Genomic DNA, 72,089 nt, shown 5'->3' on the forward strand with positions numbered 1-72,089 from the left:
TCGCCTCAGGATTCATCAGACACATTTTGCATATTTAAATGATAAAACACTGGTGTGAAAAACTTTCTCATAGCTTCCAAATATTGCAGAAACTGAACAGCTTTGCTCTGAATGAGAAAACCCAATAATACAAATTTTCATTTCATTTCATTTTCTCTTTGGCTGTTCTCAGAATTTATATTGGGCATTTAATTTTACTGTTATGGTTTTATAAGGATATTATCTCTGAGTACAATGTTTTTTATTTTTAAAGAATTGTAAATTGTATGAAAGCTTTTGAGTCTAAATTTTAAAAGCTAAATATTATCATCATTTTGTTTTGCTTGTGAATTTTGAAAGTCGTGCTCTTTTCAGATTTGTATATAAAGTCCTGTAAGTAAATCAGAAGTGCTGAAATCTTCCATCTCATTATATGACTCTTAGGAAGTTACTTTTCTAATGATTTATAAAATAGCATTTATTAAGTAATGAATATTTAAATTTTTGTTTGGAGCACTATTCAAATACAGTTAAAGACATATGTGACCAGTAATGAATATTTAAATTTTTGTTTGGAGCACTATTCAAATACAGTTAAAGACATATGTGACCAGTGACCAAATATTGGCTCACCATTGGGATGGAATAAATTTACTTGACGTCTTTTCACATCTGTATTTCCGAAGCTTAGTCGGTCATGATTTCTTCCTAATCAGAGGTATGAATACATCATGAGAATAGTTGATGAGGCCAAATTCATAAGCTACAATGAAACACTTCTGAAAAATCAAATAACTTTCATTTATTAAATGCCAGTATTGGAGACGGACATAGAAGTAATTATTATTTATTAAATGTTAAATTCACTATAGGTACAATATTAAATGTTACACATGGATTATCTCATTTACTTCCCACACGGCTCTCTAAGTTGGATTTCGTGGTCACCCCCATTATACAGGTGAGGAAACTGAGACTTAGAGAGTGAGTGTCATCTAACAGGCAAGGGGTGGAACTAAAATTTGCACTCCAGAGCCTCGGAGTGCCATCACGTCAATCAGCTTTGGAGCTAGTAGTGTAAGCAGCAATGCGATTCATAATTTAAAACAAACATTTTCTTTTTTTTTTTTCCTGGAAAGAACTGTAGTCATGCTTCTGTCTCTGGGTAGAATAACACACTCTATACTCTCTCCCAGACTTAAGCCTGGAGACCCTTTCCCAATTTCAATGCTCAGCTAGTCTAGTGAGTAGTCAACACTGTACACCATCCTATTACAACATAACTGACATTTGCAATTCATATTATGCTTAATGATAATAGAAAAAAAATCCATAAAAGTGGCAGAGAGGCACTGCCCTACAAAGAACTGAGGATGTCCAACTCAGCAAAGTTCCATCAGAGCTAAGTTTTCAAGAGAGAACTAATACAAAGAAAATGTACACAGATGACAGGATCTGTGAATAATCAGAGCATGTGAAGCAATAGAAGAGCCAGGAGAATAAGTGTACGGTTGTAGGTGAGGACTCTGTAAGACATCTTGGTAACTCCTGCTGTGCCCCACACAATGCCTTTCATACTGCAGGTGCTCAATAAACCCTTGTTAAGTGTGTGGAAAACAACCTTCTGATCTCATAGGAGGCCCAGCATTCCACTCAGCAGATACGCCCTTGTCACGATATTACCAACTTTAAAGGACACTGACAAGTTGTTAATAAGAAAACAGAAAAACTTCTAAATATGTTAAAATAAGAATAATCTTGTTGATCCTCAGCTTCAGAGAAATGTAGGGCTGGAGGGGAAATTGACCTCTGCAAATGAAGAGAAATAGAGTTATCACCATAATTATGAAGGCTTGTCAAGTCAACCTTACTCTCTTAAAGTAGAAGAAAATGATTTCCAGGACTGGAGAAGCCCACTTGGGTTATCAGCAAAGTTTCACAGTTGGCAAGATCATTACAAGGGATTTTATGGATCTTAAGTAGATGAAAGACACTAATAAGAGATAAATAGACCAGGACTTCCTCAAAGGGCAAGATTAATGTTATAAAATGAAATCAACAGGTAAATTAGATATGTCATTCTCAAATGCCCTACTGTGAAATAAAGGTGTCCCACTAATAAGATGATCGCAATATATTCCCAACATGAAGAAAAATAAGGTGAAGAACATAACTTCCTCAATTTAACACTCTCCTCCCCTCCCTCATCAAATTCTTTGTTAAAACTTCCATTCCTGCTATATGAGAGAATAGATAGGAATTAAATATTATTAGAAAATCTTAGGAAAATACAATCATCATTAATTGAATGGTTTGATTCTTACGGACATTTAAGTGTTGAGGATGAGAGGCCACGTGGAGAAGACGTAGGTACCTCGGCCAGCACCTGCCAACTGCTGGACACGTGAGTGAGGTCACCCTAGATTAACTGATCATCCAGTCAACCTCCTAGCTGACCATAGACACGTGAGCAAGCCTAGCCAAGGTCTTCCCCACTGGCTCAGACTAGAACTGCCCTGCTTTCACAAAGAACAGTGAGAAACAGTATATAGTTGTTGCTTGAAGCCACGAAATTTGGGGGGTGATTTGGTGTGCACCAAAAGAGAACTGATGCACCATTGCACCTCCAAACCTAGCACATAATGGATACTCAATAAATATTTGTTAAAATATTATGATGTTGTCATGAATATAAGAATATCATAACTACTTACAAAAGGTCTGCCACCTGATTGAGTTTGTAAATCACCGAATTAAATTACATTCTCTGAGAACTACCAGATGTTAAGATAAAATTTCAAAGAAGGTATAATCACAGGAGGCAATTAGGGAAAGTAAAGTGATAGAAACTCAAACAGATTGATGTCCTATTTCTGCCAGATGTTTACTTAGTTAATAAGAGTAAAAGTAAGAAGATGAGGTTAGAAAAAGAGATTATATTCCACTTGGTTTTTTAAAACAAAACAGTGTTTAACATATTTTTACACTCTATCTATGTAAGATAGAAAGAGAAAACAAACTAAAATGGTGAAGTTTACAGGGCAATATAGGGAATATTACATAAACTTAATGAGATGGATCCATTAGTACAGAAAAAGTAGGGCTGATTCCTAGTTTAAACAACAGTGACAAAATCAGAATCAAGCATGTAGCTGAATACAAGAAATACTCTTTTTTATTATTATTATTTTTTTACATCTTTATTGGAGTATAATTGCTTTACAATGTTGTGTTAGTTTCTGCTGTTACACTCTTGAAACTAACATAGTTAGTTTCAAAGTTAAAATGCAATTTCAAGTGAGTGCATATGGTGGTGTGAATAAAATGCACTGCCCTCCCTGACCACCCTTGCTTTGTCCCGGCAGAGGTCAGTGGCACAGGAAGGGTAAATGGTCCACTGGGAATGTAATATTACAGTGTAACAAGTTAGTGGCCTCTCCCCCTACACTATGTTAGAATTTGCTGGCAAACTGAGAGATAACCAGTGAAACTAGGGTTTGTTCATGCGTTCCTCTTTTAACACATTTAAATATAGAAGCTTACTGAAAAATCAAATTAAAAACATCTTCCACTGGCATCTTTGCTACTCCCACCCTCCATGATGACCCCCATGAAATCCAGTAGACTACCCCTTGGGCTCATAAAACTCGCTCTGAATCATTGTACTGCTGGAGATGATAACCCCAGAACAATACACCTTGTTCTTTAAGCTGGTAATTAAAAACCAGCAAACAAGCAACAAACAATAGGTTTCCCATGTCGGTGAGGGTATGTCACGGACCCTCTGATCCTTACTTCACACTTTATTATACTGACCATCTGTTTCCCTCACCAGCAACCCTGGCAGAAGTGGGAGGAGTCTTAATCTGACACACAGAGCTGGGAGTTGTCTCCATGATTGATCTTTGCTTTCAGTCCATTGTGACAAATATTTTGCTTTTCTTACCATGCACGCCAAACAAATATAAGAGTGAGCTGCACTTCCCATTTTAGATACCTGGTTTCGTGTACCATCACGTCTCAAGGTCTGATCTGTTTCAGTTGTGATCTGCTTTTCCTCTGACTTCAAGAGCAGAGAGCATCTTGTGTTGTCCCTGGTATAAGCCCACTTCAAGGGGAATTCACTGGTGGTCCAGTGGTTAGGACTCCTCACTTTCAGTACTGTGGGCCTGGGGTTCAATCCCTGGTCAAGGAACTAAGATCTCGCAAGCCACGTGGGATGGCCAAAAAAAGAAAAAAAAAAAAAGCCCACTTCAGAGATGCCCACCTCCTGCACACATGAGTTTTGCTTCTGGAGACAGACTGTGGAGTCTTACCCAGAAGAGAGAGACATGGGTAGACTCTTAAAGGAGACCTGAAGGACCTGAGTGTTCCCGAATGGAGAGAAAGTGAATCATACTAAATCCAGACAACAGAATGGCTGCTTTGGGAAGCAGAAATGAATCAACATGACTATGATAAAGGGGATGAGGGCTGGGCAGGTGGTTCAGGGTTGAGAGATGAAGATGCAGATATAAACAGGCACCAAGCCACCGGTCTTGTGCATTGTCCTCAAAGGAGGATGAAGTCTATATTTTATCCTAAAAGTTATGGGTAAATTTGGAAGGATTTTAATCGTAGGAGCAGTGTGGTTTCAGAAGGATCCCTTTGGCTGTAGTGTGAACAGCAACTTGAGTGTGTGTAAGGGTGAGGAGGGATTGAGGGGAAGGGGAGAGTCAGACAAAAATGGAAGGAGGGAGAACAGTTACAAACAAACAAACAAAAATGATCTGTTCCAAGACTTGAACTTAAGAGAGAGAGGACATTGAGTTCAAGAGATATGAAGGGTGTGGAGTGTCCAGGACTTGGTGTGTGATAGGTGGTGATAGTGAAAGATGAGACAGGGTCAGGGTTGACTTCTGAGTTTCCGTCATGTACAACAGTATATGTGGCTCACTGAAATTTTAAATATCAAAGGAGGAGGAGATTCTGGGAAGAAGATGAATTTTCTTCGGGTTATCGTAAGTTTGAGGTACCTGTGGGGTGTCTGGGCAGCCCGGAGTTGTAGAGAGGGGTTTGATGCTCAGGGAATAAACTTGAGGTAGAGACTTTAGAATTGGAACCACAGGAGGCAAAAGATATCAAGTGGGGTGAACATGTGAGGAAAGGATGTAAGATTAATTTACCACACAGACAAAAACATCTTCCTATATACTAGTGATGAAAGGCTGGAAAATGCAATGAAGATGTAGATTCTGTTAACATAGCAACAGGACATTAAAGCCTTGGCTATGAATATAATTCAGGACAAGGAGATTTATTTGAAGACTCTATAAAAGTCTAATGAGGACAATAAATGCAGACTTGAGTAAGTAGGGAGCTATACCGTACTATTTATTTAAAAGAGTAAAAAATAGTGAAAATGACAATACTCCCGAGGTTAATACATGGATTTAATGCAACGCCTATTAAAATCACAGCAAGATACTTTATGGAAATTTACAAAATGATGGTAACATTCTTTTTGAAATAATCACTGGACGGGAATACATACATGGATCAATATATAGAAATATCTATAGCACTTCAGATTATACAAGATGCTTTCACATCATTATGTCATTTAATTCTTACAACGATTCTTGTAATCAGGTATGTTTAATTTCTATCCCCATTTTAGGGCAACCATAAGTCCCAATATACCTGGGGCAGTCCCGTGTTACGCTATGAAAATGTAGCCCCCTCCTCCATTTAATATTTTTCCTAGATGTCTTAATTTTTAAAGAGGGCATTATTGTTAATAGTTGCATTAAAATAATCTAGGATAGGTTGGTACCATCTCTATGGGGAACTTCTCACCTCTGTCATGGTCTTGTCTAGTAGTGGATAAGGAGCCTGTAGGGAAAAGAATTCTCACCTTAGTATGTGCTAAATCTGAAAGATGAACTGTGGTAACACTTTTCCTTTTTCCTAACCCATTCTTGTTGCAAAGTTACTAACACCTCCCTTTCAAGTGTAGCATGCTGTATGAGGACATACTCACCAATAAAACAAAGTGCACCCTGATTCCATAGGTAGCTATTTCTTTCCACTTTGGTGGATGAGGTATTTGATGCTGCTACTGGCGCTGACCAGCGACCTGGTGTGCCCACTGGCTGCTCATATGAACAAGTTGCATGAAGCCATCAGGCTTCCAGTTGGTGGGGTCAGTGGGGAACTTGGAAAATTATAGGTTATGTATAACAAGCAAAATATGTACAAGATATGGGGGCAGAACAGTCCTTCCATAGGGCACGCAGAGTATTCTGAATATCTCTTTAACAATGGCTTCTCATTTAGTATGTGGAATAAATATACATCAGTTTATTTATCTATATTCTTACATTTTTTTTATTGTGGCAAAATATATGTAACATAAGTTACCATTTTAACCATTTTTAAGTGTATAGTTCAGTGTCATTGAGTATATTCACATTGTTCTGCAATCATCACCACCAACCATCTCCAGAACATTATTCATGAAACTCTACACCCAATTAAACACTAACTTTCCATTCCTTTCTCCCCTCAGTCCCTGGCAACCACCATTCTACTTTCTGCCTCTATGAATTTGACTATTCTGTATACCTCATATAAGTGAAATCATAGAATATTTGTCTTTTTGTGACTGGCTTATTTCACTTAGCATAATGTCTTCAAGTTTAATCTGTGTAACATTTGTCAGATTTTCCTTCCTTTTTAAGGCTGAGTAATATTCCATAGTATTATAGTAAAATAAATAGTAATATTCCATAGTATTATAGTAAAATAAATAAAGTCATTTATTTTATTGCTTGAGGTTACCTGTTAATTTTGCAATAAACTCTTGTTGGTGATGAGTTCAAAAAACAAAAGTTCATGTTTTATGAAATATTAAATATTGAATTTTTGTTTCTCAAGAAAGTTGGTGATAATGTATAACTTGCACAAATATTTGTAGAAGTTTATCATACACTAAAGGAGGCTGTAGTAATATCACAACTACATGAAAACCAGGAGACAAAGTCTACTTAAGAAGCATTAGCATTTACTTCAAAAGTTAGTCATTATTTTAAGAAGACTGTCCCCCAAAATAATGACTTAATATGCACAGCTGCAAAACTGCATTATATATCATTCTGTGAATCATGACTTTTCACTTAGATCAAATTACTTTTTCAATTTAATTTCATTTTTTTTTTGATTCCAAGTTTTTGCATATTTTTTTCAAAGCTGAGTGGCAGATTTTTTTCTTTACAAAGATGGTTATATCAGTATATTCCACCCAACACGCTTCTTTAAAATTGTAATGTGGACACTCCTCCATCAAGGATAGGGTTTTATGTTTCTCCCATTGAATCTCCTCTCTCTCTCTCACCATTCACCTTTAGCCATAATACTATGAGGGACTCCAGGTCCAAGTCTGGGTCATATGGAGAGGCCACAAGTAGGTGTTCCAGCCAACAGCCCCTGTGAAGGTCTCAGCTGGCAGCCAGCATCATGTGAATGAAAGTCTTCAGATGACTGCAGTCCTCAGCTTCCAATCACCTTCACTGATGTTGAGTGGCACATGGACAAGCCGCCCTACCAGGTCCTGCCCAAATTGAAGACTTGTAAGCAAAATAAATGTTGTCTCTGGTTTAAGCCTCTAAATTCTGGAGCAATTTGTTACTGAGTCATGGGAACTGGAACAGGATGTTAACGTCTTGGCCGCATTGCAGAAAAAGAACTTCACAAACTGTTAAATGTTGTTCATTTTGTATCCGTGTCATCAGATGCTTCAAATAGGAATGTGAGGAGTCCTGATACTATATTTAGGTGACTTCTGAACGCAGTGCAGCTCTCTTTGCTTTCATGCAGGTAAATGGAATCTTATCTTGGTTCTGAGTTCTCAGACCTGAATCGTCGCCTTGTTCACCCACTCCCTGCATCTGTGCTTTGACAGGTCCTCTAGAAATGAGGCCCTTCTTATATTATCAGTTCCTTCATTTGTGATGCTATAGGCAGTTACCATTTATTAAACACCTAAATGTCTCACCTAGTGCACTACTGATTTTAGTCCTGACAGCAACCCTGCAATAATAATATGTATTATTAGCCCTATTTTATAGATAGCAAAATAAGGCTCAGATAGGTTAAGAGCTTGCTCCAGATCACACTAGCAGGAGGGAGATATGCTTCTCTAATGCCAAAGCCCAAGTCCTTTCCACAGAGTCACACTGGATTCCTGCTTTGATCCCAGCACTTGGCTGTGTTCTGCTAACCTGACCGTAGATGTCCAGGCTGCTGGTTATCCCCCTGCTAATGCTTCTGAGTGTCGCCGGATCTCTGTTGACAGGCCTGCCCATCTGTCGTTCATCCTGCCACCTCTTGCTGGACCTTGCTAATACCATCTGCTTGTCTGCGTTCTGCAGGTTCCCAGTGCTTAGTTCTGCTGCATCCACACTTCAGTTAAACCTCCCACAGCTGGATGTTTCATAGATTTGAAGCAGTACCAGGACAAGAAGCTATGACTTTGGAGGAGAATGAACTTGGACCCACTCACCGTCCATACAAAGCGATACAAACAGGTTGAAAAGTTAAACGAGCAGCTACAACAGCAGCAATACCACAAACCTTTGCAAAATCCGAAAAGAAACAATACGAAATTTAGTCTGGAGGGTAATAAAATAAATTTCTCTCGTTAAAGAGATGAAAATATCATGGAAAACAAGATAAATGGATCTGAGTATAGAAATATTAAAAACAAGAAGAACAAAAGGATACAGAACAGAAAGCAATAGGATTGGTTTCTCACTAGAAACGATGGTGGTTAGAAGGCAGTGGGATGACATAGTCAAGGTGCTCAAAGAAAAAACCTATCAACTAAGAATTCTGTGTCAAGCAAAGCTATACTTCACAAATAAAGGTGAAAGAAATACATCCCCAGATGAACAAGAGATGAAAGAATATGTTGCTAGAACACCTACCCTAAAAAGATATTGAAGAAAGTCAGTCAGGCTGAAATGAAATTCTATCAGATGGTAACTTGAACCCAGAGGAAGAAATGAAAAGCACCAAAAATGTTAAATACGTGGGTAAATCTGAGAATATAAAAGGTTTTTTTCTCTCTTTTCATGTCTTAATTTTTTAAAATGACTGCTTAAAGCAATAATTATAATATTATATTGTTGGCTTTATAATATATATGAGGCACCATATATAATATGATGTATTATATATAATATATGATTACTTATGATATGAGGTCTTATATCTCATATATGGTTATATGTAATATATTATGTGTGATTATATGTGAGTATATATGATACCTATAACGATATATAGTATGTCGTTGTAGTATATAGTATGTCCACAAGGAGGGAAGAAATGGAGCTATGCTGGATGTTTAATAATTGTTTAAATAGATGAGTGATGGTAACCTGAAGTTATTTAAATTGGCATTAGTTTCATTGCTATTGAGGCAAGCATTTCTATCCTTGTTAATTTACTGCCTGTATTTTCTTACATGTAAATTGGTGGTCCAGTTATTTATTGTGTGGGATGTGGCTATTCATTTGTTATTTTTTCAATTCCATTGTAGCAGGAAGTGACTAGACTTTAATATTTTCTAATTTCCCCCCATAATAGTTACATCAGTTCATTAAATTAGCTTAATGACAATAATTCCTTGAGAGATTTTGAAGATTAAGGAAAAGGAAAGATTTTGAAGAAAGCTGGTAAACAGAGTGTGAAGTTACTCCATGGTCTTCAGAAGTTCATCTTAGCTCTTCTTATTCTGAGAAGAACTTTACAGATGAAGTACCCATCGCTTCCTGTCTGCTCTAAGGGCTCTGAGGTGAGCAAAGAGGTGCTGACAGAATATTGAGTCCTAGGTGGAAGGCTTAGCTGAGCTGGAAATAATTTATTAGTCAGGGAAGTTTTTGTGCCAAAACATTAAAAATAACACAATGGTAATGCTTCCTAGGAGCAGATTTGCTGTTCCACATGGATCCAGAAATAGATTAAAACGCAGGTCAAATGAGGATCTCTGAGTTTACTCAAGAAAAGTAGTGGGAGAGAGAGATTTGTCTCATGCTTAAGAGCTACAGTTTCCTTTTCCCCCCACAGATTTTAAGTATAGCTCCTGCATTTACTCTAGGAAATGTTCCTTAATGCTCTGAGTTAGAATTTATGGAAAAGTATCATGATACAAGGAGCCATAAAATTTAAGCTCTGACCACCACCTGAGAACGAGCTTCCTCTCACCCACTGTATCTCTACCGCCCTCACTATAGATATTTCTGGGATGAGATTTACAAAAACATAGATTTTGATGATGAAAATTGGATAACTCTCAGATGCCATATTTCTTGAATCCTAGTATAACAGCTCACTGAAAATCACAGGGGAATTGAAATGAATAATAATTGAACGCTACTAGGTGCATGGCATTTTCATAATCAATATGACGATACAAAGATAAAGCATGGCACCTGTCCTGGAGTAGCTCACTCTCAGGTTTAACATCTTTCAGTTAGAGGAATCCTGTGTATCTTTTTGTAGGGGTTTGAGGAGACCCAATAGTCCCTTTCTTCCCTGCCCAAGGATAGAATTCCTCAGATATAGACGTGGAAATCAGACGGACAGAAATGAACATGACAACAGCGATAGAATGCATGGCCAAGGTGTGCAACCGAATCGGTTTGCTAATGCTCTCCACCGGCACACCTCCCTTCCAGCCTAGTCCTCGGGACTGCCCTCCTGTGGGAGAGTTTGGAACTGCGGCCGGCGCACTCCGCCAAGAGCTCGAGGGCCAGGGAGAGGGGTGGCAAGAACCCAGATCCTTGATGCTTAAGATAAACTTTATCCAGATAAGAAACATTAACATCCAGGTAATCCTCCAGCCACGCACCATCCAGGGACCCCTCTTCCACTGTGAGGGAGAGAGAGGGGGATGAGGGAAGAGTGAGAGCATCCTTCATGTGGAGGTCCTCCACGTGCTGACACAGGAGCCGGGCTATGCACTCGCTGTCGACATGCCACCGTACATGAAAGTGCTTGCTCACTTTCCCTTCTTCTTCTTCTCCTTCTTTTTTTTTTTTTTTTTGTCCTTTACTTCTTTGTTCTTTTTCACCTCCTCTCCTTCTTACTGTTGGCAGTAAATACGCCCCTGAGTCTGTTGGGAAAAGCTGGTTAGGTCTAGTCTGAGCTAGAGAGACTTGGCTGCGTGGGGGAGGGCCATCGTGTCTCTCCTCAGCACCACGTGCAGAATGGCCTGGAATCTTGCCTTGTGGGTCTGCTGCTCCAGTCGGGAGGGGACCATGTGCTCGAGACCAGAGCCAGGTCCGGGGTGATGCGGAGCTTGCGGTGAGGGCTTCCACAAGAACGTGTCTGAGGGCATACAGAGTGTCTCTATAATAAAGAACCAAGGGATACAGTTTTGTCTGGTTTTAGTACCAGGAGAGTTGGGCTTCTCCTGAGCAATTGGTTTGCTTCCATCTCATGGACCAGGTGGATCCTCTCACTCTCTCGTAGTGTAGGAGGAGTCCCTGGCTGGTGGGGGGACGGATGGCCAACAGTTGATGTTTCTTGTTTGGGTAGCGCTTACCTTGGAAAGGGCTGTGAGCATCGAGGACCTGGGTTCTTTGCACCCCTCTCCTCTGCCCCAGACCTCCTGGCTGAGGGCACCTGCTGCAGTTCCAAACTCTCCCACAGGAGGGCAGTCCCGAGGGCTAGGCTGCGGAGGAGGCGTGCCTGTGGAGAGCATCGGCGAACATTTGGTTGCACGACTCAGCCGTGCATTCTACGGCTGTTGTCATTTTCATTTCTGTCTGTCTGATGTCCACGTCTATATCTTAAGTAATTCTATACTTGGACAGGGAAGAAGGAGACTATGGGGTCTCCTCCTGAGTCCTTCCCGCAAAAAGCGTAGAGGCAGACGTGTGGCCGTCTCGCAGCCTGTGCACGGGATTTTAAGATATGCACATTTGCACCCTTCCTGCCTTCCTCTTATGCCCGGTTCCTTATTATTTGCCTTTTTCTGCTTCACCTAACTCTTATTTGTGTTACCTTGTACTTTCTGTGTCCTTGTAAGGTGCCTTATGCTCTTCCTGGAACCAGGCAGGGTATAAATCCATGAATAAATATAGCAAGCACCTGGCTTCCTGGGCCGCTGGCTCCGAAGCGTGCTTCGCGGCTTCTCGGCCTTTTGGCTCAATCCGAGCACAAGGTAACGGGCTTCGTTCCTGTGCTGAGATGGTGCCCCAGGCCTGACATTCAGGACTTCTCTCAATTCTTGGCTTCTTCTTGTTTGAACGCTTTGGAGGGGATTTCTAGCCCCTTGTTGTCTGACCACAATGTCCCATATCCGGCTTCCCTGCTGCCCACCTCCTCCTCACCCCATGTCTGAACTTGGCTTCCTAAGGTTCCGTAGTCTCTGGGTCTCTCTGGCTTTAACTAACATCTCTGGATATAGTCTCTAGACTGAGTTTCATGGTACTTCAGAGCCCTGGAGAGGCACTATGGTGAGGTGGTTTTGGAGTCATTTGGATTTGGCTTGGTCCAATTACCCATCTGTCCAGCCTTCCATCCAGTACTCCAATACACACACACACTCTCTCTCCCCCGGCCCCGCACCCCCTCTATATATGGCTGCCATGTGCCAGCTACGGAACTAAGTTTTGGAGATGTGGTAATGAACCAGAGATGCAATCCTTGCTTTATGGAACTTGCTGTCAAGTTCCGTGAGTTTGAATTCAAGCTCTGACACTTGCTATCTGTGAGAAATTAAGGAATTATTTCAGATTCTCAATCTGTAAGATGTGGGTAGTAATTCCTACCACATCAGGTCATTGCAAGGATTAAGTGAGATCATGTGTGGAAAGCAGGTGGCCCAGTGAACACTCTGCCACAAAGCAACTGTTACTACCAGATATCTGGTCACTCACGAAGGTGGGTCCTCTTACGTAACTCTCCCCGGGATAGTCTAAGCTGCCTCTTCTCGACCTATTTCATCTATCGAACTACTCGCATTTGTACTTATTTTCTAGAAATTTGCTGCAATTCCTCATTTTCTGGTGACTACTCCCCACTTCTGTTCCCTGTTATGGATTTCTTTCTTTTTTTTTTTTTGTATTTGAAAAACAGAACCACTGTTTGCAGCGAACCGTCCTACTATGACTTGCAAATCAGAGGAACTGTACCAAACCCAGGGCAGGACGGCTAAGCTCAGACTGAACACCGGTAACCGTGTTACTAGAAATCCCTGCAGACTCCTGAGTTCCTAAGAGCTACTGCCTAATTTCCAGCTTCTGACCGCCCCCCACCCCCCAGACCATGCTAATGTCTACCTTGAGTCCTTCCCTAACTAAACTCTGTAAGTGTTGGCATAGTTACATTTGGGGAGGGGGGAGGGGGGCCTCCCAAGAGGGATGGCAGGCAAATATATGTGTCTAGCCTGCCCTCATAAACCAGAAGTCCCCTCCAACATTTTTTAGCTGGCCAAGTGGCACAACAAACAAATGAAAAACCCAGATACAAGCATGGTGACCTCCTTTGCCTCCTTTGCCTTACTGCTCCCAGGTGAACAATTTCCCCGATGGGAAAGGCTCAAGGGGGCGGGGCTTTTGAGCAGCAGTAGGAGGAGCGCCCACCCAACTCCACCCCTTTTCATCCCCCCACCCCCCGCCCCTCCCCACTCTTTTTGCAGCTCTCCACACGACGCCTTGTGCTGGACGCTGACCAAAGGCACAATCTTCAGCGATGTGGAACGTTTCAGAGAGAATGGCCTGGACTAAGGAGTTTTTCAGGGAGTGACAGTGGTTTCGGATTTAATGAGAAGCACGAAGGTGGATGAACGTGGAGGCAGTCTCTCGTCTTTCGCACGGCTTCCGCTTGTCGCGGTCACCAACAGGCTTCTGCTAGTTTCAGAGACGGTGCTGGTTGTCTGATCTCTCGGCAGGCCTGTGTGCTGTTGCTCCAGTGACTGCAGACGTGATCTGAATGTCTGATCCAACAGGGAGCGGTTGGTGGTGGCGGTGCACCCGGGCAGACCATCTTCCAACAACAATTTAAAGAGGATGAATTTCATCCACGCACACGTCGTTCTCCACCGCGAAGGTGATTCTAGGAAGAGAACTCCAGCCCCTTCTGTGAGGGGTGTGCAGATGAGTGTAATTGACCCACTGACAAAGTTACAAAGTTACCTTCTCCTGACAGTCATTGCTGCAGGAGCCCATGGCTGTAAACTGAAAGTCAAGCTCTCAGATGGGAAACCAGAGCGGTTTGTATCAAGCTGTAAATGTGGCCTTAAGCAGGATGCATATTCAGCTGACAGACGCTGGTAGGGCTGTACCAGTTGTTAAATAGTCAGTGCTTCTGTGCTCGCTTGGAAACAGACACTGACCCGAGCCCCGAATGTCCACTGCCCTTCCTGTCACCTCCCAGACCTTGTGCCACCCAGCAGCAAAGGTTTACCCTGGCACAGTGGGGCCCACCACCCTGCCCTGGCTCTAACATGCTTTGCCATGCCCTGTCCTACCTGTTATAGACCATTTGGAATATCACGCCTGGTCTTCAGCATTTTAAAAAAAATTATTTATTTATTTATTTTATTTTTGGCTGCGTTGGGTCTTCGTTGCTGCGCGCGGGCTTTCTCTAATTGCAGCGAGCAGGGGCTACTCTTCGTTGCGGTGCGAGGGCTTCTCATTGCCGTGGCTTCTCTTGTTGCGGAGCACAGGCTCTAGGCGCGCGGGCTTCAGTAGCTGTGGCTCTTGGGCTTAGTTGCTCTGCGGCATGTGGGATCTTCCCGGACCAGGGCTCGAACCCGTGTCCCCTGTATTGGCAGGCGGATTCTTAACCACTGCGCCACCAGGGAAGTCCCTCTTCCGCATTTTTGATTGACGAGGAGAGGGTAATGAGAATTGTAAACTTAAATAATAAAGCCCCGGCTAGTGGTCAGCTTTGAGGACACACCCTACCTGCCCTGTGTCATTGACTGACGCCTGAGAGATGGAACTTTGAAAAGGGAATATGTTCCCCCAAGGAAGGAAAATCAATGAAGGCTCTAAGCTCCAGAAGGGAAGCTGGGGTGTTTTTTTTGGGGGGGGGGAGCAGTCGGAGAGGGGGTCCCAGATGGGAAGGGATGGGATGGTGACAGAGCCTCCTGTGGTAGCTGAATACAGGAAGGGGACAGAAATAAGTAGGTATTTTCACAGCGTAGCAAGACCTATGTAGCAGAAGAGGCTGAAGCCCGCCAGTCCAATGGTGGCCACACTATGAGTGGTCCTTCCTCAGACCCACTCCTGCCAGTGGCCTCCTCACCATTCCTCAAACGCACCAAATACGTCCTGCCTCAGGGTCTTCGCTGCCTCCCCCCTGCGTGGACCCCGTCTCCCAGGTACCCAGATGGCTTCCTCCCTCACCCTCTTCGGTCTTTCTTCAAATGTTACTTCTCCTGCAGCCTCCCCTCCCCAAACCTCCTTACAGTTGCACACACATCCCCTCCCTCTTCCCCGCTTTATTTCTCTTCTTAGCATTGATCACCACCAAATGTGCTACACGCTTTGCTCATTTATTTTGTTTATTGCTCTATCCCCTTTACTATAATGTAAGCTCCATGAAGGCAGACTTTTTGCTCTATTTTGTTCCTGCCACATCCCTGATACCTAGAAGAGCATACAGTAGGTGCCCAGTGAATGTTTGCTGAATGGATGAATGAAGGAAAAATGACTTCGTGGCCGCTATGGACGGGGCACTGCGTTCGGTCCGTGCATTTCCTCCGGCGCACCCCCATCAGTCCTCGTGGAGCTGCCTCGGGGGCCTCCTCCTCCTTCTACACTGGCGATGTTAATTAACATAAATTTAAATAACCACCTGTGGCTAGAATTGATTGTACTGGACAGAGTAGCTCTAGCATAAGAGGGAAAACCAAATGCAGACAAAATTGAGTTATTTGTAGTGAGGTGGATGGACCTAGAGACTGTCATACAGAGTGAAGTAAGTCAGAAAGAGAAAAACAAATACCATATGCTAACATATATATGGAATTAAAAAAAAATGGTTCTGAAGAACCTAGGGGCAGGACAGGAATAAAGACGCAGACATAGAGAATGGACTTGGGGACACGGGGAGGGGGAAGGTAAGCTGGGACGAAGTGAGAGAGTGGCATGGACTTGTATATACTACCAAATGTAAAATAGATAGCTAGTGGGAAGCAGCCGCATAGCACAGGAGACCAGCTCGGTGCTTTGTGACCACCTAGAGGGGTGGGATAGGGAGGGTGGGAGGGAGACGCAAGAGGGAGAAGATGTGGGGATATATGTATACGTGTAGCTGATTCACTTTGTTATACAGCAGAAACTAACACACCATTGTAAAGCAATTATACTCCAATAAAGATGTTAAAAAAAAAAAAAAGACAAAAAAAAAAAAAAAAAAAACAAACCAAATGCAGCTCGTGCTCTAGTTGAGTAGACAGGAGTGTTTGAATTCAACCAGTGGACCTTGGCAGTGCATACACCCTCTGGCACAAGTTCTGGGCTCCTGGGAGAAGCCGATCCTAATCCCCCTTTTTCTTTTGTCTTGGCCTGAGTAGGACCAGGCTGGGATGAGCTGAGTAAGGTGGAAAATGTAAGGGAGCACCCAAAACTCCTTATGATAGTAATGCAATATTTTAAAGATAAAAATTAATGCAAAAATCCATGATGAACAAAATATCAACATTTGAAATAAAGACAGGATTAGTGTTACTGGTTTTCCTTTTTGGCATGCACTGTCACTGCTTGTGCAGTAGCTTATACTAGTGGCCATGATTTGTATCTGTTAATCCCAAGCTCCTAATTTATCCCTCCCCCTTTCCCCTTTGTTAACCATAAATTTGTTTTCTATATATGTGACTCTGTTTCTGTAAATAAGTTCATTTGTATCACTTTTTTAGATTCCACATATAAGTGATATCATATGATATTTGTCTTTCTCTGTCTGATTTACTTCACCTAGTTTGACAATCTCTAGGTCCATCCACGTTGCTGCAGGTGGCATTATTTCATTCTTTTTTATGGCTGAGTAATATTCTATTGTATTGATATATATGTACCACATCTTCTTTATCCATTCATCTGTTGAAGGACATTTAGGTTGCTTCTAAGTCTTGGCTATTGTGAATTGTGCTGCTATGAACATTGGGGTGCATGTAGCTTTTCAACTTTGAGTTTTCTCTGAGTATATGCCAAGCCTCTTAAGTATTTTTAAATGTAGAGTGGAATTAAATGGGATTGTGTACTGGACTGGAGAGCACGTAGGTCAGAGTGCACGCATCTTGGAAGGAGACTATAGAAGAAAAATGATGCTGACTATGTAAAACTTAGTTTGTGGTTTTGAGCTCATTGCAACATATATTAGAAAATGCCACAGAAGTGTAATGAAGAAAATAAACGTTGCTCACAATCCTACCCAGGCATTTTTTCTTTACTCTATTAAATTATTAAAATTTTAAAATGATGTTATTTTGTTATGACAAGTCAAATAAAAAAGAGACAGATAAGGAAAAGCTAACCATCTCTTCCCAAATCCAATTCTCTACCCAAAATGCATTTGCATCAAGATAATGTTCATAGTTCATGCCATTCTTTTCTCTCTGTGCATATGTGCTATACATATAGCTTCATTTATATTGTATTTTAACAAAGGATCATATTACACGTATTACTCTGCCATTTTTATTCTTACTTAATACATTGTAGACATGTCTCCAGGTCCATACTTAGAAAGGAATAAACATTATTCAATGAAAATTTTGTTCTTTTTACTCCCGTCCCATAGCCACTCACTTGCCTTCCATAGTGTGATAACCGTTAGCTATCAGTCTTACAGAGCTATTCTATACATGAAAACACCTACTTTCCACACTGTCTTTACTTCTTTTTTTTTTTTTTTTTACCTACTAATGTATCTTGGAAAGTGTTCCATGTTGGTACATGTAAAACTGCTTCATTCCGTTGTTATTATTTTGTTTCATTCTTTTAAATGGCTGCCTAGCTTTCCATTATATAGATAGACCAAAATATATTTAATGCACTCCCTACCAATGGGAGTTTAATCTATTCCAATTTCCCCCCTTCCCCGCTCCCCTGCTTTTACTACAATTTGTAATGAATAATCTTGTAACTGTGTCATTTTGCAAACATAAATTTATCTGTAGCATACGTTTCTAGAAATGGAATTGTAAGGTCAAATATGTGATTTTAATTTTCACACCTACAGTCCAGTTGTCCTCCCGAGAGGCTGTATCATTTGTATCATTTACAGTTGTATTAGTAAGGCAAGACCCAAATCTCCATGTTTTTGCAATATGGCATGTCATCAAACTTTCTGTCCCTTGCCAATATGATAGGCAAAACTGGTATCTCAAGGTAGTTTTAAACTGCAATTTTCTTATTAGGAGTGAGATTGAGTATCATTTACCGTCTTGAAGGGCCTTTGGATTTTTTTCTGTGAACTATTTGTATTCTACGCCCATTTGAAAAATTAGATTATTTGTCCTTTTCAATATTGATTCATGGAGCCTCCTTGTATGTTAAGGAAATTTAAGGAGATTAGCTTTTGCCTGAAATACAATCTTTTTAAAAGCTGCATAATATTATGTAGTATTGATGTTTATTATTAGATAGTCCCCACTGCCCCTTTTTTATCCTAGTGCTTGTCTGCCTGGACAAATAATGTTACAAGGATATATATATATATATATATACACACACACACACATATATGTATAATATTTGATGCTTTTAATTTTGTAAGATAGGTGTCCCAAAGTGGGATGGCTTGCTCAAGAAATCTATAGATTTTAATTTTAAGAGCTATTGTCAGATTACCTTTACAAAAGTCTTAAGCAAGTCACGTTCCCACCAGCAGTGGATGAAAGTGCCAGTTGCCTCGCATCCCAGTTAATACTAGTTGTTACTACTTTCTTAAAATTTAAAGTGATAAATGGTATCTTCCCGTGTTTTTAATTTTAATCTATCTGACCACTAGTGATGTTGAGTATCTTTTAATAACGTTTATTGGCTATTTGCATTTTGTCCTAGTTGAATTGCTTGTTCATATCCTTTGTCTATTTTCCCCTGGACTTTGGTCTCTTTTTCATCAATTTACAGGGACTCTGTGTGTATTAGCAATATTAACTCTTTATTTGTGATAAATATTTTATCCAATCTCTTATTTGTTTCTGTACTTTGTTTATAATATAATATAATATTTATAATATAATAATATTATACTTTTACTTAATAACTTAAATAACTTAAAAATTTATGTTGTCAAATATATCTTTTCATTGATGACTTCTGAGCTTCTTGACTTTATTACAGTCTCTCCACTCTTTAAATTTTCCTGTAAATAAGGCTAATATGTTAGACTTTGTGGACTGTATGGTCTCTGTCACAACTACTTGTTCCTACCATTGTAGCTTGAAAACAACCAGAGACAATATGTAAAGAAATAGGCATGGCTGTGCTCCAATGAAACTTTATTTACAAAAGCAGGTGGTGGTCTGCTGGCTGTAGTTTGTTGATCCCTGTGTCAAAGCATAAGTCAGATGAAGAAATCCTTTCCTTAAATCCTCCCTATGTCACTTAGATGAGTAAAAGCAAAAACTATATAATTATCTGGCCCTCATTTCCTCTCTGACTCCATCTTCTACAATTCTCTCCTTGGTACAATCTGTTACAGTGACATCAGCCTCCTCTCTGTTCCTTGGACCCACCAGACAAATCCCACTCCAGGCTCACTCCCTCTTTAGTTTTTGTTTTTTTTAAATAAATTTATTTATTTATTTTGGCTGCATTGGGTCTTCATTGCTGTGCACAGGCTTTCTCTAGTTGCGGTGAGCGGGGGCTACTCTTTGCTGCGATGCGCAGACTTCTCATTGTGGTGGCTTCTCTTGTTGTGGAGCACGGGCTCTAGGAGCGTGAACTTCAGTAGTTGTGGCATGTGGGCTTAGTTGCTCCATGGCATGTGGGATTTTCCAGGACCAGAGATCGAACCCATGTCCCCTGAATTGGCAGAAAGATTCTTAACCACTGTGCCACGACGGAAGTCCTCACTCCCTCTTTGGACTTGTTTTTCCCTCCGGTTAGAATGTTCTTCCCCCAGATATTTTGCATATCTTCCAGGCTTTTATCAAATAGCAGAATATCAGGGAGCCCTTTCTTAGTCACCCTATTTAAAACTGAACCCCTGTCCCCACACATAGTTTCTAGTCCTTTCCCTCTTTGTTTCCCCCTTTGCACTCACCATTAATATGTGTATTTTACTTACTTATAATGTTGTTTGTTTTTCTCCCCTAGAATGTAAGTTCCACAGGGGCAGGAATTTTCATCTGTTTTGTATCCTCAGCACTTAGGAGAATTTCTGGCATGTGTAAGGGTTCACAATATTTTTGTTGAATGATTGAATACATACAGTAGAGTGGGAGAGATGAAGATACAGAAAGACAGCGATTATTTCAAGAGGAAAGTCCTTGAGAATGAAAGATAACTGGTTTTTTTTTTTTTTTTAAAGGACATCAGGGAGAAAACTGGAGGAATTGGCATATTTTCATTAGTAGCATTGCACCAATGTTAATTTCCTGGTTTTTTTTTTTAAATTTATTTATTTATGGCTGTGTTGGGTCTTCGTTTCTGTGCGAGCGCTTTCTCTAGTTGCGGCGAGCGGGTGGGCCACTCTTCATCACGGTGCGCGGGCCTCTCACTATCGCGGCCTCTCTTGTTGCGGAGCACAGGCTCCAGACGCGCAAGCTCAGTAATTGTGGCTCACGGGCCTAGTTGCTCCGCGGCATGTGGGATCTTCCCAGACCAGGGCTCGAACCCGTGTCCCCTGCATTGGCAGGCAGATTCTCAACCACTGCGCCACCAGGGAAGCCCAGATAACTGGTTTTGATGGGGGCAGAGACACTCCTCCACTGCAAAAAGAGAAGAAAGAGATTTCCGTGCAGGTTGATCTATACCAAGGGTTTTTCAACCTTGGCACTATTGAAATTCTGGTCTAAGTGGTTTGTAGCTGGGGGCTGTGCTGCCCATTGTACAATATTTGGTAGCATCTCTGGTCTCTACCTTCTAGATGTCAGTAGCATCCTCTCTCCAGTTGTAACATTCAAAATGTCTCTGAACATTGCCAACTATCCTCTGGGGTTAAATTATCTTTGATTAAGAACCACTGGTCTATACATTTACACTGGGAAGGAAGCCTCTTTAATGACAGCTCTTATTCTCTCAGTCAGGTGTAAGATGAGGTCATCAGCTGAGAGTATGGAGGATGAGTAATAGGCTTGAAGAAAGAGAAGGCATGAAGTGGTGGTCTCAGAGTGGAAAGAGGCAATAATGAATAAGAAGTAGACTTACCTCCTTCCTGGCCCAGAGGAACATGAAGTGTGGGAGAAAAAATAGCCTCTTTGCCAGAGGAGTGCAGGAGAGGCAATGTTATCTGTGGACAACCATTCAGAGGTTAGGTTTCTGATTGTAGATTAGAGTTTTAGAGAGCTCAGTGAAACAATTTAGGAGGAAGGGGAGGGATGGGGAGTTGGATGGCATTAGGGCTTGTTCATTGTCGTGTAGAGTTGAGAGACCTCATCAAAACTGTTAATGGAAAGGCTTGTGCTTATGAGGGGGATTGATATAAAACAATCCATATGATGCAGGCTGGGACTAGCCCTGAGAGCCTCATGGAAGATTGGGAAGCTCTTAGGTCAATATCACAATCCCAAGTACTTGGCTTGAAGTCTCCTGGAGGAGAGGAGACCAGCCCTCCCACGCTTTCATAGCTAATGCAAATGGGATTATTTTTCCATTTTCATTTTAATCTGTTACCACCAGCATAAAGAAAAGCTTCACATTTTTGTATATTTATCCTATCTTCAGCCTCTTTACCAACTTTCCTTATTCATTCTAACGGTTTTAATGGAGTTTTTTAGTTTTTCATTTATTCAGTATACCATCTACAAATAAGTTTCACACTTTCCGTGTGATCAAAGCCAATAAAGTCTCTGTCTGAGCCCCATTTCTGTGACTTCGTTCAGCCTGCAAACTGAGTCTCCCTCCCAGGGTTAAAGCAGTTACTCTGTTCAGCCACTGGATGGCAGTGACTCAGCATGTCTGTGCTACTCTGTTGCTCTGTAGTTCTGTTGGAGAGATGAGCTGAGTAAACTTTCCTACCAATAGAAAAAAGCTCTTTCTAGCAAATTCAAGATATAGGCCTCTCTTCAGAACCAATCAACTATCAACTAGCTGTGAAGAGATGATCTGTAACTACAGATCATCTTATATAAAAGTAACCAAAAGGACTACTTGCTCAGTAAGAGGTGGCCCTGCTCTTATGGTTCCTCAGCAAGTCTAATAACCTAAAGGATCATTTACTACAGGTGAGATCTTTGAGTCTCAGGAATTCTTGCTTTCTAATCAGGGCTTAATTTTAGATCATCTCCAGATTTTTCTTTTGAATATTTGAGATTATCTCTTTCCATCCAAAATGAAAATGATACTAATCTTATGAAGTCTATGACTGTTTGTCTATTTCCTATGGGCCACTTGATAGTTTGACCTGATGAAGAAGGGTACAAGTCAAGACAAGATGTCCCTCCAAATTCCATTTCTCTAATACTATCTTGAGAAACTTCATCTGAGGCCATCCCAAAATGTTTTGCTTATTTACCAGCCTTGCTTTGAGCCCAATGGAATGAATCATTACCCTTAGTCACCATGGGAACCAAACAGACCAGGAATACAGATATAAATTCCACTGGATTCTTATGATCAAAGATAAATTACCCAAGACTATATATAAAATTCACATTATCTGAAAAGACTATATACATATAGTGTATATATATATATAATTTTATTTATACAATCAACTACATTTTAGATACAATGGAAAATGCAGAATGTGTGTCCTAAATTTCTCACACTCCATAGCAGGAGTTAACAAACATTTTCTGTAAGGGGCCAGTTAGTTAGAAAATATTTTTGGTTTTGTGGGCCCTAAAGTCTCCATAACAACTATTCAGCTCTTGCTGCTGTAGTGCAAAGGCAGCCCTAGGCTATACATAAATGAATGGGTAGAGTTGTGTTCCAATAAAACTTTAGTTACAAAACAAGCAGTGGGCCAGATTTGGCCTGTGTGCCATAGTTTTCCAATCTCTCCTTTATGATAATGTTGTTCAGTGGAAACCTGAGGGTATGTTGGACTTCAGTGAACAAGATCAGAGAACAGGTACACAGTCCGTGAAGTCAGAGAATGGATCTGGGGGCACAACAGGACTCAGAGAGTAGATGTCTGTGGGAGACAGTCCACATTTTACCCTAGAGAAGTGGCTGTGAAGATGGAGCTGAAATCTAAGAGCAGGAAGGCACAAGGCTGGACTCAGATTCCCCACCTGATTTCCTTTTTGCTTTGAGAATCATGCTGCTAATTATAGTGTTCTGGAACTATTTTCAACTGCACCTTTTCCTGGGAGGAATGGATTAAGCATGGTACAAAAAAGTGCATTTTGTCCAGTCAATGTTTCCCAAGGGAAGCTCTCTAAAGAAACTGACACTGAAGAATTTGAGTGTGACAGTTTCTTCTCATTAGAGATTCCCAAGGGCCTGGGAATAATCTTCTGTTTACAGTCACTGCTAACCTTTTCACTATGCTGAGGGATCCTATGTGTTTTCATCTCTTTTCTTTGGGTAAGAGGAGAAAGAAAAGGATCTATTAGCCTCTGATATGAAGATGGTCTTGTGACCCAACACAAGAGGGATATCAGAAGCAAGGGGAGGCCAGCACATGAACACATGGCCCCATGGCTCTCTGGAGTATCAGGGGCAGGGACTGCCTGACTTCCTCACTTTTACATGTCTAGGCCTTTGGGCAGCACCAGGCATATAGTATGTGCTCAAAATCATTGGTAGAATGAATGAATGAGCTTGTTCTCATGGGATAAAGAAAAGAGTTAATTGGGACACCAATTTCCCTCTTATATTCCACAATACAGAGTGAGAAGGAAGGACTTAAGATCAATGGTCATATAGGAATTTGTTCTCAAAGCATTTTGGGGTTTGGGTCACATCTTTCCTCTAACATGCAGCCTTCCATCTCCGTTTAGCCCATCATGAACCATTTTTGGAACCATTTGGCCCTGATCATCCATCTTGCTCGTTTGTGTACTAAGCAAGTGTTCAGTTTAGCTTATCTTTTTTTTGGAGCCAGGTTCTGGGGGTACAAAGTTGAGTAAAACAGTTTACACCCTCAAGGAACTCATGGTGTGATTTAGCCATGTTATGTATGTTGACCTAAAACAAATAGACTGCCAGATATTTTTCCAGCAAAACACGGATTTATTCGGGATCAGCAGAGAATTATAATTTGGGGTCTGTAATCATGGTGAGTCACGTGCAAGTTCCCCTCATGCCAATGGAAGGAGATCACTTTTATAGAGGGGAAAAGGAAGTTGGAAGGGCTATAGTAAACAAAGAGTCCATGGCTTTCCAGTGGCTGTGATCTTGCCAGGAAAGGAGTCTTTCCTCTTCCTGTTGGGCTCTGTTCTCTTCTCAGGGCGTGAGAGCTCCCCTTTCTTGTCTCCCAGCTGCACTTAATTGATGTTTCTGCTTACTAATTTTTACATGTGTTTATGTATTTTCTCCCTGGAGTAGATCATAAGCCTCTTGATGACAGGAACTCCGTCTTTCCCTTGTTTTGAATCTGCCCAGTAACTAACGTAGGGCTGAGGATTCAGCTTAAGCAATACTTGATAAATGTAGTTACCAGGCACTTCCTGGGCACAGCTCCAACCAAACAGAATAGTTTCGAACTGCCACTCAAGCTGGGCGAAAGCTATAGTCAGAGCAGGATGGCTCCAAGTGCACATTCCAAGTGAAAGTTCCCCTCTTAGCTTCGAGTCATTCTCTAGCTCAAAGCAACTTCAACGCTCCCCTCTTTTTCTGTTCCTCCACTTGAAAGATGGGGATCCATGAACCCTGACACCGCGTAGTTTTATAGTGCTCTGAAATTCTTGTATGAAAGGATTCAGGCAAAATATGAGCACATTTATATGGGAGCGTTATAAGCTTTTATCTCAGAGCCTTCGTGCTTTAGAGTTTCAGTTGGGAAATAAAATCACCTCAGGGATGGAGAACTGTCAGCTCCCAGCATAGCTAAGACTAAGGCAAGGTTGACATTTGGTGCCACTCCTCCCTGGAAGGTAGTGATCTCAGCTACACCTGCTCAGAAGCTCAGGTAGCCCAGAACTTGCCCTTCTCACTGCCGCAGGGAGCTCCAGGCAGATAGCTGGTGCAGTTTACTCACCCATGGGGAAGACAGCCGCTGCCTCGATTGAACGAGCCCTCCATGCGTACTGGGGAAATATAAATACTTGGAACACATGATCTTTTAGCTGTTTGCTTTTTAAAAAAATATTTAATATTTCTATAGTACTTTTTTTTAAACCTCTTTTTAAAAATCATGCTTTCATGGCCTCTTTTACCTTTCCTTGAGATGTCAACAGTACATGTAAGCATGAGTGGCAGAGCCACAGGTGAGTTCATGACCAAGGATTGAAGCCTTTCTCTCCAGTTGGGTTTATATAATTAATTAGGTCCATGGCAACCTCCCTCCCCATCTCTTCCTTAGATGAATCGTTCAGCGATAGACTTACCCTTCAAATAAAAGCTGACCAAGTTTCTAAGAGAGGGCACTGAACTGGGTCAATCAGAAGGACCATCACATGCACACACTTCTCTCTCCGGGCTCCCTTGGCTGACCCGGCTGCACCCCAGTCCAGACAGCATCCCACAAAGCATTTCCTGAGTGATTCTCAGGAGCTGTCACTGCTTCAGCATGAAATGTGGCATCTCGTTGCTCTATCCAGGCCCAGGATCCCCCCGATCTCTTTCTCCTAATGGAAACTCATTCTCAGCTAACTGTTGCATGCAAATTAATATTTGGATTTATTATAATTTTAGTCAAAATCCAGACAGGAATTTATAATTTTTTTTGTGGGAGGGTGAGAAGTGGATGTATTGATTTTGAAGTTCATATCATAGAGTAAACACAGGGAAATTATCAAGGAAATTTTGAAAATGAAGATCAACAAGGTGAACTCGCCTTAACAGATATACAAATTATACAGTGACTGAGATAAAAGCAGAGTGGTACTATTATATAGTTATGGGCAAATAGGTCACTGGAATAAAACAGGGAGTATACAAACAGACCCACAATTATTTGAGGAATTTGATATATCATAAAGGAGGCATTTCATTTCAGTGGGAAAATAATAGACTATTCTGTAAGTGGTACTAGGACTAACTACCCATTTGAATAAAAGGATTTTATATTTACCATTTATGGCATTCTTCATTCCTTTGGGTAGATCCAAATTTCCATCTGGTATCATTTTTCTTCTGCCAGAGGAACTTCCTTTAACATTTTTTGTTAATGGTATGGATGAACCTATTTGCAGGGCAGGAATAGAGACGTAGACGTAGAGAACAGACATGTGGACATCGGGGTGCAGGGAAGGGGAGGGTGAGACGAATTGGGAGATTAGGATTGACATATATACACTACCATGTGTAAAATAGATAGCTAGTGGGAACATGCTATAAAGCACAGGAAGCTCAACTCGGTGCTCTGTGATGACCTAGATGGGTGGGATGGGGGTGGGGGGGGAGGGAGGTCCAAGAGGGAGGGGATATATGTATACATACAGCTGATTCACTTCATTGTACAGCGGAAACTAACACAACATTGTAAAGCAATTATACTCCAATAAAAAAAAATTAAAAAAAATTTTTTTGAAGATCTGTTGCTGGTGAGTTCTCTCAGCTTTTTTTTTGCCCGACAAAGACTTTGTTCCATCTTTGTTTTTGAAAGGAAAGACAGTAATCCCCAACAGACGGGAGCCAAACTAGATGAAACTTACAATTGCCCCAGCTTACAGTCTTGTGTTTTCAGGCCACAGCACAGGAGGGTAACCCAGGCAGAGCCTGAAGGTGTCCCTGGGATGAAGAACAGGGAAACCAAAGTGGTCTGAGTGCACAGAATAAAGTACCAAAGAGGGGAGAACTGCATGGAGAGAGAACTCTAGAGACATGAGGAGGCCCCCTGAGTCTTCAGCACAGTACCGATCAGCATTTGCGTGTGAAGAAACCACAGAAGACCTGGGGGAAATCACCTAAAAGGACAAGCAAAACAGTGGTCATCGCTCATACAGTGCCTGTTCCTACAAACCAGATTGAAAACCTCATAATTCATAGGAGAGAGTACTCTGAAGGGTCTTGTCTCAGCTGTGGGAATTTATTAGCTCTCAACTAAATGCTGCTCTGGACCTGCTTAACAAGTCTTAAAAGCAAGAGCCAAAAGGATCAGTTTTCCATGGTTACAGTTATACATGGAATCCCAAAAAAGTCAAACTCATAGAAACAGAGTTGAAAAGTGTCTGAGGGATCAAGGATAGGCAGAAGTTGGTAAAAAGATACAAACTTCAGTTATACGGTGCATGAGCTCTGGGAATCTAATGTATATCATGGTGACTGTAGTTGATAATACAGTATTGTATAATTGAAATTTGCTAAGAGAATAGAACCTAAATGTTCTCACCAAAAAAAAGTTAAATATATGAGGTGATAGATGTGTTAATTAATCTGATGGGAGTCCTTTCTCAAGATATATATATATATATATATATATATATATATATATATATATATATATACACATATACACACATATAGAAATCATCACGGTGTATGCTTTAAGTATACATATTTTTATTTGTCAATTATACCTCAGTAAAGCTAAGGGAAAAAAGGATCATTTTCCAAGGAAACTTGACTGCATTCCAGAACAAAGTTGCTCAAGAATATTTATAGGAATATAGGAATATCCATTACCTAACAAGATAAAATTTCTAGGCATGCAAAGACACAGGAAAATACAACCAATAATGAAGAGAAAAAAAATCAACCAAGAATAACTGAGAACTGACACAGATGTTAAAATTAGCACACAAGGACATTAAAATATATGTTATCTAGACATTCAAAACATTAAATGGGGTTATAGAAGATATAAAAGTAACCCGAGTTAAACTTCTAGAGATTAAAACTACAATGTTTGAGATGAAAGACACTCTGGATGGAATTAATATTATATTAGACATTGCAGAAGAAAAAATTAATAAACTTGAAGACATAGTAAAAGGAACTATCCCAAATGAAACATATAGAAAAAGGAGGAGTAAAAAACACTAAAAGAGCATTAGTGAGCTATGGGACAACATCGAAAGGCCTAATATATGTGTAATTAGAGTCCTGAAGGAGGGAAGGGAACAGGAAAATAATTTGAAGAAATAATAATGGTTGAAAAATTTCCAAATTTGTTGAAAATTATAAAGCCATAGGTCCAAGAAACTCAGCATGTTCCAAGCACAAGAAACATGAAAAGAGTACAACCAAGGCACATTCTGTTCCAATTGCTCAAAACCAGCAACAGAGAAAATATTAGAAGCAGCCAGAAAAGAGACATGTTACATACAAAGGAACAACAAATTAAGGATGACAGCAGTTTTTCTAACCAGAAATGAAACAGTGAAGCAACATCTTTAAAGAGCTGAAAGGAAAGAAAAATCTCTGTCAACCAGAAATTCTATAGTGATACAAATAATCAATAAACAAATGAAATGTATGCTTAATTTCAAGAATAGTTGGCACAACTTTTAAAACAACATATTTTGCCTTCTTCCTCTCCTAAATTTGGAATCAATTGAAAACCAAAACACAGGCGATAGACAGAGATCAATTTTGAGATTTATTACTGATAAAGTTGATTAGAGAATGGCTTAGATCAATACCAATGTGGGTTAAGTATTAATCCTTCATCTCTGAATGAGACGTTTTACTCATACAGCGATATCTTGCCCTGATAATTGCCACAGGACTTGACCAGGAGACCAGAAAGTCACCTTCTCTGAAGGCTGATAGATCTGAAAAGATGACAAAGCCCAGATGGGCTGAGTTGAAAATGCTCAATTCCTGAACTCAACAACCAGATAACTCCTTCCTTCTGTGTAGAAGTGTGAGTGGGCAATAAGAATCTGCAAGTATTTTGACTAGCCTTCCCCTTATTGAAATGGAAGTAGTGGGGGAATAAATGTTCTCCCCACTAACAATCAGGAAAAAGACAGTTTTTTAAAAGTAAAAAAATATAATTGGTATTAATTTGCAGCCAAACCTTGGGAGTCTTCATTTTGGGCCGTCTAGAAGCAGATCAGGAGATAAAGATTTGAGTGTAAGTGCTTTATGTAGTGTTTTAGTTCTTTTAGGCTGCTAAAATGAAACATCATAGATTGGGTGGCTTACACATAACAGAAATTTATATTTCACAGGCTGGGAAGTTCAAGGTCAAGGCGCCAGCATATTCAGTGTCTGGGGAGAGCCTATTTCCTGGGTCATAGACAGCCATCCTTTTGCTATATTTTCACGTGGCAGAAGGGCTGAGGGAGCTCTCTGGGATCTCTTTTATAAGGGCACTAATTACGCTCATACAGCTCCCAAAGAACCCACCTTCAAATACCATCACATGGGGAATTAGGCTTTTGCATATGAATTTTGGGGGGATACAAACTTTAGCACGTGGCATATTAACTTTAGCATATATAGCATTTAGGAATTGGGCTCAGGAAATACTAGTAACTCACTGAGGAAGTGAGACAGAGAAAGGAAGGAAGGCAATGTGGGTGTTTTATCAAGGAATTTACCACTGTGGGCAATGGGCATTTAATCTCACTGGAGAACTTTGAGAAACAGTATAAAGACATGCCTTAGAGTTACCCTGCCTGAAGGGCTAGGGAGCTGAGTTATTTATCCACTAGTCATTGGTTGAAGGTTGCTATAGGGACCATTAATTTTTGGAGCTTCACACCTATGCCTCATTCAGGCAAAGCTGTCCCCAGCAGCCAGAGAGCTTTTAGGCATAGGCTTGGGGGTTTTGGCATTTGGAAACTGGGCCAGCAAGCAAATATAGAAGCAGCAGGTGCTAAAGGTATACAGATGGGGTCCTGATAGCACTGAGGATACTCAAGAAATGTTACAATATTTCATTTTCCTTAAATGTGATTTAATCTGATCTCAAGCCTCACCTAGCTACCCTGAAAATATAACACCATTTATTTTTAAAAATTTATTTCTTCTATTGTAACTACTATCTTTTTTAACTTTTTATTTTTTATTGGAGTATAGCCAATGAACAATGTTGTGATAGATTCAGGTGCACAGTAAAGGGATTCAACCATACATATACATGAATTCATTTTCCCCCAGACTCCCCTCCCATCCAGCCTGCCACGTAACATTGAGCAGAGTTCCCTGTAACACCGCCTATCAATAGAGTTCTTTCTTGCCCTTTTAAGTTGAGCAAAGTTTCCAGAAAACTAATGCTAAACAAACTATGTGGGTAGCCCTCGTCATCACTCCACCATTGTTTAGATCAGAATGATTCTTATATGTCTGGAAGCTTTGCTGGAAAGCTTTGCGATGATTAGGATTGCCAGCACTAAGGATTTGCCTGCTTGGGCACATTTTGCTTTTCCCTTGCCCTCAGTTCACCCCGGGGCACTGGAAGGCAATCGGCTATGGGTACTCATTTGTTGGAACCTGACAGTTTACATCCACTCCTCTCCCTCTGACTGATGCTGCTACCCTCCAAAGGAATTCTAGCAGCTCCTTATCACCCTTAAGGCTGAGCACTTGTCCTCATATTTGGCTCAGGCCTCCAGCAAACCAAAGCCAGGGAGACTTCAGGCTACTTCTGCTGTCTCCTGCTCCAACCTCCTTTGAGACAAGGGCTAACAAAAGTCTGTCCACCTGTTCAGATTGGAGGCAGGAAAGAAAAATATGACAGCAAAACATAAATTAATACTCAACAATATTCTGCCACAATTAAATCAGAACAAGTTAGAAAATTTCAGCTTTTTAATATGTATTTTCTTACCATGGTACTGGTGACCTTCCAATGCACCACGAGGTTGTTGCCCTTCTGCTGAGGAAAATTTCTCTGACCCAGTGCAGAACTGTATGATACCTGGTAGCAAGGCAAAGGGGGATGTCTTAGCATAGAACTAGAATCTTACCAGCAATCAAGCTATCCCTATGCTATTAAAAAATCAGGACTTGGATCAATTAGTCCAAAGATCATGGAGGGGTAAATTGCATTGGCTGAAGCATGAGTTTTCTGGTTTTAATATTTCAGTGTTTCTTTGTCCCAATCTATTTCATTTCTTTTTTGTTGTTATGATATTGAAAAAATTAATATACTCTAAAATTGACTTTTTAGGGGGTACCGTTCTATAAGTTTAAACACTTACACATTAATGTATGAACAACTATTTGGAAACAAAACAGTTCCATCGCCCTAAAACAACCCTCATGCTGCCCTTTTGTAGTCACACCCTCCCCTAACCACTAAATCCTGGCAACCACTGATGTGTTCTCCATCACCATAGCTTTGCTTTTTCTTGAATTCTAATATAAATGGAATTATATAGTATGTAAATTTTTGAGACTGATTTCTTTTATTCAGCATAATGCCTTTGAGATTCGTCAGTGTGTTGTGTGTATCAATAGTTCAGTCCTTTTTACCATTGAGCAATTCTATTGCATGTATGTAGCACATTTGTTTATTCATTTACCCCCTGAAGGATATTTGAATTGCTTCCAGTTTTTTGGTGATTATAGATAGAGCTACCATAAGCAATCAAGTACAAATATTTTTGTGAACATACATTTTCATAACTCTAGGATAAATATCTAGTTGTGGGATTTCTGGGTCATATGTTAAGTGTATATTTATCTTTATAAGTAACAGGAAAACTGCTTTCCTGAGTAGCTGCACCCTTTTATATTCCACCAGCAATATAAGTGCCATTTTCTTCTCCTCTTTGTCAGCACTAAATATTCTCAGTTTATTTTTTTAGCCATTCTAATAGGTATATATGTTATCTTATGTGGTTTTTTTTTTTTTTTAATTATTATTTATTTATTTATTTATTTTTTGGCTGTGTTGGGTCTTCGTTTCTGTGCGAGGGCTTCCTCTAGTTGCGGCAAGCGGGGGCCACTCTTCATCGCGGTGCGCGGGCCTCTCACTGTCGCGGCCTCTCTTGTTGCGGAGCACAGGCTCCAGACGCGCAGGCTCAGTAATTGTGGCTCACGGGCCCAGCCGCTCCGCGGCATGTGGGATCTTCCCAGACCAGGGCTCGAACCCGTGTCCCCTGCATTGGCAGGCAGACTCTCAACCACTGCGCCACCCGGGAAGCCCATCTTACGTGGTTTTAATTTGTAACTCTGGCTGCCTATAAGATTTTCTCTTTGTCTTTGATTTCTAGAAGTTTTGATATGATAAGCCTAGGTGTGTGTGTGTGTGTGTGTGTGTGTGTATGTTTATTCTGCTGGATGTTTTCTGAGTTTGTTTTTTTTTTTTGATCTGTTATTAGTTTATGTCATTACTTTTAGAAAATTCTCAGCCACTATTTCTTCAAGTATTTCTTCTGCCTGTTCTTCCTGCTTTCTACTTGTGGAATTCAAATTTTACATATGTTAGACAATTTGAAGTTGTCTCATAGCTCCTGGATACTCTTTTAAAGGCATTTAAAAAAAATCTGTTACTCTTTTAAAGGCATTTTAAATTTTTAAAAATTTAAAAATCTGTTTAAATTCTTCTGTATAGTTTCTAGCTTTCTGCTAAAATTACCTATCTGATCTTGCATGTTATCTACCTTTTCCATCTATAACACTTTGGTCATTGTTGTTTTAAATTCTCTGTCTGATTTCCAACATCTGTGTCATATATGAGTGTCTGTTTTTGTTAATCATTTTGTCTCTTCAGATTGGGTCTTTCCTTACAATCTTGTATGCCTTTTATTTTTCTTTTTTATAGAAAGCTGTACATGTTTTATAGGATAGAAGATAGCAGTATTGTTTTTTATTCTTGGAAATGAATACATCTTTTTTTCCTATGCCTTTAGTGTGAATGTTTGTGTTAATTTAGTCAGTTATTGGGCTGAATTTGAAGTTTCCTTTGTGCTGGCTTACCCTTAGCGTACCACAGGCTTCAAATTTCTCTAGTGATACCTTGTTTTTAAGGTGTAGGCTATTTTGCCAGAGGATTTTTCTTGGGGTCTACTCTCCAGAGAGAATCTGTCACTTGTACTTCTTCCACCCATACTCTACCATTATTTTCTCAATGTTTGTTACTGTGCTATAGGGAAAGAGTGAGGGATGGCGGCTGTTTTCTGATGTTTCGATTTAGCCTCAGTTTTAGACAGGCACTAGGAGCCTGGCTCTCAGGAGTGTAGCCCTCACAAGTGCTCCTGTCATTCCCCTGGCAGTAGCACTGGTGCCAGCATGTGATCTTGCTGTTCTCCCAAGGGTAGAGCATATTAAAAATCCGTTCCCTTCTCACAGCTGCAATAAGTTTCTATCAGTGACCTACAGTGTCAAATTTTGTTGCTCTTCCCTCTGCAAATTAAAGCTTTTGTTCCATAGAGGAGATGGGAAAAATGGGTCTAGGTGGAGTTTCAGCAGTGGCTGTTTCCCCCAATTCTCAGGATTCTCCCCAGCTTTCCCTGTAAGTGTCTGGGGGCATTTGTGGAGTAAAACCTGCAAGAGGTTATGAACTCCCCTTGGTCTGTGGTCCTCAGAGACTTTACACTCTCCAACTAGCCCAGACTCAGCCTTTAGTAATTCTTTAAAATTTAACTAAATCTTCTTACCGGCTTATTTGGTGCATGGCAGTGTTTGCCCCAGGTAAGCAAATGCTTGGCTTTGTTTCTCCTTTCTCCCTGCAGGTGCCTGTCTCTCCCCAGATTTTAGGTTGGATGTTTGCCCTGTGACCTCAGCTCTCTCATGGGTTCAGGAAAATTTTCAATTTGTTTTTTTGTCCCAGTTTTTCTTCTTGTAAGTGACTGCAATGTTCTTTCCAGCTTTCTACATTTTCAAAGTGAAACTGGAAATATCGATTGCTTTTTTAGAATTGTTCTATTTCCAAGCCATGATTTTAGGGCAAGAAATGAGGAAGAGGAAATTCTGTCCCTCCTTTCCCTCCTTGTTTCTCATCCTCCTTAACACAAGGGCATGTTTAGATCAACTCCATCCAGTCCCACTTTTATTTTTTCCATTTCCCTGTTTTCATGTTTATTTCCATGTATATTTTTGTTGGCAGGGTTAGTTAAATGTATGTGTGTGTGTGTACATCCTCAGCAGCCATTTTTTTAAAAGTTGGAGTATCATTGATTTACAGTGTTGTATTAGTTTCAGATGTACAGCAAAGTGAATCAGTTATATACATACTCTTTTTCAGATTCTTTTCCCTTATAGGTTGTTACAAAGTACTGAGCATAGTTCCCTGTGCTATATAGTAGGTCCTTGTTGGTTATCTATTTTATATATAGTAGTGTGTATATGTTAATCCCAAACTTCTAATTTGTCCCTCCCCCCTTTCCCCTTTGGTATTTTTCTTACGTCTTTATTGTGCTGGTAGTCAGGCACAATGCACTGCCTCTTTCATGAAGATCCTGGCTTACACCAAAAGGAACCCTCCTCCCTGTTGGCACAAAAGTCCCTGCTGCACGGTCGTGAGAGGGAGAGGACTTCTGGCTGTTGCTTCGGCACCACCAGGGGAGTGCAGATGACACTTTAGGCTCTTACAGATGGGAGGCAGCAGCCCTCAGTGGCTCTGTTGTTTGTGAGCTCCTCCTGTGTGTGCATGCTTTGTCATTCTGAGCAGTGCAAGTGCACGCACACACCCAAACACACCCGTCTCCTCACACATTGCAGTTTCAGAGAGATCTTCTTATTTTCCCTGGACGGAGCAGGGAGCAAAAATGAACCTGCTCAGCTTTTTTATTTTTTAAATAGAAAGCAGTCTTTATTGATTTCTTCTAACTACAAAAGTAATATAGAATGACTGTAGAAAAAAAAAAAATTCAAGCCAAACAAGAACATTGTAAAACTCTGTTCCTTTTTTCCACCTCGACCCTTCATCAGAACACCATGTTTGCATTTGGGTGTACATTCTTCCAGTTTTTCTCTATTGATATGCAAAAGAATATGTATTTTAATTTTTAAAAAGTCAGATGACAGGCTAACGTAATTGACTAGAGTTTTGACGCAATGGATTAGTGGAGATTGCTCTCTTTTCTCTTGGCAGCTCAAGGCTTTGCTGTTATGATGGGTGAAGCAAGAAACTGGAAACCCAAAAGGAGCTGCAACAGCCTTCTTAAATGGTGAGTGTGTGCAGGAAGGCCGGAGCTAAAGTAATGAAATGGACATGAAAGTGACTTGGGGAAATATGTGCCACTCTTACATTTAATGGCATGGATGCTTTTTTGGCAAACCCTCTCAGTAGAGGGTAAGATCCAGGGCCAGCCTGGAGTCAGCAGAGACACTCACAGTCACTGGAGAGCATCCCTTTGCTCCCCCCAGGTTCTTTCCTCACTGCCTTTGCCCCCTGCATCTCTGCACGGCTCTGGCTGTCACATCACACACGGAGAACTGCAGCTCTTTCCAGCTGCCTCATTGCTGAAAGGTCATTTTGCTTGTGTTTTCCTCTCGGTGGTCCTGGCTCCCCTGACAGTAGGAGTGCTGACCTCTGCTTTGATCTCTAAACACCAGGGGCTCCTCGGGGAAGACTCCGGTCATAGCAAATGGGTCTTTGTGTCATGTCTGTCTGGACAAGGAGGGTGCTTGTAGGACGGTCAAATGTCAGCACTCTAAATTCAGCCCTTCTGTCCTCAACTGGAAGTTACAGGGAAGGCGCAGGCTCCTGAGTCTGTGCTCAGGCAAAAACATTTCTTCATGATTTATAGCCTTACTATGTTTCAAAGATGATGAGAATTCAAACTGATATAGAATTTGAGAGAGGATACAAGGAGAGATATGTCTTATATCCCATCTATGGTTTGGGTTTATAACACTAACATTATACAGGGAATCAGCTTGACCAGAAATGCAGATCTTGGACAATGCCGGAGGGGATCCAAGGTCCCTGAAGAAGTAAAGGTATCTCTGTCCTGGATTATCTGACTCACCTAAGAAGAGAAGAACGGTTTTAATGTTAACTAAGAGATATGCGTTCTTTCCCATCATTAGTCGTTCTTATACTGTTTTCTATAGCAGACCTCTCTACTCAATGACTTTGATTCTTTAATGTGACTAATAATCACAGCGTTGATTCTATGTTAGGCAGCGCCTGGACCTCCAGCCTCCGATCTGGTGAGATTCACTCTGGGCTGAGAGCTGCCACCGACTTGACTGAAGACGAAAAAAGTATCACCAAGGGCAATTAATCCTCCCGTCACCTTGGGAGAAAGGGTTACAGACCCCATGAGGATTTGCTTAGCATGCTACTGACTTTTTAAACAACTGACTGGACAAAGGGAAGCGATACCTTTCCTCTTCCAAAAAAGAATTGTGCTAAAAAATGGGTTAGCCAGTCAAGGACCACAGATTCAGGTCCAAAAGCACTTTTTTCCCCTAGCGTTTGATGGGAAGATAGGGCATAGTGAGTTTGGAGTAGACAAGATGTGCCCAGTCAAGCCTGGGACAGAATAAGTCAGACTTCATGGAAGGGGTCCAGGAGTCATTCACGTATTTATAATTTACTGATCTGTTTAACAAATATTACAGAATCCCAGTTTCATCTTATGCTAGGTGTAGTGGCTGAGTGTTAGCCCCACCAAATATGTTGTTAGTTTTTTTCATTTTTTTTCCTCCCCACACTGAGCGGCTTACGGGATCTCAGTTCCCCGATCAGGGACTGAACACGGGCCACGGCAATGAAAGTAGAATCCTAACCACTAGGCCACCAGGGAACTCCCCACCGAATATATGTCCATGTCCTAATCCCCAGAACCTCATATGGCAGAAGGTGTGATTATGTTAAGGATCTTGAGTGGAGTAGTTTATTCTGGATTATCTGAGTGGACCCTAAAAATAATCACACGTATCCTTATGAGAGAGGAGAAGGCAATGTGTAGACAGAGGCAGAGATGGGAGCGACGTGGCTATAAGCCAAGGAATGTTGGGCGTTGCCAGAAACTAGGAGAGAGGCGTGGGACAGGTTCTCCCCCAGAGTCTTAGGAAGGGGTACAGCCCTGCTGATTCTTTGTTTCAAAGTGATCTTCACCCTCCCTCAAGGAGCTTGTGGTCTAGTGCAGGGACAGAGACACACTCGTGACATACAGTTAGAATGATGAGACCCCATGGCCACACAGAAGCCATAGGTGACCTTCGTGAGCACACACGAGGATGGGTGAGACACAAGTCAGGGCAGGGAAGGGGTAAGCAAACTGTGTTAGTGGCAGTGAAGGACCATTTTTCTGGAATGCCTATCTGTTCTAATATGTTTTGCTGATATCAGTGCAACAAATTTCTTTTTAAAAAATGATGTTAATATTATTTTCTGATTATAAAAAGAATGCATATACATTGAGGAAAACTGGAAAAATATGGAAAGGTATAAAGAACAGAAATAAAATTTGCCCATAATCCTACCATCCAGAGATAATTCTTGTGAACATTTCCAACGATTAATGCACACACACAAAATATGCACTTTGGTTAAATGTTAATGTGGCACTGTTGTGACTGTCATCTCTCATTTCTGGGTGGATGGCTTAGACTGCTGGGTCTAAGGAACAGAAATTCTCCTAGTGTGGAGCAGGAACCAGGAGTTGAGTTTTAGAATGTATTAGGTGGGATTAGGTTAGGTTATGCTGTGGTAACCAGATAACCTGCAATCCCTAAGGTTTATTGCTTGTACACATGACAAATCCATTGTGAACTGAAGTGGTTGTGGTGATTGCAGGGACTTGGCTGGCTGTTGTCACTTAGAGTGTCTGGCTGACTGCCGCCCTCCGGAAGGTTGGAATGCCACAGACCACTGGAGCAGGGGTGGAGGGAAAGGAAGCCCACTTATTCTGCCCAGAAGTGAGACCCATCATCACATCATAACTGGAGATGTCTGGGAAGTTCAGAGGAGCACAGAGAAGAGTTGGTTTTATTAGAACAGAGCATTACTGACTTTGCTGCAGAGAGCGAAGTATGCGTGGACGGTATGGTAATGGGCAGGAAGGGATATCAGGACCTGAGGAAGCCGGGGGTGCAGTGGCTGGTGACTCTGTCCGGCCAACCACATAAGAACAGAAGTTCACCTCCCTGAAATCACCTGTCCTCCCGCAAATGTGAGTCTATGCAAAACTCTCCCAAATACCAGCACTGGGGGAATTTGGAATCTTTTTTTTTTTTATTCAGACTTTAACCTGGTGAAAGGGTTCCATTTTTTTTCTTTTTTATTGAAGTATAGTTGATTTACAATGTTGTGTTAATTACTGCTGTACAGCAAAGTGACTCAGTTATACATATATACACGTTCTTTATCATATTCTTTTCCAGTATGGTTTATCACAGGATACTGAATACAGTTCCCTGTGCTATACAGTAGGATCCTGTTGTGTATCCATTCTATATATACTAGTTTGCATCTACTAACTCCAAACTCCCACTCCAACCCTTCCCCCTCCCCCACCCCCTTGGCAACCACCAGACTATTCTCTCTATCCCTGATTCTGTTTCTGTTTCATAGATAGGTTCCTTTGTGTCATATTTTAGATTCCACATATAAGTGATATCATATGGTATTTGTCTTTCTCTTTCTGACTTACTTCACTTAGTATGATAATCTCTACTTGCATCCATGTTGCTGCAAATGGCATTATTTTGTTCTTTTTTATGGCTGAGTAGTATTCCATTGTATATATGTACCACATCTTCTTTATCCATTTATCTGTCGATGGACATTTAGGTTTTTTCCATGTCTTGGCTATTGTGAATAGTGCTGCTATGGACATAGCAGTGCATTGTATCTTTTTGAATTATAGTTTTGTCTGGATATATGCTCAGGGGTGGGATTGCTGGATCATGCAGTAATCCTATTTTTAGTTTTCTGAGGAACCTCCATACTGTTTTCCACAGTGGCTGCACTAACTTACATTCCCACCAACAGTGCAAGAGTGTTCCCTTTTCTCAACACAGAGAGGGTCCCAATTTGACAGCAAAGGGTGCTGAAGAAAAATCTTTTTTAAAGAAGTAGGAGGAGAGTAATTAGTAAAAGTCAATGTCTCTTTTTGCCTTATATTTGTGTTTTGTTTTTCGCATGTTCTGGTGCATGCGTGTGAGTTTAATTTTAGTACAATCAATATTAAATTAAAAATCAGAAGCAGTAGAGTAAAAATAAGAAGGAAATCTGTAATTCTCCCATTGATCCCTGCCTTATATAGTACTTGAATTCCTTCTGCATGGAAACTTCTTTATTAGTAATGGTAAGAAATCCAAGCGTGGTGAATCTGAGTCTAATTTTAAGAATACATCGTTGGAATTTTCCCTTGTGGCAAAGAAGGCCCTGGTGTGTTCCAGACCTAAGAGTTTTAAGAACTAGAAGAAGATATCCTTGAATGCCTCACATACCCAAGAGAAGAGCTTGGGCAACCGAGTGAGGCGACCTTAAATGTTTTCCAGAAGGGGATTAAATGGTTTTCAGAGTTTAGCAAAATTGCCACCTGCCCTTGCCCCCGGCAGAGGAATACAGAAAAGATTTGGGGTTAAGCTTCAGCATTGTCTCTAGGAGAGCTACGTCTGCAAAAGGAACTTTTATTCCACTTCTAATCAGAGCTCCATTTTGATTAGCCTGGGCTTCTGTGCCCACCTTGAGAGCAGGTATGTGATTATACTGGAGATTTTGTGTTCCTCCAAGTACCCATGCAGGGTACTGTACATGAAAGAAACTTCTGGAATTCTCCAATTTCTAAAGGCTCCAGTTAAAAACTAGAGGATTCATATAATCTCATCTCTAATTGGGACCCCATTCTTGGTTCTTTGGAAATGTGCTGTCCATGCCTTGGACACTGTCATTAACATTTTACAGGTGAAGAAACTGAAGATAAGAGAGGTCAGGCAATTTCCTAAGGTCACTTAGCTGGTAAGGGATAGAGCTGCTATGGACACCCACGTGTGTCAAATTCCTAACTCATGCTCTGTGTCTGACTGGCTGAAGCAAGCTTTGCTTTAAATTTCTTCAAAAGCTAGATCAGAATGGGAACAGAGATCAAGGGAAAGTGGAGTTAGGCTAACAATGCAGTAGAAGATAATGCAGGATATCTTCAGAGAGGAGACAGATATGGGAGAAAAAACAAAGGTTTGAGACATAAGGTCTTTGTACATTTGACAAAAATACATTTGAATAATATAGTCTCTGGGGTGTTTATTGCCATTTCGATAAAATTATTTGTCTATAACTAAAATTTCTATTTCTCTTCCCCTGGGATGCAGAGTTTCATGTTTACATCATCTTAAATTTATCTCTGGCAGTGACTGCCTTAGCCTGTGTTCTTGGTATAACCTCAATGGACGTCAAGGTGTAAAGGACTTCCTGACAAGTACACACTTTTCTTCTGAGTTGCTGGTGCCAATTAATTGTGCTGTACGGGGGGTATCGTGATGGTGAGGTTGAGTTCAAGTACTCTAGTATCATCTCTGATTGGTAATTGAGTTTCTAGTTTCTCTTTAAGAGTATAGCTGACTGAGATACATATATACATATAATTTTTTTTTAATTGGAGTAGACTTGATTTAAAATGTTGTGTGTTAGTTTCAGGTTTATACAAAGTGATTCAGTTATACATACATACATATTCTTTTTCATACTATTTTCCATTATGATCTATTAGAGGATACTGAATATTGTCCCCTGTGCTATACAGTAGGACCTTGTTGTTTATCTGTTTTATATATAATAGTTTGTATCTGCTAATCTCAAACTCCTAATTTATCCCTCCCCCCTCTCCGTGTCCCCTTTGGTAACCATAAGTTTGTTTTCTATGTTTGTGAGTCTGTTTCTGTTTCATAGATAAGTTCATTTGTGTCATATTTTAGATTCCACATATAAGTCATATCATATGGTGTCTGGCTGACTGATGTATTTGCATTTATGGCACCCTGGCAGCATCTTAGCTTTTCTAGGACTCTCACAAGTTCACAGTGTGGGGGAGGGAGAAGGTGGTAAATTAATAGCTTGTTAGATTGGATGAGTCTGCTGCCATCTTGCCCAACAAGTTATGGATTCCTGATTTCATATCAGAGTTACATGGAGGTTGGCAAGAGCAGAGCCATGATGTGGTTTGGGTTGTGTGATCTGACCCCAGATCTCGTCTGCTTTGGGAGGCAGTGGGAATAGTGAAGTGGGCGTCGGCTATATTCCTGTGAAGATGAACTTGAGCATAGGCCAGCCAAGGGAAGTTAACCAGCATGACTGCCACAGTTAGCAGAAGGGCAGCAGGGTCCACTCCATACCAGCTGCTAGTACTGAAACCTATGAATATGCACAGTCATTAGAAAAATCACTAGGCATTTGAGGAGAATCAGGAACTAGTCTAGAAGAAGATCTAACTGGACAGTCAGAGTAATTGCTCCAGGGAAAGAGAGTTAAGATATTAAAGGATTGAGAAGAAATCCAAGTAGCATCCTTACTGAGTGTTGAGAATAAATGACATCTCTGAAAAAAGAGCAAGTTTGGGGCTTCCCTAGTGGCGCAGTGGTTGAGAATCTGCCTGCCAATGCAGGGGACACGGGTTCGAGCCCTGGTCTGGGAAGATCCCACATGCCGCGGAGCAACTAGGCCCGTGAGCCTGCACGTCTGGAGCCTGTGCTCCACAACAAGAGAGGCCGCGATAGTGAGAGGCCCGCGCACCGCGATGAAGAGTGGCCCCCACTCGCCGCAACTAGAGAAAGCCCTCGCACAGAGACGAAGACCCAACACAGCCAAAAATAATTAATTAATTAATTAATTAATTTAAAAAATAAATTAATTAAAAAAAAAAGAGCAGGTTATCATGCGAAAAAACTATGAGCAAGAAGGATTCTCAGACACTGAAAACGTTTCAGAAATTAAAAATATAAAAACTCACTAAAATAATTTTATTTCTTTTTTGTGCCTTTACCTGAATGGTTATATTTTCTCTGATGAAAATGTATTATTTTTTTGCGTTAGGACATTTCGATAAAGGTTATTAAAAGATTTAAAGTCTTGGGTTTCATTTCTTTTCCATTTTATTTTTAAAAATTATCTTCATTTTACATATGGTTTTCAGATTGCTGTAATTTAGCTTTTGATGGAAAAACTCTTATCAACTAGCCAAAGCTATTTTGATTATCAATTTCATTTTTAGTCACAGTAGAACCCTGTAAGCTACAACTCAAAAATTGGCCTTATGCATCAGCGTGCTAAAAATAAACACAGTGTATATCAATGTCTTTTTCTGACTCCAAATTCACATGCTCTTTAAGTATCTTTAGCTGAGTTGTCTGGAAACAATTGTGTTCTGGCACTACATCCTGCAAACATCAAGAAATCTGCAGGGCCAGGAAATATTATGGGTATTCCACAATTCAATATATAGAGCGAAACAACACTCTTGATGTATTTGCTATTTTTGAAGGCAAAGGAAGGAATCTGATTCTGACCAAGAAACCACTGCCAAAAGAATTATGGTTTAAGTAGCAGGTGTATTTTTCACTTTAGGGAATAAGATAAACTAAAATAACAGAAAAGACTAGGGCTCCCATTTTATACAATTTCACTTACAACCTAAAAACAACCATTCTTAATATTTTTCCTTTGCCAACTTTAAAGCAAGTAGAATGGAATCGAAGATAAAAAAACTGCAGGATAACGGGAAAAAACAGTGAAGCAAATACTCTGCTGGGAATTGCAGATAATACGAGAATGACAGATAGGGATGTGGGTGGCTGGGAAGTAGAACAGGAATCAATACTATGGCCTCACTATTATGATGGGGAATACTGGGTAAGGATAAAGAAAAGTACAAAAAGTGGAAAACAGACATTTTTTTCCCTCTCTATGCCATACTTGAAAGCACTGTTTTCATTTATTTAATGGAGTATTAAGAGCTTTGAGGGGAGAAGGGTGGAGGCCCTAAAAAGACCAACGTAAACAGGTTTTAGAAACATAAGAACTTGAAAGTACATGAAATAATTTACCGTCTCAAAACCTGAACTTGAAAGTACATGAAATAATTTACCGTCTCAAAACCTAAGTTGAATAAGGTGAGGGCATAAGAAAGCAAAATCAAACAAACAAAAAACCAAATAAAACATTAAAACATTGTATTTATTTGAAACGAAAAAAGAAGAAAGGCTAATTCATTGGCTATTTGCAAACACAGGGAGCAACCAGAGCTTGACAGGGGGGGCTGTTTTCCCCACAGTGAGAAGCTACAGGATAAGGACTAAACTGCAGCAGGGAAGATCCCTGTGTAAAAAGTCACTTCCTTGCGTGAGGTTATGTTATTAGATACTGACGTGGTTATCAGAGGGAGACCGTGGAATTCTCTAGCATTGGGGTGGGGGGCAGAAGAGGAGAGAAAAGGGGGCAAGGGGGAGAGAAAGCGAGGCAGAGAACTATGCAGATCTGGGATAGTTTCTTCTAAAAAACCAATCCCTCAAACAAAGGACCCTGCTACTTTTCAGTAAAGAGTCCAGACACACAGGACTCGCGTCTTAGGACGCTGGCTCTTTCTTTGGGAGTGGTTTCGAGAAGGATGAAGATGGTTCTGTGTGTGTGTGTGTGTGTGTGTGTGTGTGTGTGTATTATGGTCCTGTGAGTGCAGATCCGAGTGTCAAATTCCCACAGGAGCTGGGAGAGGCATTGGTAGAGGAGTGGGTGTAAAGAAAGGAATGTCTGTGATCAAGGTAAAGAGCAACATCAGGGGGCTTCCCTGGTGGCGCAGTGGTTGAGAATCCGCCTGCCAATGCAGGGGACACGGGTTCGAGCCCTGGTCTGGGAAGATCCCACATGCCACAGAGCAAATAGGCCTGTGCACCACAACTACTGAGCCTGCGCGTCTGGAGCCTGTGCTCCGCAACGAGAGGCCGCGATAGTGAGAGGCCCGCGCACCGCGATGAAGAGTGGCCCCCGCTCGCCACAACTAGAGAAAGCCCTCGCACAGAAACGAAGACCCATCACAGCCAAAAATATATAAATAAATAAATTAATTAAAAAAAAAAAAAAAGAGAGACATCAGAAGCAAAGAGTGGGTGGAATGAGGCGAAGAACAGGGATGTTACGAGGGGTGGGTCCTCCAGCCCAGCACACAGGTGTCTGGGGCTGCTGGCTCCATGCCTCCTACCCTAATTCAATCAACTCGACACCCTGTCATGTGGACAAAGACTGCCACATTTATCTTAGCACCCCCAGTACCGCGGACTATAATGGTAGAATAAATCTATGAATGAGTGAGTGAGAAGATGGAGCTTCTGCCTCTCATTACCTAGGGCAAGGATATTCAATAAAGGTGTAATGGGAAATGCAAATACAAGACATGTAAGTAATTTTAAATTTTCTCGTAGCCGCAGTAAAAAAGGAAAAGGAAACAAGTGAAATTAACTTTAGCAATACATTTAATTTAACCAACATATTCAGAATACTATCGCTTCAACATGTAATCAATCTAAAAGTTGAGATATTTTAAATTCTCTTTTGAAGAACTAAGTCTTTAAACTCCGGAGTGAATTTTACAATTACATCACCTTTCAATTCAGACTAGTCACATTTCAACTATTTCAGCAGCCACAGGCAGCTAGTGGCTATTGTGTGGGATGGTGCAGCCCTGTATTCTGCCTGTATTTATATTTTAATTTTTGTAACATGTTGGCGCAAAAGTAAAATTACGGGGATTTCCCAGGCGGTCTGGTGGTTAAGACTTCCCCTTCCAATGAAGGGGGTGCAGGTTCAATCCCGGTTGGGGGAGCTAAGGTCCCACATACCTCGTGCCCAAAAAACCAAAACATAAAACAGAAGCACTATTGTAACAAATTCAATAAAGACTTAAAAAAATGGTCCACATCAAAAAAAAATCTTTAATTAAAAAAAGGGAAAATTACGTTCTTTTTACAATAAGCTAGCTAACTCATCCTCTCATTAAATAAAATGACTGTCCCTATGTAACCATTTGAAAGTTCTTAATAATTGTTTTATACATAAAACAGTTTTCTGAATCATCAACTATTGCAGAATTTCAGTCTTACAAAAGTAAATATATATTTGTGCATCAACTGACTGAATTTCAAGGGAACAGTTTAGGGACCAAAGAAGGTCTCCTTACTGAGCCTGAAAGGGCTCGGCCCCTGCAACATCCTCTCATGCAATCAGTCAGGTCTCCTACCAAGATAGCTCTGATTTGCTAATACTATGTCCTAGCCCATAATAATAATAATGAGGATAATTGATTTATTAAGCTATATATTAAGCAAATAATCCTATATTCTCTGAACATTATTGCATCAACTCACAATAACAATGTAATATAGGTACTATTACTCTTCCAAATTTGGAGACTATTATTTTTTTAAATTAATCTTTATTGGAGTACAGTTGATTTACAATGTTGTGTTAGTTTCTGCCATACAGCAAAGTAAATCAGTTATACACATACATATATCCACTCTTTTTTAGATTCTTTTCCCATCTAGTTCATTACAGAGTATTGAGTAGAGTTCCCTGTGCTATACAGCAGGTTCTTATTAGTTATCTATTTTATATGTAGTCGTGTGTATATGTCAATCCCAATCTCCCAATTTATCCCTCCCCACTTTCCCCCCTGGTAACCATAAGTTTGTTTTCTACATCTGTGGCCCTATTTCTGTTTTGTAAATAAGTTCATTTGTACCCTTTTTTTAGATACCACATATAAGCGACATCATACGATATTTGTCTTTCTCTGTCTGACTTACTGTACTCAGTATGACAATCTCTGTTTTAGAGTCAGCTCAGATTATACAGGTAGTAAGAAATCAATGAAGGATTCAAAGCCGGAGCTGACCTAGCACCAAGATCTGTGTGCCTGACTCGCACAGGCTCTGTCTGCCTCTCCTCACCCCCCTTGAGGCCCACCCAGCCTCACCCTCACTTCTCCAAAATCTTTCCCACTCAACCTCCTTCTCTGATCCTCTGTGAGCAGAATCAGAGCCAGTGCCTGGTAGAATCGGCTAATTTTTCCATTTCTGTTAAGGAATAACTCCCTCAACACCTATAACCCTCTAGGTCTAATTGGGACACTCTGGGCCCCCAATCTCACTGCCCTGCCTACAAAAAACCCCCGCCTCCTAAGGACCCACCCACAATCCTCCGCGGTGACGCCTTCTGAGGAGCAGCGGGACAGTGTGAGACCCAGGCACAACCTCGGCCAGAAGATCAAAGCCCTTCAAATGCTTCATTTTTCTTTGCTCCTCTTCCTCTCTTGCACAATGTCTCCAAAGCAGAAAACAACCCACCCTGGGTATAGGAGGACTTGAAAACTTAGCATTCCTAGGGAGGTAATGATTGATGCATTTTGCTTCTGAGTTGTCCACAGATCTGTGAACGTTGGGGAACTGTATTAGTTTCCTGAGGGTGCTGTAACAAAGTACCACAACCTGATGACTTAAAACAATAGAAAGTTCTTCTCTCGTAGATCTGGAGGCCAGAAGAGTGAAATCGAGCTGTTACAGGGCTGCACTCCCTTCGAAGGCTCTACGGGAGCCTTGCCTCTTCCAGCTTCTGTGGCTTGTGGCAGCATCACCCAACCTCTGCCTCTTAACGTCCTCCTTAATGTCTCTGTGTCCTCTTCTCTTCTTAAGGACACGTGTCAAGGGATCCATTGAACACCAGTGGATCACCAAGTGATCAGTGGATCACTCTAAATCCAGGCTGACTTCATCTCTAGATCCTTAACTGATTACATCTGCAGAGACCTTATTTCACATTCTGAGGTGTTGGGTGGACATGAATTTGGGGGGATACTGCTTGACCCACTCAGGGACATTTGTGCCAGGCAGAGCCCTCTCAAGTGACCGCTAACAGGTGCCCCACACCCACAGCGTTTGATGGAGCACCATTTTCCCCTTGGGTCTTGGTACCAAGAAAGATAAAGGGACGCAGAAAACTCCAAAGGTCAGGATGCTTCAAATTGAACGAATAAGCAGCCCTCATCCCCTCCTGACACCACTGTGTTTTTCACAAGGCGCTCACTTTCCAACAGAGCTTTGTGACAAAATTTCACCAGCAAAAGTGAATTTAAAAGAAAATCAAATATAAATTCCATCTCTTTCTTGGGAAGACTTCAAATAGTATCCTCCGTTAAGTATATTTACCTCCTCTCAACTCCTCTAGTACTTTATTTCTCCATTTGCTTTACCTTTAAAGTCAACATCAATTTATTGAACGTGTACCACATTCGAAACATTAGTCCAAATAAACTAAAGAGGGAGGTTGACCAGAAAGATAATTGTTGGGGAAGGGCTGGTGGGTTGCGGGGGGGAAGTTGGGGGAGAGGACATAAAATGACAGAGACAGTGTCCTCAATGGAATTTGCCATCTGGTGGAGAAAACGGGCATAGAAAGTGATTAAAGAAGACAGTGAAATAGGGCAGGCGCTGGGAGGGTTTGGTTAGCAAGCAGCCGCCTGGTTCCTTATTGGAACTCGGTATCACACGTATAGCATCTGCTTCTTCCCATAACATCTCTCAGGGGCAGCCACTAGGAGGAGCACTTCTGGGTCTGGCAGCAGGAGAATCCTCTTAACGGTCCTTCCCTGTTTCTGCTTTATCATGTGATCCTTTGAGAACCAGTCTTAGCCTTTCTCTTATTAGTAGTTCTTCAAAGGAAAGCCTATTAGAATCAGTGTGGGTGGGGGGCCCTCTGGGCACACACAGTTGAGAAGCAGCTCCAGGTGTCACCCCCCCATTCACTGAGAACAAATGTGAGTAGATGGGGACAAGGACTTTCTGAGTTGTTGTCTTTGCCACCTCGGGGCATATACACAAGGCATTGTCACGGAAGGCGGTTGAAGAATGTTCGTTGCGGGAATGAACCAATGGATAAATAGTATCATGTGATGCCAACTATGCAGCAATTGCTGGATGATTCCCCCTTAGCTGCTGTGGTTGGCCAGCTCTGAAACGTGCCACGGGTTCCTGTCTCCCGCCTGACATGACCTCGTGTAATGCCCTCCCCTTGAATGTGAGCTAGGCTTACTGCTGGTCTCTAATGAATAGAAGCTGGCAGAAGCAATGGGGTGTCACTTCTGAGATCTGGTTACAAAAAGACTGTGGCTGCTATTTTGGGCACATCCTCTCTCTCTTTTTCTGCCTATGCACCCTCATCTCTCTCTCAGAGCTCTCGCTCTGGAAAAAGCCAGTGGTCTTGTTGAGTGGCCCTTTGGAGAAACCCATGGCGCAAGGGATGGGTGTCTCTGGCCAGCAGACAGCAAGGACCTGAGGCTGTCAGTCCAGCAACGCTAGAGGAACCGATTTCTGCCGACAGTCACAGGAGTGCGCTTGGAAGTGGACCCTCCCCTCTTTGAGCCCTGGGGTGACGGCAGCTCTGGCCAAGAGCTTGACTGAAGCCTGTGGGAGACCCTGAGTCAGAGGCCCCCAGCTGAGCCTGGATTCCTGACCCACAGAAACTGAGAGATAATAAATGTTCTGAAGCTGCTAAGTTTTAGGGTAACTTGTTATACAGTAATAGATGATTAACACAGTTGCTCACAATTCATATGCCCAACCCAGAGGCCTCACATGAGACACAGAATTCCTGAGCAGGTAGAGAACCTTGGAGGCCATCCAACTCCTTCCTTGCATAGATGTACAATGTACAGATACAGGCTCAGAGAAGGGGGGTTGACCTGACCAGGCTGTATGGCAAAATCAAGGTGTCTGGTCCTGGATCCTAAGGACACCCAGTGCCCTGTGCACTATTTGGTAGCTGCCTCAGCTGAGAAACTGGTCTTTGCACCAAATGCACCATGAGAGAACTGTCATGTCAGCGATTCCAGTTCTACACCAGCCGCGGTTTGTCTACATTTTGAGAACTCTGCGTCACAGTAATTCTGAAAAAAGGAAAGATATTTAATATATACTCAATATATATTGTTATAAAATGTAACATAATTATATATCACATAGCATACCAATTATATATTACATAATGTATGATGATGATATGAATTGTAATAATAATAAATTATACTTTTATAACTCCTTACATTTAAAAATCTTTCACATATGCCATCTTTGAAATAATCACATGGGATGAGTAATTATTTATATTTTACAGGTGAGAAAACTGAGGCACAAGCATGTTAAGTCATTTGCCAGTGTTCACAGCCAGGTCCTGAACCCAGGTCTCAGATCCCAGGCTCCTGGGGCCACTGCTCAACTGTCACGACCTTTTAGGGCCCTCCTCAAAGGTCTGGTGCCACCCCCAGGCCAATGCCCTTGACACGCCAGCTGTTCTTTTTGGCCAGGCAGCTCTCCCACCTCCATCCTAGTGTCATCTCCAACATCCCCATAAGATTATGCTTTGTGAAATAAAGAATAGTTTCAAAATTTGTGTGTGTGGGTGTCCCAGATCTCAATGACAAATAACAACAATCAGTAATAATAGTCAAGGGAGTTTTTTAAAAAAGCAAACATTTTTGCAGAATAGCATTCCCACTGCGGCTTCCACCCAGGCTTTTAAAAGTCAGAGTCTGTTTTCTCAAAATCAGCAGGAAGCCTCCCTGTCTCTTGTACTCTTTGGTGAAATCCTTTTAAACAGCGGAAGCACCACACGGAGGCCTGAAAAGGTCTCATTTGAGACGCGTTTGACTTAGTGTCCTTTGCACAACTCAGTCCTAGGATGTGACAACAGACTTCCGCATGAGGGCTATCCATCCTCCGGACCCCCCCTTCCGCCCCCCAGGAAACCCTTTCATAGCCACAGACTTCACGAGGCCATCAGGCTCCTCCAGTCCTCGGTCAGGGCTGCGCTGTGTGTGTGTGGCGCACTCGGGAAATTCCAGCTCCCAGAAGATACAGCACACCACGGGCCACTTGGCAGAATTAGCAATGACCTCTAACCTTACAACAAACTGAAAAACAAACAAATCACCTCAAGACATCTCCATAAAGGAGCCTGAGATTTATGTCAGCAATAGGACCTCTGAATACAGTATCGTCTCTTTCTTCTTGCTCTGTCCTCACTTCTCTCTCCTGTGACACACACACACACACGCTCATCTGTGCATGTGTGTGTGCACATTTACACACCTACATCCCCCGTTACTCCCACTCCCTGTTCACTTCAGATCTCTTTATTTAAAACCTCCTTCACCTGGTTATTTCACTTTTATTTCTAACTTGCACTTGCTGTGCCCCCAACCTGAATTTATTAAGTGCTTCCTTTTTTTCCTCATAAAATTTTCTATAAGACATTTCAACATTTCGGCTAGTCCATCAATTCCATTTTTTTTTTCCTTTGAGAACCCCTCCCAGAACCATTGGCGCTCCTGACCCACTCTGGACTTGCTGGTCTTTAGACTTCTTGCACAGCTGGAACACCACTTTGGGAATTTCATTCACCACTTTCCTGTTGAATTCTCATATTTTCTGAATTCTATGTCCTCCACTATCTTGATAGTTTTCCTTATTTCTACGGGGAACATCTTGAGGTTACTTTTTAAGAAGGGGTGCGCAGGAAATCAGTTTTTGAGACCCCACCCTTCTGACAATATCCTCCTTTTATGCTGACCCTTGATTGACAGTCTGACTGGGTATATACATTTCAAGGTTCTAAATAATTTTCCTTCAGAGCTTTTAGGCTATTGCTCTTTTGTTTCCTGGTGTCCAGTGTAGCTATTGGAAAATCCGATGCCATTCTGATCCATGTTCCTTTGTATGTGGTGTTGTTTTTCTCTCTGAAAGCTTTTTAAAAAATTATTATTAATTTTCTTTTTATCTCTGGTATTCTGGAATTTTCCAATAATATGCTATATGAGTTATCTTAATATGTTAACATGAGTTAATATGAGTCTGTTTGCAATTTATTGAGCAGCCCTTTCCAAATAGGTATTCATACAATTTTCTTACATTATTGTTTTGGTAATTTTCTTTCTCTCGTTTTGTCTGTTTTCTCTTTTCAGAACTCAATGTATTTCCTAGGTTGAAACAGTAAATTTTTCTCTTATTTTTTCCACCTCTTTGTCTTTATGCTTAATTTTCTGGGAGATTGCATTGATTCTATCTAATTTTTAATTTTCGAGAGCACTCTCTGAATCTTAACTATTCCTTTTTGAAATCTTTCTATTTTTATTTTATTAATGCAACATATTCACGTATCTCTCTAAGGGTATTTACTTTTTTTTTTTTTTAAATAATTTTATTTATTTATTTATTTATGGCTGTGTTGTGTCTTCGTTTCTGTGAGAGGGCTTTCTCTAGTTGTGGCAAGCGGGGGCCACTCTTCATCGCGGTGCGCAGGTCTCTCACTATCGCGGCCTCTCTTGTTGCGGAGCACAGGTCCCAGATGCGCAGGCTCAGTAATTGTGGCTCACGGGCCCAGTTGCTCCGCGGCATGTGGGATCTTCCCAGACCAGGGCTTGAACCCGTGTTCCCTGCATTGGCAGGCGGATTCTTAACCACTGCGCCACCAGGGAAGCCCCAGGGTATTTACTTTTTAAGGGGAAAATTTCCTCTGTTTTCTGCACTCTCTTCTCCTTCCTCTGGGTTCCTCTTTACTCTTTGTTTTCATCTGTCCCTAAAATGGCTATAACTCTTGGCTGTCCATTTCTAAGGGGGAAATAAAAAGAAGCAACGCAGAGTTTCTTGGAATCTCTGTATGCACAGGTGAGATGTGTCAGTGGGGAGCAGTGAAGTGGTCATTTGAGTTTGAAATAACACCTATAAGTCATTCTCTGGAGTTTTGTTCTCTGAGGGCTTCAGTTTCTGTAAGAGGAGCCCTCCAGTTTCCTGCCTGTGTGCTCTGTGCCCAGCTGTCAAGGTCATGGGAGCGAGCAGAGTAAAGACCACCCACCATTCAGTATTCTCCCTTTCATCTAATTCCTTCATTTTTGTCCTCCACTAAGTCTGGGCTCTGGTTCAGTACTTCTTCCTTGAGTTCTCAATAAATTAAAATTCGCTTCTCCTGCTTGGGGCAGAAGTTGGGGTGGAGAGATGTTTCTTAATTTCCTGACAAAATCACGTGGGATAGAGAGCCTTGGAGTGTAGCCACTCCATACACAATCCATTTTGTTTAACCCTATGCCTCACCTCCACTGTGCCATATCTCACTGAGAGCCTGAGAATCTCAGAGATTCTCTGGATAAAAGTGGATTCTCGTCCCTAAGGCTCGTTTAGTTAGGGCTTCCTCTGCTAAATCAGTTACTGCAGCTCTATCTGCCTCTGTCCCCCCAGGATGTGTTGAAATTTCTTGTCTCCAGATATTTAATCCTCTAGTCTCTTTATCCTTGTGGATAAATATATTATATATTTTTTTATTCTTTTATCTTCATTTTATCAGGGTCGTGAGTGTGAGAGGAGGCATATGCGTCTGTTCAACCTGCTGAGTTTAACCTGAATTCTTCAATGGGCTTATTGAATGCTGGTGATAAAACTAATGAAGAAACCTAGCATGTTCCCTGGGAAGCTAGGAGTCCAAGCAAGCTAGACATATGGCATCAGATGCCACATCACAGTTAAAATCTAGTGGGTGAATGAAGTATCATACGGTTTAACCCAGTAATACCACTTGGGAGGCCCAGGCTTAAGAAAACAACTCACAAAACTTAAAGAAAAACCCCTTCTGTTTAAAAGTGTTTAGAGCTGTATGAACTATATTAGAGCAGCTTAAAAATGCTATAGCTTAGAACTGGAACTATTCAAAATGCCCAGCGATGGGTAAGTAGTGGACTATGGTGTGTTAATGAAAAAAAAGAGGTTTGGGAGGGATTGACAGGAAGGAGTTGCAAGACAGCTTTCTGGAGTGATGGAGATGTTCTGTATCTTGTTTGCAGAGGTGGTTCCCTGACAATGTCCATAAGCTAAAACTCATCTAACAGTACATTCAAAATGTGCACAATTGACTGGATATAAAGTGCGCCTCAGTAAAGTTGACTTCATAATTACGCCTGTTATGGATATCCATTACCTTTAAGATGAAGTACAGACTGCTAGTCAAGATGCTCTACAGACTGTCCTCTAATTGCTCACCGGCTTGTTCTCCTGAACTCCTGTTAAATATCCCTCCTGTCGGAGGAACGGTCCATTTTCTCCCAATATTCTATGCTTCCCTCTCCTCTGTGTGTTGACCCATGCCCTTGTCTATGCTCATACTGCTTCTTTTTTTTTTTTTTTTAACCCAGATTTTTTTATATTTTATTCAAATCACATTTATTTTAAATTTATTTATTTATTTATTTTTGGCTGTGTTGGGTCTTCGTTTCTGTGCGAGGGCTTTCTCCAGCCGCGGCAAGCGGGGGCCACTCCTCATCGCGGTGCGCGGGTCTCTCACTATCACGGCCTCTCTTGTTGCGGAGCACAGGCTCCAGACGCGCAGGCTCAGTAATTGTGGCTCACGGGCCCAGCCGCTCCGCGGCACGCGGGATCCTCCCAGACCAGGGCTCGAACCCGTGTCCCCTGCACCGGCAGGCAGATTCCCAACCACTGCGCCACCAGGGAAGCCCAATACTGCTTCTTTTAAAATGATTCAAATCTTCTCTGCTCCAGAAGGAAGCCTTTTCCAACCACTGAGCACAGAAAGACTATTATTTCTTTTACTCTCTTTTATTTTTTGTCTTTACCAGTTATTTGGCACTTCAAAATGTACTGCTTTGAAAGGACATATATACACTACCAAATGTAAAATAGATAACTAGTGGGAAGCAGCCGCATAGCACAGGGAGATCAGCTCGGTGCTTTGTGACCACCTAGAGGAGTGGGGTAGGGAGGGTGGGAGGGAGGCACAAGAGGGAGGAGATATGGGGATATATGTATATGTATAGCTGATTCACTTTGTTATAAAGCAGTAACTAACACACCATTGTAAAGCAATTATACGCCAATAAAGATGCTTAAAAAAAATGTACTGCTTTGAGATATCTCTTTTATTGTCTTGCACTATTTTAACTTCTGTGTTGATATTTCCCTTTTCATGTGTGCATGTCCTATTGTCCTGAAAAAGATGAATTTTCTAGAGAGCTCTAAGTATGTGGTTTACAACTTTACATCTTTCCTAGTGTCTAGAATAATGCTATACACAGAGTTGACAGTTAATAAATATTTGCTGAATGAGGAGGGATAGGATAATAAATCATGTAGACATTTTAAAGAGAAGAAACGGGGGATTTTGAAGCAGGAGAGAGAAGGATTTGCTTTACCAGTAAGAATTGGTAGGACAGAATCATCCAAAGAATATACTGAATTCACTGGAGGTGCAAGTCATTTATAACCTATGTTTTGTAAAGGATATACGTTATAATGAGATCAGCATAATTTGTAAAATGAATCCACAGAACCTATGGGACTGCTAAAAACAGTCTATAATTAGGATTGACAATTTTAAACTCCAGTGTTTCCTGAATTTATTCCCGTGGATTTATTGCTAGAAATCCTGACATGGTCCCAGGAGGCAATATCTTGAGCTATAGATGGCATTCTTCTTGTCATCTTCTCTCCTTGCCTCAGTGTCATCAGGATAACAAGCACTTCTGCAACTCTAGGTAGAATGTATATGCAGCAAACAGTAGGGATGAATTCAGCCGTAACATATGCTACACATTTATTATGCACAGCTTGTTAGATCCTGATTTCTGATCTGCCATTTTCCCCCAAGGAGTATAGACTTCCAGTGTGGCAAAAATAATATGGCTGTTTTAAAGGGCAGCCTATTTATATAAAATGGGTCCCCCTGAACTCATCCATAAGTCATCTATGACTTTTCTTTCACTTACTCACTGGATGAGTGTATTTATGATACGTAAGTCTTTATGGCATAGGATTTATTTTATCAGAGAGAGAGAGAGAGTACCTGCGCAGAAATTGGATGGCCTCACCAGCCCCCTGCCACCATTTGCGGTAATGAGGGCTGTCCTCACCGATTTACTTTGCTGCCTGACAGACAAGATGACTGTTTGTTTTATCACTGTTGCCCACGCCTATCAACCCACCCTCCAATTTGATGACTACCATGGCAAGATATATATATATATATATATATATATATATATATATATGTAAATATATATATATTTACATATATATGTAGCAGATCTCCTCAGGGACTATAATTATTCATCTTTCAGAAGCCACAAGTTCTATAATGGATGAGTGCTGCAGACAAGAAACCAGTTTATAGGTTTATCTCATAAACGAAAGAGTAATTTGCCTTTATTGGAGGAATAGGCCACTACCATTTAATGGATGAGTTGTAAGTATCAAGAAAGATTGGGTAAATGTATTTGTGACTCAGGCACATAAATGCTGTTCTGATATTGCTGCATAGAAAACAAACGCTAATGTATTCAGTCCATCAGACCATACCATGATTTGGAAAATCCAGAGGCCTGTCATGAAGCCTCAGCCTGTTGTCTTGAGTTATGAATGACCCTTAAATTCATATCACTATGGCTGCTATTGGAAACACCTGCTTTCATAATATTTTTAAGCCCAGGAGTCGATCAAGGCACTCAAGCTGTTACTGCCATCAGAGAAGAGGGCTTAAAATATCCACTGGGGCATGTCTCTTGGTTTCCCATTGAATCTCAAGTTGAACATGCAATCCATTTCACCCTCTCATGTTTAGGTATCATGGAAGCTAGTAGTGAATTTTTCACCATTTGCTTTGCAGTCTTCTGTTGATTTTCACTAATAGAGCTTGTTTGCCCACTGAAACATTTGAATGTTATTTTTGCCAAATAATAAAATGGTTCTGCTCAACTGTGTTCTGATCTGTCTTAGTCAAGGCTCTTTAGAATCGAGAGAAAACAAACCAACCCAAGCGAGCTCTTATGGAGAAATGTCAGGTCATTTCATGGCTATGTATGGATTCAGGAGCTGACATGAAGAGCCAATATTCCCCAATATCTCAGGAACATATAATCTCTCTTATCTCTGGCTCTCTCTGCTTTCCTCTCATTTGTCTCCTCTTCTCTTTTGGTCAGCTTCTTCTCTTATTCATCTTGCCCATGACCCAATAAGACCACAGCTCCAAATCTATATCATGACCTCTGCCTCACTACAGTCTCTACTGCGAAGTTCAAACTCTTTTCCTGAGAATCTGGTTGGTCTACCTTCGTCATGGGGCTGCTACCTTTGGGATGCAGTTTCCAAGGCCCATGGATAGAGTGGGTTCTCTAGAAGGGGCCCTAAGAAGCACAGGCCACGAAACCCAACAAATCCTAAGCTTCCCATCATGCTCTGACTTCACTCTATTGTCTTGTAATTACTTCTTCAAGCTGCTTTGGAAATAGGAGCAATTGTATCACATGTCTGTACTCTTGAATAAACACGGAACTGCCATTGAGTTACGGTTTTCCAGTTCTGCAGAAACCATACAATTGAAGCAGTTTCTGGAAGTTTCTAGGTCAGGGCTGTCAATCTGTATGTTCTCTACCTGAGTTCTCTTTCTTGGCCGCATTTGGGGGCCAAATATTTTAACCATCAATGACAGTGCAGTATAGCTAGGAGGGCAGGGCTTGGACCTGGCAAATCTACCACAAACTGGGACCCTAGCTCCCCTAATGCAAATTTTGTTAAGGTCTTTTGTTCAGGAGATAGGTGACTGGGATTGCTTCTACTGCTTTCAGCAAATATATACAAAGTAAAATGAAGTCTGTGGGTCTGGATGGGAGAATATAAGTCAAATGCCAAGACCAGACACCGGTCCCTTGATAGCCTGGTAAGAGATAGGTAAAGAAGGGTCACTGTGCTGTGGCAAACTCAAAAAGGGATTCAATCCCCAATGAACATGCTTCTGTCATGCTACACTGTAGCTCATGTAAAAATCTGTCTTCCTGAAAGAGCTTAAGATCCTTGAGGGCATAAATGGTAGACCAGTTGTTTGTGGATTCCAGGAGCCATCGTAGTACCTGGCACATAGTAGGTACTCAGTGATGTTTGCTCATCAAATGAATGGGTAGACTGTATAAGCTGCCTTCTTTGCTGACATCAGCATGGGCATCCTTAAAAGGCTGCTTTTCTTTTTGTACCTTCCTGTGTGTGTAGGAATATTGAGCTGATCAATCATCCTAATTAAAATTTAAATGTATTTTCTAATCTTAGGCAATTTCAGGAAGTGTTTTTTTCATTGTCAGCCTTCAAAAGAACTGCTTTCATTTTACATTTTCTAGTGATAGCACTTTATTGTGAGTTAAAGAAATATGTCTTGCTAAGTGTTTAGACCTATAGCATTTAGAAACTGTTCCCTGCCATGTTCGCCTACTTAAACCTGTCCTCACCATTTACTCCCATAAGTCATTTTATCATTTTTTTCTGCTCCTTCTGGTCAAAGGCACCTGTCTGCACAGCGGGGTCTATAGTCAAGCACTGACCTTCTGCAGCCCCTGTGTAGGCCCTGCCTCCTAGTCCCCAAATGCTGTATTTCATATATCTTTGCCTTTAAAAAACTTATTGCCATTTTTAAAACAAAATAAAACATGTTTATTATAGATATTTTAGGGGAAAAAAGATAAGCAGAAATAAAATAACCAATGAGCCATAGTTCCCATCACCCAAAAATCATTTTTTTTTTCCAGCCTGTTTTCCATGCCCATAGGATTCTTATTTTAAATAAACACAAGATAACATTTCTTTACATGTATCCCCAAATACCAATAGCCCTATTCCACATCCCCATAGCAGTAAACCTGCTGAGTTTGGTGAGTGGTACGCAAGCCATCTGTGACCGCTAGATATGTGATTCACCTTAATTTTAGGATTTAAGTCACATTTTGTCACATTCAAATATTATGGCACTTTTGGACCTGTTTGGTTTATTTTCTGGATTCAGTTAGCATGAGCTGAGGAGTTAATCGACAGCCTTCTGACTCCCTGAGTATGGGCAATAATAAAAATGTTAGAAAAGGAGGGGCATCTTCTGTTTTCAGCAGTGCAGGCAGATTAGATGCCCTGAACAGCCCTCTTGATGGAAACAAGTTAAATATTAAACAGTTTTTAAAATCTTATAAATTCATTGTTAAGCTGGCATGAAAGTAAGGGCTTCTCAGAGGTGAGAATTGAAGTAGATGTAAAACCTTGGGTGCACGGAAACACCCAGGCTGGCTTCTGTACTGAGACCCTGTACTTGTGTTTTGGCAGAGGCATGGACGCAGGGAACAGACTGAAGCTGGGGAAGCCTTCAGAGGTGATGTCGGATAAGCCAGGACTTTGAAAGGCTACTCTCTCAAGACAGTGGAATATGAGAAATGAAGTCCACCATGTAGAAGGGGTATTAGGGTGGATTTGCCTGCCTCGAATTTGGTGCTGGGAATGAGAAAAACAATGTTTACTATCTCCCCTGACAATTCATAACCACAAACCAGCCCACGTTTTTTTGTTTTCTGTTTTTTGTTTTTTGCTGCACCGCGTGGCTTGCAGAATCTTAGTTACTCAACCAGGGATCAAACTCGTGCCCGCTGCAGTGGAAGCACGGAGCCCTCACCACTAGACCACCAGGGAATTCCCCCACATTTGGGTTTTTGAAGGCAAGAAAGAATTAGGGAGGGAGGAGAACAGAAGATTGAGATACAAATGGGAAAAGAATAAGACTGTGAAAGTAAATTAAAATACAGGTAGACATTGTAGAATTTTCCTCAGCTAACATCTTTCCAGTAGAATACCTCTTGGTTTTTAATAACCAAATACCATAGAATTTACATACCTTTGAATACATTCTTTATCAGCCGGTGGTTATACAGGAGCAATGTCTAATTACATTCCAAATTAATCTATTTTTAACAAAATGACGTGCTGGGATGGTATCCGGTTACATTCCAAATACAATGGATAAATCATCAGAATCACATGAAGAGTTCTGGAAAAGCATGCAGAGTTCCAACAATGGGGATGCCGGTTCTGAGCGAAACATCACAGCCTACACTCAGTGGGAACCACCCTTTGCCATGGTGTGCTGGTCCGGAACACATCTCCAAAGTGCCTGTCAAGTTTAGCTCGCATTTTGGAGTAGTGATGAATGAGTTACACACACACGCGCACACACACACACACACACACACTCTCTCTCTCTCTCTCAGAAAGCATTGAAGAAAAGTGTGGAGGATAGAGAAAACAAATGTAAATAATAGGAGTTTGAACCAAGCTCCTTTTTACAAACTTTTTCATCCTTATACATTAGTCATCTCCTTTGAAAATTTCTGACGGCTTTCTTGTTCAGGAGGTTCTTCAGCAGCTCCAAATGATAGAGGATTTCTATCAGCTTCTGAGTTGGAAAGTTTGCTTGAAATGACCAGTTTTAAATCCACTCATGCATATCAGCACTTTCTACAACGAGGGACCATTCCTCCTGTGGTCCTGCTCCCTTCTCAGTTTTCTTCAAAGTATCAAGTTTTCTCCTCACTCGGTGAATTACAGTTTATTGTAGGTAATTGCCTTGTTTTTATAGGAAAATTTTCACTGCATTTTTTTCTAACAAATTTATTTATTGCAGTTATTTGCTTTGCCATATTGGAAACATAATGTTCATGGTATGCATGCAGAGTTTCATGTTTGGTAATCATAAAACAATGCTTTAAGCATTTCACATCCTGATATGATAGTTTGTTATTTGTATTTAAGCATTTTACTTAAGAAAATTGGTTGGGAGCTAGGGTTAACATGTAATGCATTATACATTTTTCTCATTTAAACTACCAGGAAATAGACTCTCAGTGTTTTCATGCAAAATATCTGATGTTTTAGGAATGTATTTTTTTTTCTTTTCTTTTTTTTAAATTAATTAATTAATCAATTTTTATTTTTGGCTGTGTTGGGTCCTCGTCTCTGCGCGAGAGCTTTCTCCAGTTGCCGCGAGCGGGGGCCTCTCCTCATCGCGGTGCGTGGGCCTCTCACCATTGCGGCCTCTCTTGTTGCGGCGCACAGGCTCCAGACACGCAGGCTCAGTAGTCGTGGCTCACGGGCCCAGTTGCTCCGCGGCATGTGGGATCCTCCCAGACCAGGGCTCGAACCTGTGTCCCCTGCACCGGCAGGCAGATTCTCAACCACTGAGCCACCAGGGAAGCCCTAGGAATGTATTTTTGACATTAGAAGGTGCGATGGTTAATTTTATGTGTCCACTTGACTGGGTCACAGTGTGTTCAGACATTTGGCTAAACATTATTTCCAGGTGTGTCAGTGAAAGTGTTTCTGGATGACCTTAGCATCTGAACTTGGAGATGGAGTAGAGCCCTCTCCTATGAAGGTGGCCACCATCAAACCTGTTGAAGATCTGAATAGAACAGCATGGCTGGGAGAGGTAGAATTTGCCTTTCCTGCCTGACTGCTTGAGCTGGACATTGGTCTTCTGCCATTGGACTGAGACTTACTCTGGTTCTTAGGCCTTTGGCTTTGGATTGAATTACACCATCCACTTTGTTGCGTCTCCAGCTTGCAGGGGGCAGATCATGGAACTTAGCTTCCATGATTTTGTGAGCCAATTCCTCACAATAAATATCTTAACATAGATAGATGATAGATAGACAGATCTTTTATATCATTAATTGCAATAAATGTAAATGTTTGAAACACTATAGGTAAAATATAAAGATGGCTAGGTTGGGTTTAAAAAAAATACAGCCGTATACTATTTACAATAGACCACATGCTTCACAAAGACACATAAATACTTAGAACCAAAAGAGAGCAAAAAGATATATTGACTAAATAATCAAAGGAAACCTGGGGCAGCTATCTTAATATTAGATAAAAGCTACTCAAAGAAATAAGAAATAAAGAGAGCCACAACATAACATTAAAAATTTTAATTCACCCTATAATTATAATGAATCTAAGACATGCACAAAATAACACAGTTTCAATATATGTAAATCGAAAGTTGACAGAACTACAGAGAACAATTGACAAATCTACTAGAGTAGTACTCTCTAAAATACTAATAGATCAGGTAGACAAAAAGTAGTAAGAATATAGGAGATATTAACTGAAAAATTAAGTTTGATCTAATGGTCATTTTTAAAAAAAAGAACATTTAATGGTTTGAAAATACACATTCTACATACTAATGTGTAGCCCACATGAAGCATTTATAAAAACTGAATTCTTACCAGGACAAGAGGCAGCCCAACAATTTGTTATCATTCTCTGATCATCACGAAATTAATTTTGAAATAAGAAAGGCTAAAAGTATAGGGGGAAAGTTGGTAAATGTTGGCTACATTAATATTAAGGATGACTGTTCACTGAAATACATCAAACAGAGAGTGAAAAAGCAGGTCAAAAACTAGGAGGAGACGTATAACTCAAAGGATTATATAAAGAACTCCCAGAAATCAACAGGGAAAAAAGTAAGCAGCCCATACAAAAGTGAGAAAAAGTTACTAACAGAAGAGAATTTCAACTGTCCCTTAAACACATGAAAAGATGCTCAAACTAAGTAATCAGGAAATGTGAATTAAAACCACAATGAAGTAGAATTTTACAACCACTGGAAGGGAAAGGTGAAAATCTAAAAGTTGGTCAATACCAATGCAGGGTGTAGATCAAACAGGATCCCTCATCCACTGCTGGAGTGAAACAATATGCTATTTGGGAACACCTCTGTAGATGGGAACATTATAAAGAAGGGCAAGGGAATGAGCAATGCAAAATTCAGGATGGCAGTTATCCTTGAGGGGAAAGAGAAGGAAGGATGATGGTTATCATTTATTAAACTACACAGGTATGGTTTGTACATCCTTTTGTAGGGATGCTATGTTTCACAATTAAGAAAAATATGAATGAAGTTAAAGGCTGTTATCAGCTAATACCAAAAGTCATTCTGATACTTGGTAGGTATTGTGTTATGGTTGACAGAAAGTCATTATGCTGTTAATTTGTCTCTCATCTTCTTTGTGCTTTTTCTACCGGCCTGAGCTTTAGTCAATTAAACCAACCCTGCACATTAAATTTCAAGACGTGTGTTGCCTATTGATCACAAATATGAAACACCTTGTTTACTGCAGAACTTTTCAAGGCAGAAGAGCCATGAACCTAAGACTGTTTAAACTAACATTCCTAATGCTGAATAGTATGGTCTAATATTACTTAAATCTCTTAAACATTTTCTTTAGTCACACTGTGGTTTTTCAGAGTTTTTAGTTTTATCTGGCATGATTTTTCCCATAAAATCATGCTGTTCATGTAGTCTGGTGTGTCTGTGAACTTTCTAAATTATGATAAAGTATTAGTTTTAAATTTCTTTTAAGATGATTTCAATCATTTTAGAAGCCTTAAGGTAAAGAAGATCAAACCATTTCTCTTCTTCTTGCGATAATTACCACTCTTATTAAACCCATATCTAGTCAAGCCTAAGGTTTTATAAAGATTCTGTAGTAATTTATTAAGTCAACCACTCAAAGCTTCCTTTACTTGGTCCTATTGAATCACCTCAAATATCTGTCTATGCCTACAGACTTCTAGGACCATCTGTCTCTTATCTGAATTAAATCTATACTGTCTGACTTTATATATAGATATTTGGGGTTGGCTGTATAGAAGCAGCTACTGAGAGCAGGCATCAGTGGCTACAGTTTTATTCTTGGACTTAACCCAGGGTCTCTGGAGGAAGGAAGGCATTTCTACCTTTTTCCCTAATATCTTGAACTCTGTCTTCAATTTCCTTTTTTTCCTTCCTTTCTATAATAATTCCCTCCCACTTCATAGCTCCCTCTATCTCTTCCCGGAGAGGAAAAAAATGCCTACTCCCCAAATATTGACATATCACGTTTCTTAAAAACCGAACAATAAAAACTTCCTGTGACATCAATGAGCCATTCAACTCCGGTTCATTCCATCTCTCTTTGGTTCACTAGCAAACCCTCTGAATTACTGTAAACTTCATAGCACTCCCTTCTTCATCTCGGGGCACAGCCCATCTGGTCACCTCTCAGACCTCATCTCTTTCTTTCTCAAACCGGGCTTCCACCACACTGGTCTCCTTACTGCTCCTCACTGTCAAGGGCGCCCCTGTTTCTGGCTTTAGCATTTGGTTCTCCTTCTGCCTCGATGCTCTTCCCCATATATTTGTAGAGTTTCCTCCACGCCTCTGCTCAGGTGACCCTCTGGTCACTATGTTAAGAAAAACCCAAATAACAAAATAGCACCCCCTCCCACCCCAGCCTCTTTAGATTGGGTATTTTTCTTTCTAGTATTTCTCACTACCTGCCATATATTTATTGATTGTCTGCAAACACAATAAAAAAGAAAGACCTTGTGCCTTTTGTTCCCTCTTAGAATAGTGCATAGTTGGAGCTGAAGAAGTATCTGTGGATTGAATCAATTAATGAATGTTGAAAGTGCCCCGTCTAAGTTCAGTAATGATTCCCTTGTTTCTCTGAAGTCCTGCTCATCTCACTGTTGCATTTGCTTCCTTTTTTTTTTGGCCACTCGGCTTGTGGGACCTCAGGTCCCAGACCAGGGATCTAACCTGGGCCACGGCAGTGAAAGCCCAGAATCCTAACCACTAAACCACCAGAGAACTCCCTGCATTTGCTTCTTTTTTTTTTTTTTTTTAATTTTTATTTATTTATTTTTGGCTGTGTTGGGTCTTCATTTTTGTGTGAGGGCTTTCTCTAATTGTGGCAAGCGGGGGCCACTCTTCATTGCGGTGCGCGGGCCTCTCACTATCGCGGCCTCTCTTGTTGCGGAGCACAGGCTCCAGACGCGCAGGCTCAGTAGTTGTGGCTCACGGGCCTAGTTGCTCCGCGGCATGTGGGATCTTCCCAGACCAGGGCTCGAACCCGTGTCCCCTGCATTAGCAGGCAGATTCTCAACCACTGTGCCACCAGGGAAGCCCCACCTGCATTTGCTTCTTATAACACATCCTTTCTCCCAACTTCTGTGATATTTGACTCTTTATTCAACCTCCCATGGCTCTTCACCTATCTTCTCCAAGAATTTCTTTCAAATTACCGCTTCCTCCAAGGCTCAGTTCTGGGCCATAGAAACTTCTTTTTCAGTGTTCACATCCTCAGAGACTTCTTCTATTCTTCTTTTTGTTATTGTAATTTAAAAAGACATAAAATTTACCATTTTAACCATTTTTAAGTGCACAGTTTAGTAGTATTCACGGCATGCCCCTTCGTGTGCAACAGAACTTTAGAACTCTTTCATCTTGCAAAACTGAAAGTCTATACTCACTGAATGACAACTGCCCTTTCCCCCTTCCCCCAATCCCTGGCAACCACCACTGTACTTTCTATAAGCTTGACTACTTTAGATACTTCATATAAGTAGAATCATGCAGTATTTCTCATCTGTGACTGGCTTATTTCACTTAGCATAATATCTTCAAGTTTCGTCCATGTTGTGGTATATGACAGGATTTCCTTCTTTTTTTTTTTTAGCTCTGAATAGTATTCCATCATATACATGTGTGTGTGTGTGTGTGTGTGTGTATATATATATATATATATATATATATATATATATATATATACCACATTTTCTTTATCCATTCATCCGCCAATGGACAATTAAGTCACTTTCATCTCTTGGCTTGTGGATAATGCTGCAATGAACGTGGGTGTGCAAATATCTCTTCAAGATCTTCTTTTCAATTCTTTTGCATATATACCCAGAAGTGGGATTGCTAGATCACAGTAATTTTTTTGCGGAATCTCCATACTGTTTTCCATGCAGCTGCACCATTGTCTATTCTTACCAGTAGTGCCCCAAAGTTCTAGTTTCTCCACATCCTTATCAAACACTTATTATCTGTCTTGTTTTGTTTGATAGTAGCCATCTTAATGAGTGTGAGGTGATATCTCACTGTGGTTTTGATTTGCATTTCCCTAATGATTAGTGATGTTGAGCATCTTTTCATATGCTAATTGACCATTTGTATACCTTCTTTGGAGAAATTTATATTAAAAGTCTTTTGCCCGTTTTCAAATTGAGTTATTTGTTTTGTTTTGTTTTGTTTTTTGGTTGTCATTGAGCTGTAGGAGTTTTTAAATATATTCTGGGTATTAACCCCTTGTCAAATATATGGTTTGCAAATGTATTTTCTCCCATTCTGTAGGCTGCCTTTTCACTCTGTTGGCTATTTTCTTTGCTGCCCAGAGGTTTCTTCTTTTTTTTTTTTTTTTTTTTAGTTCAGCCTGGCTCCTCCTCAGAGACCACCCCTCAACCTGTCCCCTCCCACTTTCCTGGCCTGCGCTCCCGCCCCCGCCCTCGACCCCGCCCTCGACCCCGCCCCCGCCCCCGCCCTCGCCCTCTCGGGACAGACCTCACCTCAGCCCGTGGTCTCCGCGCCCGCGCCGGGGACGCTGCGGGCCGCTCGGCATGCGACGGTTCCGGCTGCCCGGCCTGCGCCTCTGGGCTCCCGCCCTCTGCCATCCGCGCCAGGACCAAAGGCCGAGACGAGGAGGAGGAGGAGGAGAAGGAGGGGGAGTGCAGGGTCTGGGTCGGGGAGACGCTCACGCCGGGAACTCACTCGGGCCCGCGGCTGCGCGCCACCACCAGGCAAGTCAGCTCCTTCCAGGCTCCCAGTCCTAAGGACCCTCCAGAGGTTTCTTCTATTTATGACATTTTTCATACTTCAGTTGGGCTCCTAATTTAGATCCATGTTACTCACTCTCCTTTGCACACCTCCTTAAGCTTGGCATTACCATGTCTTCCCTTTCTTCCTTATCTTCTATAGCGTCTAACATAGGATTATATACTGAGTGGAAACTCAGTAGCTGAGTTACCAAACTGAATGACTTAAAACTGTCACATCATCACTTCCAGTTTTGACTTCATATCAAGGGCCCAGGCCCCTGTCTCCAAAGGCTTTCTGAACATCTCAAAACTGTATCACTGCCAACATATGAGGTCTTACAATGATCTTTCTTCCACTTTCTTCTTATCTAATCAATCATTAAGTCCTCTCTAGTTCTACTGGACAATGAGTTTGAAATTGAACATTTCTTTTCCATTCACAGGGTCACTGTGAGGCAACCCTGACTGACATAGCCCCTCCCAACGCTATGTCCACAATCTGCTCTCAGCTGTGTTTCCAAACAACGAAAAGGTCAGCCCATTACTGTCTTATTCGGGAACCTATGGTGATTCCAGGTGCCTCTGAGAAAGTGAAAAATCTCCCTTGGGCTTTCATTTTGCCCTATGAAGGTGAGAAGTACAATTTAAACCCACGATCCCCAAAAGGGTCCCTCCACTTTGGCCAAATGATGTCCTTCGTCGGTCTCCAGAATGATGCCTCGTTCCTGCTTCTGTACCCTCACTGTCTCCTGGAAGCCTTTACCCCCTGACTTAAACATTTCAATTCCTTCCCTTCTCTCAAATCTGAACTCAAATATGCTTTTCGCTCTCCCCTGACAACTAACCAAAATTATCTTTGGCCTAACCTTTGAATTTCCTAAGCATCTCTGTATGTTTTAACACTCTGGGTTATACTTTCATTAATATAATAGTATTTTCCTTTGGAATATCAGTACTTTGTATTTTTCTTTGAGCAGTGAGGACCAACAAAATCAAAGTAATTTTTTAAATCCTGAGTTATAGAGTTTGGAAAAGTCAAGATACAATGATTTTTTGCCTCCACCATAGCTGTTCCAAAAAAAAAGGTTCAAAATGATTAACTTTGTAATAACCTTAGGCTGTATCTCCATAGACCTAAAACCCATAGATGTAAAAGCCATGGACTGGTATTCTTTGAATAAATTTTCAAAGTAATTAACTACCCCCAATAATCATGACCTGAGTGCTTGTGGAGTGTTGGACTCATAAACAATGTGCTGGGTGAGGAAGCAAAGACCCGTTATGAATTCTTGTTACTGACTCAGTCTGTGATCTTGGGCAGTTCACTTAACTTCTTGATATCCACCTCTCTATTTGCAAATGGGGATAAGATTGGGGTACAAGAGGTACTGCTTTTAGGAGCTTTTAGCCTATGATAGATGAGACATGAATTGTGGCATTAGGCTATGGCAAAGTTTCCCTTTTTTCTCTCGCAGAAAATAGGACATGCTTATTTATAGATAATCCATCTCATTCTGAAAAAAGTTTTAAGTCAGTGTTCAAAACATATATTATAAGACTTTAATTTTTTGAGTTAAAAAAAGCGTAAATAAGTAGTTGAAAAAATAAGAGAAAAGTAGAAAAAATAAGATGATGAAAAATAAGAGTGGAATTAACAGACAGAAAGTATGTCTTGAGAGTTGCAATTCACTTGCTACAGATGGACTGCAAATCTGACTCTGAGATTTCTAGCAGCCAACTCAGGAGAGCATGATCAATTAAATGATTCACGAAGCCCATACGTTAAAACAAACCAACTGCTCCAAAGCGTAACTATTCTTGGTACTAAGATCAGAGGGAAATTTCCTTTTCTCAACACTGACACTCAAGTGATTAAGAGAAGCAGGCACGACAGTTGAATAAGTGACATAAAATTCTCCCCTTTAATGTTTTTGAGTTTTTTTTTTTTTTAGTATTTCTTTTTCTATTCTATTTTTCAATAACAAAAAGTTGGCAGTAAGGCTATATTGGTCAAAACCTTGACTAGGTAAAAAATAATTTTTAGGAGAAATTTGAAAGGGACAAGTAGGGAGTAGCAAAGAAACACACCTAGAAGGAATAGGCCAAGAGTACAAAAAAGACAAGTTTTCAGAGCAAAGCAAGGATGAAATAGGAAGTCAGAAGCCATCTGGACAGACTGAGTGTGGTGCCAAAGCCCTGAAGTAGCACACTTTTACTCAAAAGTTAAGGAAAATGAGTTTGTACTTGGGACAAGGTTGTCATATAATTATAATGAATAAATTATTTTAATAGCTACATTTAGCAAAATCTCTCCTGTGATTTCATTTCATTTATACTATTTCTAGAAAAAAATGATATATTTATTTATCCTGTAATTAATTGGCCTGAAAGGACTTCTACACTAAGGCTACAATTAGCTTTGATCGTAAGTCCATTATGAAGGAAGTAAAAGCAACATGAAAGTGACCAAATGACATGAACAGGCAATTCAAAAAAGAAGAAATATGTATTTGCATGGCCTTTTGCATGGCCAATATGCATAAAATATTCTTTCAGTTTTACTAGAAATACGAATTACAAATGCACATTAAAGCATCAGTGATATGTTAGTGTCATCTATCAATTAAAATTACACAGTAATTTTTATTTTAAATGATAATACACGGCATTGATCTCTCATACTCTACTGGTGGCAGCTGTAAACTGACACAGCTTTTATAGAGTAGTTTGGCAATACATATGAAAATCTTTAAAAATCAACATGCACTTTAATTTAGCAATTCCACTTCTAGGAGTTTATTCTTAGGAAATAATTTAGAACAATGCCAAGGATGTTCATTGCAGTATTTTAAGTGATTCATAAAAATATAAAGGCTAAGAAATTACAACAATGAGGAATTTCTTTACTAAATTATAATTCATCCATAGAACAGAATCTATGTATTCGTAAAAGCTGAAGGTATCACAGTAGAACTGTTGTCCTGGTAAGATGTTCATGATGTATTATTTTGTGTTAAAATCAAGTTATATTAAGATATACTGTAAAGCTATAGTAATTAAGACAGTGTGGTAGTGGTAGAAGGTTAGACAAATAGATTGGCAGAATGAACTAGAGAGACCAGAAATAGGTTCACATATAGACAATTGATTTTCAGTAAAGGTACAAAGCATTTGAAAGGGAAAAGAAAACACTTTCAATAACTGTTGCTAGAAGAACTACATGTCCTTAGGAAAAAAAATGTACCTCAGTCCCTACCTCACACCACACACCAAAAAAATAATTCAACATGGATGACAGACTTAAACAGAAAAGCCAAAACTATAAAGATTCTAGAAGAAAACATGAGAGAATATCTTTGCAATTTTGGGAGAGATTAATTAACTTAATCTTAGTTAAGTCACAAAAAGCACTAACCAGAAGAATAACATTGATAAATTGGACTTTATCAAAATGGCTTGTCATAAAAATACACCATTAAGAAAATGAAAAAGTGTACCATGGACTGGGATTAAACATTTGCAATCTATATATATGACAAAATACTTCTATATAAATATAAATATAATATAAATATATAAATAATGCCAAAAGTCAATATTGAAAAAGCAAACCAATTTTAAAAAAATGAGCAAAAGACTTGAGCAAATACTTCACAGAAGATATACAAATGGCCAATAAACACATGAAAATGTGCTCAGTAACATTAGACATTGGAGAAATGCAAATTAAAAGCACAATGAGATACCACCGCCTATCCATCAGATTGCTAAAATTTAAAAATGGAAAGTTAAATGTTGGTGAGTATACGTAGCAACTAGAATTCTAATAAAAAATTGCTGATGTAAGTGTAAAATGGTACAATCACTTTGGAAAGGAGTTTGGCAATTTAAAAAATGAAATTGAACATATATCTACCCAGTGACTCTGCAAATAAACTCCTTAGTTTTTACCCAAGAGAAATGAAAGCATATGTCCACAAAAAAACGTGCACGAGTATGTTCATAACAGCTTTATTCATATTAGCTACAAACTAGAGTCACCCAATGTTTGTCAACAGGTAAATGAATGAACAATTTGTGGTATACTCATACAATAGAATACTAGCCAGGAATAAGAAGGCATGAACTATGGATACATTTAACAACATGGAAGAATCCAGGAGATACTACTAAGCAGAAGAAGTTACATGGAAAAGAATATATACTTTTTGATTCCATTTATTTGAAGTATATGAACAAAACAATTCTATGGTGAAAAAAATAAAAACAGTGGTTACCTTTCATGAGGTGGATAAGGCTTGACTTGAAAGGGGCATGAGAAAACTTTTTGGACTGACAAAAATATTTCTTGATTGGTAATAGTTACGTAAGTGTGTACACTTGTCAAAACTCATCAAATGTACACTTAAAATCTGTACATTTTGGTCTTGCTTTCATGTGTTCCTTGGCTTGTAGCTACGTAACTCCAATCTCTGCTTGTCTCTTCAAATGGCCTTCTTCTCTGCACGTGTGTCTCAAATATCCTTTTCCTTTTTCTTTTTTAAAATTAATTAATTAGTTAATTATTTTTAAAATTTTATTTATTAATTTTTTTGGCTGCGTTGTGTCTTCGTTGCTGCATGTGGGCTTTCTCTAGTTGTGGCGAGCGGGGGCTACTCTTCATTGTGCTGCGTGGGCTTCTCATTGTGGTGGCTTCTCTTGTTGCAGAGCATGGGCTCTAGGCACGAGGGCTTCGGTAGTTGCGTCACGGGGGCCCTAGAGAGCTCGGGCTTCAGTAGTTGTGGCACACAGGCTTAGTTGCTTCAAGGCATGCGGGATCTTCCGGGACCAGGGATCGAACCTGTGTCCCCTGCATTGGCAGGCGGATTCTTAACCACTATGCCACCAGGGAAGTCCTCAAATATCCCTCTCCTTTTTCTGATAAGGATGCCAGTTATTTGATTTAGAGCTCACACTAAATCCAGGATGATCTTACCTGGAGATCATTAACTTAGTTACATCTGCAAAGAATCTATTTCCAAATAAGGTCACATTCACAGGTACAGAGGATTAGGACTTGGACATATCTATCTGGGGGACACAATTCAACCTAGGTGGCTTTGGTCATATATTAATGTTAATACTCAGACATTCTGCATTGGATGGTTATCTGTGTTCAGAGCTTCTCTAGCCATAAGAAGGAGGGTAAGATGGCCAACTTTTGAGGACATCTTGAGACAGTAGAACATGCATTGGCCACTTGGGCTGCTCCTGTTGTACTGCTGAAGCTGGGTACCAAAGTACAAGGATGGGGTGGGAATACATCCTTTCAGTCCACATAAGGGAGGACCCAGATGGTTAGAACCATGTCTATGCCCTTCTATGCCATCAGCATGAGCTGCATATTGCTTTGGGTGGTGGTGAGGCCCTAACCTCCCACCGCCCTCTGGCTAGAGATCTTACTTTTCTCCCTGATTGGGTCTTTGGAAATACCAGACAGCATTAAAATGTGCTTGAGTTTTTATGTATTCTCCATGAGTCTGTGCCTTAATGTAACGGTACACTCTCATAGAGGTAATCTGTTTTACTCCTAAAATCGAGTTAAAAAGTTTGTAAGAGTGAGGTAGCCAATGAGAAAACAGTAAGTTCTTGACCCAGGAGTGATGAGGAAAAAGTGGCATTTGAGGAAGTTTTGTTGATTGGTACAGGAAAATCAGATGTAGTAGATGGAACACAGAGGGACCAAGGTGGCAAGGATGAGCCCCAAGAGAGGGGCCGAAGGTGGGCTTGAGGAGGTAAATTCAGGGCACAGAAAGACTGCACGGTGTGAAGGTGAGGAAAGAATGAAAAAAAACGAGCTCAAATCTGTATACTGGGGAGTCATGTAATTGTTGATAAGAAAAGGAAGCCTGCAATGATTGAGTTGTCTTCATTTTCATCCTTTGTTGGAGGTTCATTTGTTTTCCACTTATTTTGGCTTCATGTGGGCCTTGTAGTGCAGGTTAGCGCCTGATTTCACACTAATCATAATCACACTAATCTGCTATTGCCAAAATGTGACATATTCAATTTAGGATTCTGCCTGTTCTCACAAGCTCTGCTGGATCTTTGCTGTAACTCCCTCTTCTTCTTCTTCTTCTTTTTTTTTTTTTTTGCTTATTAGTGTGTCATTTTACAGAGTGTTGCTCAGACCTCAGAGTTCCATGCCATCTGCAGGCTCTGCAAAGATCTATGCTTATGTACAGCTTGTCTGGTTAAAGTTGATTTGTATGTGTGTGTTTAATTGGTCGCTAAACTGTAGTGTTATAATGATCCAGAAACACATTTCAGTATTGGTGGCATGTTTTGTAGTATGAATAAAAATGACCCGCTCCACCTAAATTCAAGATGTTGCCCTATTTCTTTATTAGGTATGAGAAATAAATCAGACAAGTTGCAATTAACACTAATTCAACCAAGCCATTGAGTTTTGTTTTTAAAATCGAACGCTGCAGTGATCTCAGAGGC

At 40.7% G+C, this 72,089-nt stretch overlaps 1 protein-coding gene and 1 long non-coding RNA gene across 2 annotated transcripts in view; one reads left to right on the top strand and one right to left on the bottom strand.

The window, feature by feature from the left end:
* RNGTT (RNA guanylyltransferase and 5'-phosphatase) overlaps positions 1–11,548 on the top strand; it is a 327,759-nt gene extending 316,211 nt beyond the window's left edge. The window contains exon 15 of the mRNA XM_082405977.1: positions 7,368–11,548. Coding sequence (XP_082262103.1) covers positions 7,368–7,373 — 6 coding nt within the window. The 3' untranslated portion in view covers positions 7,374–11,548. The remainder of the gene's footprint in view (positions 1–7,367) is intronic.
* Positions 11,549–34,006: 22,458 nt separating this feature from the next.
* LOC309635160 lies at positions 34,007–44,128 on the bottom strand. The gene is made up of 2 exons (XR_014248681.1): positions 43,153–44,128; positions 34,007–43,111 (listed from the first exon to the last, which is right to left on the bottom strand). It is a non-coding gene; the product is annotated as an uncharacterized lncRNA (long non-coding RNA).
* Between the last annotated feature and the right edge of the window lie 27,961 nt (positions 44,129–72,089).

Source organism: Balaenoptera borealis (genome assembly GCF_965194805.1).
Source record: "Balaenoptera borealis genome assembly, chromosome: 9".
NCBI classification, from domain to species: Eukaryota; Metazoa; Chordata; class Mammalia; order Artiodactyla; family Balaenopteridae; genus Balaenoptera; species Balaenoptera borealis.